This window comes from Daucus carota, chromosome 5, assembly GCF_001625215.2.
Source record: "Daucus carota subsp. sativus chromosome 5, DH1 v3.0, whole genome shotgun sequence".
Lineage (NCBI taxonomy): Eukaryota > Viridiplantae > Streptophyta > Magnoliopsida > Apiales > Apiaceae > Daucus > Daucus carota.
In genome coordinates this window covers 42,973,672-43,035,623 of record NC_030385.2, presented here as the reverse complement: position 1 = coordinate 43,035,623, position 61,952 = coordinate 42,973,672, and the positions used below count along the sequence as shown (strand labels likewise).

The following is a 61,952-nucleotide window of genomic DNA, read 5'->3' as shown; positions in this document are numbered from 1 at the left end:
AAAGGAATCACAATTGTGGGGTGTATGGTATTCCAGGTATGATTGACTTCCAGTCAATTGGTTTGGATATCAAAGGTGTGTCAGAACATTGAAATAAGGTTTATATGGTAGTTATTCAAAAATCTCAAGGTTTGAAGGTTTACAATTGAATAAGGTTTCCAAAATAGATATCAAAGAATCAAGTTAATGGCTCAAGAATCAATGAATGAATAGTTCAAGTGATAGTCAAAGAATCTGGTTGATGGTTTAAGAATCGATGAATTAAACAATTCATGATATGGCTCAATAAGTGTCATGAGTGAATTAGAAAGCTAGCAAAGCAATCACATCAAGGATCATATATATATATAATTGAAGGAAAGTATCAAGGAAACTTGCCTTATACTGACGATTTCAAATTTCAATCGCTCCTGCTCGATAAACTATTCTATATCAACTTGCTTTCCCCTTTACTACGCCTCGCTTCTCTGCTAATCATCACAACTAATTATCAATATGTGATCTCATACTATTCTCATCATCCTTTATTCGACACAAGCTTCTATCTACCCTTCGTTTCACCCAAATCCGATTTACGGATCAAAAGTTATGTCAAAAACAATTTTATATCAATCACGTAAACACATAGCATATCAATCAGATAGCACATAGCACATATCACATAAAATATTTAATAAAATATATTTTTCAAAAGAAGTTTGAAGTCAAACGGACTTTTCTGGTATTTATTATGAATTTTTAAACATTTTTCGGAATTAAAACGGGTCAAAGAATCATTTTATAAATAAATAATCCATTTTTGGATACTCGAAAACAAGTCCGAAATCATTTGAAATCAATTAACGAGCTTCAATCATATTTTAGAATAATATTTTAAAGCTCGAAACTATTTTTCGGAATTTTAAAATCATTTAAAATTATTTAAAATAATTAAATCTAATTAATAAATCAATTAAAATCAATTAATAATTAATTAAAATAATTAATAAATTAAATCAGATTTATTTTTGAATTAATAATTAATTAAAAACAATTTTTGAAATTAAAATAATTGATTTTCGAAATAAAATTAAATAAATAAAACTTTTTAAAGATTTTAAAACTTCAAGGTTTAAAGTATAAAGCTGAGAAACTTCAGGGGGTGACTAAACTGCAAAATGGAAAACTTCAGGGACGAATCATCATCGTCTTCAAAAGATGGGTGACCGGTCGGCAGTTTGCCGCCGGCCACCGCGACCAGTCGCCGGAAACGGCTTTCCCGGTCACTATCAACTACCAAACTCTCCAGATCCCTTCGTTAAGTCAACACAACCTCATCCCCGCCATCACACAGTCCAAAGGTGGCCGGAATCGGCCAGAATCAGTCGAGGAAACTCGCCGTAGCCGGCGAGTTTCTCTCTCCCCGATTTGCGCGATTCCTGAGTCCCACACCACATCTGTTAGCACCATACGACTCCTCTAGACAAGCCCTAGCTATTTCACACCTCCAATCACATCCAGAATTAACGAATAACAAAGCCCTAAATCCAATTGAAAACATTCAAACGACACATAAACCCTAATTTCTTGAATTCGAAATTTAAACTCAATTCTGAACATGTTATTGAACTCCAAATCAAGCATATGATATACCAAAATGATCAGGAGAAGATTATCTACAACATACAATCATCAAATCACACAAACAACTTCAAAATCAAAAATCCCTAATTTGAGCTTATTTACTTCGAATTTAAAACTCAAAATCCAAACCCACCTGATGTTGCTGCACTGATTTTGATGCTAAATTATGACTCTACTTGTTAAAACCTTCAATTTGAGTCCTTGAACGCCAAAATCCGAGTCCGATAACGCGTCCAAATCCTCGTTTGAATCTCAAGAACACGAAGAACTCTCTCGGGAATTTCTCGGTTTTAACTGGTTTTATGATTTTCGTAATGAAATAAAGTACGGTTAAGGATATTTATACTTATGAATAATTAGTACCCCTTTGGATCATATATGGCATGAAAATACAATGTTTAATAGCTTTATACTAATAAAACGGGTCCAATCGGTACCGGTTTTCGAGATAATCATCAAAACGGGGCTTTTAATCCGTCATTAATATGCGGGTCCCACCGTCATTATGACAAGATAAGGATAAGTATAAAATATCTAGTTTCACGTTTATCGATACAACCGGATAATTATCGAATACCGAAAGATTCCGCCGGACCGGCTCCGGAACAAACCGTACTCCGGATCGAAAAAGTCAAAACATGAAAAGTGTCCGAAATGGTCAAATTAAGCTAAAGGTGAATTTTGTTGAAATTTTCGGGAAGTAAAATCTCGGTACCATTGTAGGTTGACGGTTTTCGAAAAATCAAAGTAATTAATAATTAATTAAAATATACATAATTAAATTCATAAATCAAATATAAAATCATACGACAATACATAAATCGATATGAACATATCTAAATAAACTATATTTTGTACTGAACATATAAAAATTGATATTCCTCAAATTTAATTAAAAATACATAACTAAATTAATAGAACAGGAACCAATTAATTCACAGAAATTCATATAAAATTCATATAATATTCATTAATCATTCAAATAATTACACGGATAATCCCAGATGTTACACTCACCAACCCTCTAGGGTTTTATCTCTCTTCAACAATCGTCTCTTCCAAATCACTATTGCGACTATCGGCGCTCGAGTAGCTATGAAGAAGAAAACCAGGGCATCAATGAAGACTCCAACCACCGGTTCTGTCACCAAACGAAGGTTAATTGATGAGGACGATATCGACATTGATCCTGATTTGGTCGATATCGAAAGTAGTGATGAGAAGTCTGGGGTTCCGAAGGTGGAGAAATCGGGCAAGAAGGCTCGTATGTCAGCTGAAGAAAAGCCAGATGTTCTGGGTCTTGATGATCGCAAGATTATTTTGGGGAAACCTCTATCGGGTAAAGCCTTCTTTAACTGTGGTGTCGTTAAGCTTTTCACTGATTTAGGTTATGAATCTTTCTTAATTGACATGCCTAAGATTTGTTATCCCACTCTCGTTCGTGAGTTTTATGTTAATCTTCAGTCAAATGCATCGGGTCAGTTTGTGTCTTTTGTGAACAACACCAAAATCACACTGTCTTCCTTGTTTTTGAATGCTATTCTGAAAACCCCTCCATCCTCTGTCTCGATTTATACTAAACGTGGGTTTAAGCAGTTTGATGATTTTGATGTTAAACAACAGTTTAATGTGTTGTTTGGGGTAGATGGTCCAGTAGACACTTTTCCCTCTACTACCCAGATTCTACCTTTAGCTCATGCTGTCTTTCGCGTCTCTATTGAAAATTTGAGTCCTAGGTTGGGAACTCGTTCCAATCTATCTGCACAAGATGTTATTGTGGTTTCCATGTTGTTGGCTGGGAAACAATTTGATTTGGGTGATTTAGTTTTAAACAATATGGTTGCTGCTGTCGAAGGGAAAACCACTGCTGGTTTACCTTATGGGTTACTCCTCACTCGGATTTTTGAGTGGTATGGAGTGAGTTTTGATGGTGTTGAGTCTGTTGCTGCCAAAGAATTTTTGGATGTTAAGTGTTTAACTCAGTCTAACTTGAAAGTTGAGAAAGATGGTTCTCTGTCGGTTGTGGAGGTTCCGGTTGTTCCTACTCCACAAGTTTCTCCAGTTCCCTCTGCTTCTATTGATCTTGGTATTCCTGCAAAGGATATTCTTGAGTTTATGGATGAACTTCGTGACAATCATAAACGCTTAGTGGATGGTCAAAAGCAGTTGTCAGAACAGCTGGATAACATTGCTACTGAGTTTCAATTTTGGAAAGAATTTATGTTTGCTGGTAAGACTGGAAACTCTCCAGAGAAGTGCAGTTCTGGAAGTTTTGGGTATGAGTTACGCAAGAGGATGTTTGGGTCTTGCGGATCTTCTGATGTCAAGTTCACTTTCACCTCTACGGATGATGCTTCTGACAGTCCAAGACCACGTACAGCGATGGATGCTCTTAAGGAGGCTGCTGGTACTGATTCTGAGTTAGCTGCTGCTGGGAATTTAATGATGGAACAGAATCGCATTGCTGTGGAGCTTGCCAAGAAGCTGGATTCTGAGAAGGAGAAATCTGTGGACGATGACGAGGCTTAAATTTTTTCTCTTTTTAATGATTAAGGGGGAGAAAATTTAGGAAAATAATACTTTGCTTAAGTGTGTTTATCTGCTTAAGTACTTTATTGGCCCTATATTTGTTTTGTTTGACAGACTAAGTTGTTGAATTTGGTTGAATTTGGTTCTCAGGTGGTTTATCCTGAGTTGAATGTGTTTAAGTTGTTTGTTTTGGGATGCTTATCTGTATCCAGGTGGTTTATCCTGGTCAGATTATCAGATTATCTATCTATTTATGCAAGTACTTGGTTTAGTAATTCTGTTTGCATAACCTGTTTGGTATATTAACTGCCTTGCATGAAATATTTGTTATATCTGATGTATGTGCTGAATTGATATAATTGATGAGTTTTAATGATATTAGATTGCTATATTCAGGGGGAGTATTATTACTTTTCCTAAATATGGTGTAATCATCAAAAAGGGGGAGATTGATACTCTTAGTGTTTTGATGATCACACTGCCAGCAAGCTAATAGCATAAAACTGGTGCTTGTTAGCGAAGCTATCAAAGTAACATATGCATGTGCTAACAGCTTGATAAGTTTCAGTATTATGTTCACTGTCAGCAAGCTTACAGGTTATCATTCAGGCTTATCAGCGAGCTTACAGCATGAACAGAATTACAACTGGATAAGGATTGAAGTCGGAAAGCAAGGAGATTTATTAGGAATCGATTTGTAAGGACTTTAATATTTATATATGACTTATATAAATATTAGAGCTCAGTTTTTAAATCAGAATTTCAAACAAAAACGATTTCCTAACTTATAGGAGTGTTTATCTCTTTCGATCTTATCTCTAAAACTACTCCTATCTTATTTCAAATTATGGTTTTATAAACAAACGTTTACTGAGTTGTTTCAAACGTCTTTATGCTTTTACTCAGTAAAGATACATTATTCAAACGTTCATTATTCAAGCAAATTTAAACGTGAGGTTGTTGAACCAAGAACGTTGGATAGTTTGTTGAGTTATGACCGTTTGGGATAATGGTATATAAACTTGAGTGTGGTTTCTATTTTCAGTAGAGAACAATAACACACTTCAAGCTTCTGAAATACAACACACTTTCATTGCAAAATCTTTACTTGAGCTCTAGTACTTATATTCGATTATATATCTATATTGAGTTCATAGTTTCGGTTGTATTACACTCATACATTGTATTGTTCAAAGTGTAAAGGTTTGTTGCTGTGTATCGAGCTTGTGGAACGAGGGAACAAGGGGACTAGTTAGCTAGAAGAGTATACTTGGGAAGTATAGGTCTTGGAGAGCTTTTGGTTCGTGGTTCAGGGGTTTCAGCAAGCTGATAACAGGAACAAGGGATAAAGGGAGTTATATTATTGAATCATTGTAATCGTTGACATTATTGATTAATAATATAATCTCTTACCAGTTGGTAGGGGACCAGGACGTAGACCATTAGGGATAGGGGTCGAACCTGGCTAAAATTCTCTGTGTTGCTAGCTTACTGATTATATCTGTTTTGCATTGCATCTGCATTGTTAGCTAGCTGACTGTTTACTCTGAAATTAACAGCAAGCTGTCTGTGACAGTTTAACTATTCGGTAACAATTAAAAATCGGTCATATTAGCCATAACACCTATTCACCCCCCCTCTAGGTGTGTAATTTCAATTATAAAAAAAGAGAGGAATAGAGAGTAAAACAAACGTGCCACCTCTCCCATTTATTTTTATATAATTTCAATTTTGAGATGTTTTTATATTTTTGTACATATTAAAAATAATAATTTTTTATAACATAAAATAGTATTATATCCAATTACCTTATTCTACTGTCTCTATCCTATAATATTCTAAAACATCACTAAACATAAATTGGTTCCATCATTTGACTTTTTTTATCTTATTTCAATTTTTTATATATTTTTGTAATATTAATATTTATATCTAATAAATATAATTGGATGGGACTAAACATTTGGCTCCACCTCCCATTAATTAAGAACCACCACCACCACCCAGTCAATTCACTATTAATTTCTGATTTATACATTGAAATTAAGAACCACCACCACCACCCAGTCAATTCACTATTAATTTCTGATTTATACAATCAATGGTCTGTCTTGTGAGAACGCAAAGTTGACTACGATCCCACGAGTACTTGCAAACTCAGTCAGCTCAGATTTTATTCGAAGTTCTAAATTTCATAATACTAATTCTTTTCATTTTCCCTTCTTTTTGTTAAATCGGTGTTGGGACAATTTACGTGCACCTTACTAATCCGGTTAGACAGGCTATGCGCATACTCATGCCCCGAACGCATCCTAACTTATTTTTAAAAGATTTCTGAAGGCCTATACAACAAAGTCACGTTAGTCACGGGCTTAGCAGTCACAGCTACCAACTCTTCCCGCCAAAAGGCTATTAAATCTAAACAAACCACTGTTCTAAGAGTTTTAAAATATCTTCAGCTTTAATCCAGTTTACAGCTAAATCCTACATAACTCTACAGACTCGCGAACACCGGAAAGTCTTACCATACTATGTTTAAATTCTGCTTCATAATATAAGTTTGGAACTATAGGTATTAGTTATTACAGTGAGAAAATATGTACATACCAGTATATGTCTAGTACTATGATTTTTATCCCTCTGAACTGCTCGTCGTTTGAGGGGCAGGATGATCACCCCTAAATCTGCGCTTGATTGCTTCTTCCTTCTCGTCGATGAAGTCGAAAAAGTCATTTAATTTCTTATAGAAGCTGGTCTTTGCTGAGAGCGGAGAAGAAGGATCTCTTTCTTTTTTCTTTAACCGGATATACTGACGAGTAGTTCGCAACAAAAATATGGTAAAAGCTAATATAGTGACAGAACCAAATACTATGTATAAGCCTACGAAGCTACTGAAGTTCAGCTGGTTAGGTTCAGCGTCGTGTAGCCTGCTCCCTGCACAACCTTTTTTACAGAACCACTTATTGTGGAGCTTTTGAAGTCCTCCGTCCTCAGCAAGCTTTAGAATTGCGGTGGACAAGTCAATTGCAAGAGGGGAATCTTTCTGGAAAACCTGTTTTGTTACAGAAAGCTAAGAATGAGTCTCGCTACATATAACCGTAGACTTTATGAGATTTTAAGCAGGTTTTTTTTTGAAGTTCTGTATTTACCATAATATCAAAAACTGAAGCTTTAGTGTGTAGATCAAACAAGTTGGAAATAATTTTATGAATTACACTGAGGCTGAAAAGTAAAGAGTTACTTACAAATCCCCATCCGCTTTTTGTGAAGGACTGACCAACAATTCTGAAGTCAGTCTGGTTTGACAGAAATAATTCAACATATGGAAGCTCGTCGACTATGGCTGCCACGCCTCCATTTTTTGGCCCCTTTCTTAGTGCCCTTTCGTAATCTTCAGGGGTATTCAAACGAATAAGTCTTGATGGAGATATACTGAGACTATCTGTCATATAATTGTAGGCAAATGAACCAACTTGATAACCAATGGGTAAATTACTTGCAATTAAACTTTCAATCCCAGTTATGGATGATGGAAGCTGCTGGACTGTAAGGATTGAGGTCAAGCTTGCTGTATAGCTAGAAGTAATCACCATTAACAAGAAAAGCCAGACCACCATTACCATCTTTCCGAGTGGACTTACTGTATCTTCCTCTGTTATCACAATGGATAAATAAAACTACATATCAGATTTAGCTAGAAGAGAAAGAGCAGCGTCAGATTATTTGTTGTGCCACAAAAAAGCGAGCTAAAGTAGATTTATATTTCAAGTTACAATTATTTACATTTTGCAATTCCTGAAAAAAAAAAAAACTTTTTGCAATTGGCACATCACTTGAAATACAATAAAATTTCAGTTGGTATAGGCGTTGTAGGCTTTAGCAGTAGCACTTTAGCTTGTTTATTGAGGATTTACCCTTTTAAGCAATGAAAGAAGATGCAATAGTGTATCTCAATTTATTTCATACCCACTGAATATATTCACAACACTAAAAATGAAGCTATGTTAAACTTACGGTTAGTCTTGAACAGCGTCGACATGCTGAACCTGCATTATAAAACTGTTCCTAGTTAAAAACCTCTGTATCAGTGGAGTTCACACATTTCTGAAGAATAACTATTGCAGGGAAAGAGTTTGCATAACTTTTTGAAGGCAGGATGAATATTTAAAAGACATGAAATATAAAGTATATATTATATAAGCTACATGCAAATGGAAAGTAAAACAAGATGACAAACCACAAGTAGAGAGAAAGGAACTAACAAGAACATTGTTATAATCTGCCTCTTTGGAGGACCACGAAAATCGTCATTGACACGATGCTCCAGAATCCAGATAACAATACCAATCATCACAAAGGAAGCTGCAGTTACAGCCCACATCTCCCATGTAAAAGGTTTAAGAAAGACCCATGCACTTGAATCTGAATTCCGGATGGGAGCTACTATGACAAGTCCGGTGGAAATGTATGGCTGAGTAAAGTCAACGATCATTGTCCTGTTTGTGACAATAGCAATATCACCAACTGCCGCATCAAACTCCTGAGAGCAGAATTCCAACTTCAGATTATAAAAAAAAAAATTGTCCTGTTAATTATATGATTATTGCACGATGAAATACTGGCAAGCAAATCCGTGAAGTAAAAAAGGGCATATTCTTATGCAAAAAAGTTTACATGTAAACCGTGAAGAGTTATCACTTATCAGCACACTATTTTAGTCTTATTCTCTACATATTCAATAGGCAATCCTAAAGCCATATAAGAATAAATGTAAAGAAATGAAACCTAAATGTCTTACTTCACTTTGGACCAATCTCACAATATCATCGTAGTGGGGATTAACCAGACCATCTCCATAAGGCACAAAGTTGAAGGGAAGACCATATGGCACTAGCTTTAGCACTTCACGAAACACATCTACACAATATCCTTGTACCGTGTGATTTTCCAATTCAGTTACAAACTCAACAAAACTTGCTCTTTTAGGAACTCCAATTTTCAACGGCCTTTCATCATCTCCAATCACCCACCCTCGCGGCCTTTCTTTCCTTCCACCAGGCCAAGTAACATTCCCAAGTTTCTGATCCCAACTAGAGAAGCTAGTGTTTACAGGTTTGAGAAATTCCGGAGGTGATATGGAGATTCCTGTAGTGTTAGACCAATAACCAACAGCACGAATGTCCATTTGCACAATGTTAATGATTTCGTAACTGCAGGGCTCTAAATTCCTGTCAGAATTAAATTCAACTTTTCCCGTCAGACCAGTAAAGTTTGTCTCCAATAGTATCTTACGCAGATTATCTCCACTAACAAAAGTTCTAAGCTTCCCAAGCTGTATTTCACTTTCTTTCACATTTTGTAGCTTATCACTCACAGCAAATGTTATATTGTTCCCATCATCCAAGAATTTATTGATAGAATGTGCTACTGTATATACTGTGTCATAAGCATACAGTCCATAAAAATTTAACTCTGAGGAAATCAACCCATTATCCTGCATTTCTATCCATCGAGATTGAAATGACTTTTCCCTGGTTTTCTCTGGTGTATATTGACGAAGGCCTACTACACCTTGGAGCATTTTCAGAGGGACTTTATTTTTGGGGGACAATGTACCTAAAGTAGTACAAAACCAATCTGTGGTGAGCCACACATAATCGTTCGTCATCATATGAAGCTTTTCAGCTATGTTAAAGATCCTGAACAATGGGTCAGGATTAAGATGAATCACATAAACCCGTGGACCTAGTGGTTTAGATCTATTAAGAACATCAGTGATATCGTTGAGATCATATTGAGGGGGCAAGGGTAGTTTGTAATGAATCTTTGCCTTTCTCTTCTGCAGCTCATCACCTAAAACAGTTATACAATTCCTTCCATAATCGTCATCCACATGGATAGCAATAACTTCTTTCCACCTGTAAGTTTCAATCAAATCAGCCATAGCAACCATTTGGTACAAGTCACTCTGTGTCGTACGTAAGAAGTAAGGGAACTGGAGGGAAGATAAAGTCGGATCGGTTGCAGAAAATGAGAGAAGAGGAACTTGAAGTGCTGTAGCAATTTGAGATATCATATGAGCTACTGCAGAGGACTGAGGGCCAAGAACTGCAACCACTTCTCTATCAATCACCTGAAATGCTGCCAACGTAAATGCAATTACACTATGCCAATTGTGAGAATGAATGAAAGAATGTACATCACACATGATTTCCTTCGTTTGATACGAATACAAATCCCAACTGTTCAATCATTGTGATTAGAAGAAAGAACTAGCACATATTATACTCATTTACAATGTGGAAGGCCTTTTCATTAAGGTTTCCTGGCCAACTTACACAATAACCAAGTTCAAAAGGTTCACTATTTAGCTGACTTAGTGCCACCACTGTACTAAAGAGTAAGTCAGCCATAAAAGCACTCACAGTGGACCTGATAAACTCCAATGAGGGCAAGTAGACTTTGCCTGTTTGTTTTCACATATAATATTAAAAACATGTTTCTCATTTTCATAAAGTAATAATAACAAGTCTAATCTAGCACAAGAAACCTCTTTATTCTATTTGCTACATGATGTGGGTTAATAGACTCTAGTACAAAGACCTTGGTTCCTTTTTATTTGTTAAATAACAAGAATGACTTTTTTCCTGCAAATGAATAGTAAAAGCACACACACTATCTGAAGAACCAGTGATGAATGAAAGAAGATGCTAAGGTAAATTCATACATAGTTTCAGAATTAACTAAAAATTGATAAGCCATAAATCCATAAGCAAAATGTTTGACAAACTTAAAGAAGTGATGAATTACCTTTCATTGAGCCCAAGAAAACACTGCAATTAGAGTCTTCCATAATCAACTTGAACTCAGTTCCATTAAGAATTGATGGATCCTTGTTAATATCATCCACAGCCATTTCCATGGCTATCTTCGCAGCCTTCCCAATGACTGTATCATAGCTCAATATTGCTCCAACATTCACACTATCAGGCCTTTTGCAGCACACCAAAGTGCTCAAACTGACCAAAACCAAAAGGGTCAGTGATACCAAAACCTCAGGTGAATTCATGGATGAACTTCAAGACTCATAAAAATTCAAGAACAGCAAAACCCCTGTGTGTTTTGTCAAGTTCTAGACTTTATACTTGAGGGACAGAACTACAGTTAGCTGCATTATTGACTTAAAAATTACTATGATCTTTCACATACAAGAAAGAAAAACAGAATTAGATTCTATATAGACTTTAGAACAGGGGATTTATAGACCTTGAAGTGTTTGTTTACTGCAGATGACTGTCTGTATTATCCGTTTTGTTTATCTTATTTTTCCGAATTTTTAAAATCAAATAAAAAATTCAATTTTTTAATTTTTCTTTCTTTTATATTGTAGAAATTAAAATTAAGTTAAATTTATCTGACCCATATTTGATAAGCGATTATTGGAAAAAAAATTATTCATGATCATTTATAGAAAATAATGAGATTTTTATTTTCAAGAATGATGCATTTTAAAAATTTGTTAAATTTGTCCTCTAACTGCGTCTGCAGATATGACCGACCTGACTAAAATAAACTTTTTATAGAAATATATAAAGTTCATAAAAATATATTATAGGAAAGTGCGGGTCAGAGTGAGGAAAGGTATGGGAAGAATCAAATGAAGAAAACAAATAGATGGACCGTAAAAATTACTACTAGTAAATTGCAAGTTGCAAGGACAGTGATGAAAAGGTGCTCAGTAAATAAAGAAATAAATGCTCTGTTCCACATGATGAAATTTAAAATTTAAACACAATGTATAACCTGTGATTTGAAAAATACATTAGCGGTCTATATGAAATTGGAACATAAAACGCATCAATTTATACTTAAAAAATATTAAGTGTTTTTAATATAATTTTTTTGACAGAAGTGTTTTTAAAATTTAAATGAATAATTAAACGGAATAAGCACGTACCTTTATAATTTTTTAATATTGATTTTAATAATATAATTATATTATTAAAAAATAATAAATTCTTAATAATATTACAAATATAAATTCTTAACTTATCATAATTTTATTTTTAAATATATTAATATTATAATTAAATATTTAAATATATATTATTAACCCGATTATATTAGCTTAAAATTTGTTTAAACATCCACTTATGCTGGAAGGTACTACCGTGCACAACATATGGTTAGTACTAAAATACGTGTAATGAAAGCGCACCTGGAGTGGATGAAGACCGGAACAGAGACAAGGATTAATGGGGCACATCAAGAAACTGACCTCCCTCCTAACAACCACATGCTTTTTTATAGGCTGCTCCTCCATTTTGATAGTGGTTGGGGCATTTTTGAATATCGATTTTTCATATTATTTGGTGAATAATATTAAAAAAAATGTCTTAAATTTAGAACAATAACCCTGTCCACAAGAATAGATTCAATCCACTGCCAAAATTGATGATGGCTTGTAAAGCTCAAGCAAATAATATCCGATTTTTAACAAAAGAATTTAAAATTATATTTTTATATATAATAAGCTAGTATCCAAAAACATACATCTAAGTCAGGTATATAAACTTATTATAGAGAACCATTCCATCTAAAATTTTAAGTTGTTAGAGGAGATCCCTTTATGGATCTTATACCTTATATTTCAACACTTCTCTTCACTCGAAATCCCAATATTTGGGTTGAATATTTCAACACTCCTCCTCACTCGAAATCCTAGTATTTGGATTGAAGAGTAGAGACCTCCTGCCAAACCTGGCTCTGATACGAACCATTCTATCTAAAATTTTAAAATGTTAGAGGAGGCATTTATGAATCTTATACTCCCTCCGTCCCCCTCAATTGTTTACATTGGAGGGGGACACGGAGACCAAGACAATGTATGAAAAATGAATAAAGTTAGATGAAAAGTGAGTAAAGTGGTGGGACTCATCAATATTTAATAATAAATTTGAGATAGTGGAGGAAAGTAGTGGGTGTAATAGTAGTTTTTATTGTTAAATATGAGATAGTGGGGGAAGATAGTGGGTGTAATGATGAGAAAAATTTACTATTTATAGTAACGTAAAGAAATGAGAGGGACATCCCAAAATAGTAACTGTAAAGAAATGAGAGGCACAGAGGGAGTACCTTATATTTCAATACTTATATGGAGAAAACAAATGTAAAATCAATTTCATATTATAATAATGGCCCAAATGAAAAGAAGTATAATCCCTTGTCATTATTCTTGTTTCTTTGCTGCATAATCGAAAGCTTCCACTTGAAGGAAGCAAAAGTGATATTTTCTATATAAATATCGTCACTTTTAAATACAGAATATATGCCCCTACGGCCCTACCCTCTGGCTAGCAAACACATTCTGCATACTTATCAATCAGAGCCCCTTTCTTTAATCACTAGTAATAAATTACTTTTCCAATGAATTCTTAGGCTCCTTAAAATAGCTAGTTTCATCTTTCTATTCAGACCAAAGGCTAAGAAAGACACGATGATGGAGATATAGTGTACAAACGAGACTATTATTTAACTTTCTAAAAACATCAATTTTAATTATTTTATTTTATAAACATATGAATTTTGGTTAATATGAAATTTAATTTTTTTTTCACAAAAATACAAAATTAATGTAATATCTCCATAAAAGGACCAAGGACGCATTCATAACTAATATTTTTAGTCTCTAAATGAATAAAATTTTGCTGCATTGTCAAAGGTTTTTAAATATACACGGTGATTTTAAACCCCGGCCATAACGGATCATGAAGTTTGGCCTGAACGATATTTTCTGCAACTCCTTTGTACAAACTAAGATTCATATCCTTCTGCCCCCTCCTTGGAAATGTGCATTCTCAGTTCCCCGTATGATCAAGTTAATAAGTTGAGGAGCAACAAGGAACAGAACATCACCAAAAAGGAGTACTTCATGCCTTTTATGTAGATCCCTGCACATGTGAAAAGATGTAGCCTTATTCAAACTGAAAGTGAAAGGGGACAATATGTGTCTGTAAATGTAGGGTTGAGGTGTATTGCCTTTTCAAATCGAACAAAATAAATTCCAAATGTCTAGCTGGGAAGCTAAGATTTACGCAGACTTTACCTCTGCTTTGGTAGCGAAAACACTGTGATTTTTAATATTTAACAAGAATCTTGAAAAATTTGGTGTAGTGTCTTTCTACTTTCTAGCATGATCACCTGGTGAGACTCTTTCATTGAACTATTGGGAAAAAATTTACTCACCACTTTGTGCAGATGTTGCTTTAGGAATAGCTGGTATTTGTGAGGATGCTGCACTCACATTACATTCAGAAAACAATTAGTTTTCTGACATCTTATTGCTTCAGAGTAAAATTTCTAAGAATGCGGCAATGTCAATGTAGTGAATATATGAAGCTTACTTCTGTTGCACGTAGAAGCAGGTAAGGAGGAGGCATTAGGCCAGGAGGCTTCGACATTGTCATTAAGATCGCATATGAAACTTATTCCAGTGTTTTGATCATACTTCACGTCTGAAGGTAAGCTTGGGAAGAGGCAGCCAGAGTCTGGATAACGGCAATTTGCATAAGGAATTGTTGTATAGTGTAATATTAGGTAAAATATTTAGTCGGATCACTATATCAGTATATTGCTCTTATGTGAAGTACCTTGTGATCCAACTGGTTCATGATTTTGACAATTCACCACAATCAACAGAAAAAAAATGATTAGTTTTTTGAAGACTTAAAACAGAATCACTTGTCTCACAACTCTGAGTAGGATGCAGGCATGTAGCACTAACCTTGGAGGGAGAAGTCCTTAAGCTTTATGTGGCAAAGTGCATATACATTTTGAGAGATATTAGCTGTCTGCAGTTTCTTTCCGAGCAATGTAGCACAATTTGTGGCCTGCAAATTGGTTATGAAGCTCTGCTCTTGCGTCGCAGACATATAACTCCTCATCGCCTTGCAACAAGATGTCCGATTACTTTTCGTGTTTCCACATTCTTTTGTAACATTTTTTATATCAGGAAAACCTAGAGGACAGACTGAGAACAAAAATTGAAATTGTATGGTAAGAATTTAGGAACTTTATATCCCCTGTATAGTCATATGTAGCCTAATGTTTTGTTATTTATAGGCTAACCTGTGTTGATGGAACACTGAGAAAGTCCTCTTAGAAACACATTTGAAGAAGAAAGATCAAGTTTGCTTGCAAGCCAACGAATGATAATGTCTCGACAATCATCAATTAAACTCGACTTTGCAGGCAAAATAGTGATCCCATTTAAACTAACTCTGTCACGATCATTTGTAGCTATTTTTTCAGCTGCATCCAGGATGGCCTGCTGGCAGACTTGATTGCAGCACTCATCTACTGGGTCAACGTCCTTACAAGCAGCGTAAAGTCTAGAAAAATTGATAATTCTTTCAATCTCATTAACATCTATGATAGGACAAGAAGCCTTGGTGAGGTTGGAGGGGTAAATTGAGCATATATTCCGAATGTTTCTGTTAGCACCTTGACTCACAAGTATCGCTTCAATATCAGAGAGGCAACTTGTGGCTTGAGTTAGATTCAAAGAAAGCTTCCCCGAGGAGATACCTGAGTGCCCTATAAGAGTCTCTACGGTGGCATGTAACTGAGGACAACATGCTACATTCGCCAAGTATGGAGCTATCGGATCCCAACAATCAAAAGCAGCTGTGCTCAATATATTTCCAGCTGCCGAAAAATTCAACTCACAGAGTCCTGAGACATAAATTTGCAGCCTCAGTTAGTTGAGTAATGGCAAAAGTTATATAAAAAAAATAATATACAAAAGTATATGTATTGAAAAAATTATGCCCTCTACTTGAGCTTCATTGCAATTATCTCAATTTTGTACAATATAGTCAGGATCAGAATCACATAAAGAAAAATCATCAAACCGCTAGAGGCGTTCCAGAAACACTTAACACATTCCCACTATTCATATTTTGCTAAAACAGGAAATCCAAAACCGCGATACAAGTATGTAATTTAGGTACCTGATAGTGCTGGAAGATTACTGTAATTTGTGAATGGCAGCATTGGTGAAGGAGCTAGAATTGGAAGAAATGGCTGAGGGTCCTTAGGAGACACTTCCGGGGAGGGAGACGGTGCATCTGATTCAATTTCCAGTGAATTCGGACTTGCAGCATCTTTAACTATGCTGCAATGTGTATCATGCAAACCTGCATCAAACATCATATAAATAAGATATCGCATCTTGAAATTCTATAATTTGGTCATCATCAAACTCACAAAATATAATGCATTTCTCAACTCCTTCATGCAAGTACATAATTCTAGCCTAGCTTGCAAAAACTTCAATTTATTCACAAGGTACGAAAACACATGCATTAAACTTATCTTAATTTACTTATAATCAGTTTCACCAAAGATCATACTGCATAACCAGTGGCGGAATCATGAAGAGAAATAAGACGATGCTAAAATCTTGAGTAACAATTATTTACTAATTATTCGAGATCAGCAGGAGTTCACATAAGAAATATAACGATTTTAAGAATAAGACACGGCTAAAAGGAAAAAAAAATGGTTTATTATTTTTTCCGACTCAGACAGGGCTTCAACATGGATTAGTCTCCTTCGACATGGACTCAGACGGGGCTTCAGCTGTTCAGCATGCAGCTTCATAATTATCACTAAATCAAGCTAAAGCTTATACTACTTACTTACATAGAGAGAATACTAGTAGCAGAGGAAGAAGAAATTGACAAGCCACAACTTCTCTCATGGCGTGATTACAGGGAAGTGCTTTCACTTTACATACACAAGCAGTCAAGCAGACACATTGTGCATGCATATGCTATATATGAGTTGAAAATTTGGTGAGTAGGCTGTTTTGAAGCAGCTTCCTTGCCACCAAATTTCATATATTCACACTGAGCGGAAGAATTCAATCTCACGTGAGATCGCTTGGTTAGCAAGGATGATCATGTGCAACATTTGCCTGTTTTTGAGGATTCAAACTTGGATCTCAATTAATTTTCCTTTTTATAAATTGAAGTCCATTTTAAGCGAAAGAAAACAATTTTTTTTAACTGACTAATAAGTAAGTATTCAACATATTCGAAGTATCGCTGATTAACATTTAACAATGAATTGAAATGCAATTAACTTAAGCACTACTCTTCTGACAAGGAAAAAAAAACTTAAGCATCACTCAGGCACCCATGTCCGGAGGAATGGATTGTCCAAATCTAAATGACTAAATTGATAATTATTGTTTTTTCTTTTTTTTTTGAAAATGAATTGATAATTATTGTTTGCTGTGTCAAAAAATATGATAAAGGAGTTGAGAATTAAACAAAACATTATAGCCCACTGCCTCGCTTAGTTTCGGTGATTGGGCCAAACGAAATTTGATGTCTTTACCTCTTCTATTAGAGCCCAACATAGTCTAATTTTTTCCTTTCATGAAGCCCAGTTGAGACTCTGAGGACTGCTTTCTAATTTTTTCTGTCCTACAACTAAGTTTAATTTTATTTTGAGGAAATAGGTTTTAATATGTGTTTTATCCCCACAATAGTAATAATCAAGTCTAAAATTATTTTTATTTTCCTGAATAAATTGGAAATAAAAACAAATAAAGATATTTAGTTTTAAGATAGATGAAAAAAATCATTAATTTGTTATGATAGAATATATAAATACTTCATCCGGTCCTCTCATTTATTTATAATTGGGCATGGGGATTAAAAAAATTGATAAAAATAATTAGTCCGATTAATATTTAATATAAAACGAGTAAAGAAGTGGATCTTATTAATTTTTATATTGTAAACTCTTACGATTTTTGTTAAATATTGAAACGAAAAACTGAAAATGCAAGAAATGATCGGGACGTGAAAATTTAATATGAAATTAATTTTATTATTTAACTAATATTAATTTTTATAATATATATTAACATAATGATGACGAGATACATGAATACCCACCACTGATTATAGCTAATAAATTTGGGGACATAATATAAAAATAAAAGATAACAATAACCACTCCAATTGCAATTTAATTAATTAATGTATTATTACCAGAAGATAGTGACTTAAGTATCACCTAACCCCCAAGCCCCGCCATGTGACGAATAGATGCTCTTCCATGAAAAACAGGGGTATTTTTACGCGTAAAATGCCCCAATCCTCATCTGTTTCAACTGTCCTTAAATCATGGGACACTAGTAATAAAACTATACACACCAATCTGTATGTACATTCATCTCAGTTGTGTTCAACAAATAAGTCCACATGCAAGAGCTAGTGTTCCAATCACTTGTACATTGTCTTTGTCTTTATAACCGATAATCATGCTGTATACTTAGATTTTTATATGATCTTGAATTTTTTGTACGTAGCACCTTCTCTTTGACATGATCCTGATACATGTATGTATGTTACAAAATTAGCTGTATTTTCGTTCCTGATAAATGTATATTGCAATATTGAGTGAATACACGATATTAAGATAAAAAAATGTTAACACCATAATAGATAATATTGTTTTTTTTATGGACTCGATCAACATGTGATAAATAGTCTCATATATCACAATTTTACGATAACTATCTAAAATAGCATAGTTGGGAGAACAAATCTGAAATATTATTTATTAATACCGGATAATCTATTTTAATATTTGGAATAAAATGCTATATCGTGATATTTAAGATTTGAAAACGTTTGACGATCTAGTGTTAAAAAGTGAAAGACGGATGAACACACTATTAGCATTTTGAACTATAACAAATATATTTAAGTCATCTTCTCTCGCAATCATATTCAAGGTCTTATCCTAAAAAAAATCCAATAAGTATTGGATGTTTCTTTTGAACTGGGGTAAGTATTGGATGTTGATTCAATTTGTTTAAACTAATGTACAGATGCAAGAAGATATAATCATTCGGACCCGGATTAGGTACTACAACTGCCATACTACAAATATCTATATACTATAATGATACCAATAATTCTCAGAGTAGCTGTTTGAGCTGCCATGCTAAATAAATCAACAGGTCAAAACTGAATTTCCCAATTGAAATCACACAATATAATAATATTTAACATATCAAAACTTAATATATAAGTTTAGCGTGGCTGCCATTATTTATGGTAATTGGCAAACTATGTGCCAGTCCTCATATCCAAACAAATGTTTCTCAGGTTTCCATCCTGTTTTCCTGCCCTATTCTCTGCATAAACACCTCCTACATTGATATTTTTCTACTCCAACTCTCTCCACATCTATAAATCTCTCTCAATCTCTTTGATCACCGCTTGTTTATTTCGTCGAAAAAATGGGAAATTGCATAGTCACCAGAAGAACAGGTTTATTTCAGAAGAAAAAAGGGAAGCCAACAACAGCACTTACTAAGTCCTGTGATAGTATTACTATTCGAAAGAATTCAGATGTACGCGAAAAAAGAACTAGTGATGATGATCAGGATGTGAAAAGTGGAGGTGCTACTAGGGTGATGCGGATTAGAGTTGTGGTGACACAAAGCCAGTTGAGTCAGATAATGAAGGAGTCGAGGAACTCAGCTTCTTTATCGGCTTCTTCTGCTGCTGTGAAGCAAATGTTGTTAACTAGTGCGAGAAAGATGAGTGGCACGGAGAACTCTTTGAGAAGTTATGCTCGTTGTGATCAACGAGGCAGCATGAATGGCAAGTGGAGGCCGAGATTAAAGAGCATTGTAGAGGAGTAGCCATTAATGAAAATATGGAATGTTCCTGCGAGACTGAACTCTCATATTATGTTAAGTGATCAGTTCCGTCAAAATCTCAATGATCAAGATCATATATTATTTTAACACGTAATTTTGATTTGATACCAAGTAATTTCGTATGTATGTATAAATGTGCTTGATCTTCGTTAGTTCTTCCACCATTGATTGTTTGTAACTTGTAAGAGTAATCCCTCCCCTACACTTTTACTATAAATTGTGCTTAACAATGACGATTGACGAGTGGCTGGAGTTGCTCTTTTTCTTGGTAAACTGCCAAGAGATACTGAAACTAGGCAATGTAGAAGCGGAATGGTTGGTCATGCACTTCAGCCAGTTTGGATCTGCTAATAAGTTGTTAACCATATTCTAGATTATTTTATATCTCGGATTTTCCAGTATGTGATGGACACACCGCCTGCCACTAAATAATTTTGATTTTATAATTTATATTCCCATTTTTTTTAAGGATATTTCCCATTTGATATATCATTTTTTGTAATTTGATTAATGCGCAATCCAGATATCATGTACTTCCAGTCTTGTTCAATTTAGGATTTTTTTTTCATGAACATTGGTTTCAGATCATCATTAAATCCAATATTTCACATTACTCTCGGTTCATATAAATTTTTTGATCAAATCAAATCAATTTTCGAACTATATTCAGACTCGGTTACATGGGGCCAGATAATAGTTTTTGACTTATTTTTCAGGAATAAGGCAATGTTTTTAGAGATAAATACATAAACTCTACTTTTCTCTGAATTAAATAGAAGCTCTCAGCTGGGTCTGGCGATGGGAAGGGTTGAAGGTGGTAATAGAATCGGATTGCTTGGTTGCTGTGCAGGCAATTCGTAGTAAAACTCGCATGAGATCTCAGTTTGGAGGGATTATTATGGAATGTCGTAGACACATTTCTCAGTTAACAACGTAGAGTTGTACTTTATTAAACGGTCTGCCAATATGGCTGCCCATAAGCTTGCTAGGGTTTCTCATATTTATTCTGATCGTAGTTTCGATAGGTGGTCTGTGCCTACCAAGGTGAATCTGTGTATTTCTGCTGATTTGAATTCTGAATGAAATTTCTTCTCTTTTTGTCAAAAAAAAATACTTTTTTTGTTAAACAAATATGAAATACTCCCTCCGTCCTAGCAGGAAGCTTACGTTCACTGTTTGCACGCATTTTGAGGCTCTTATAAAGTATAGTTCATTAACATTTTTTTAAATTATTTTTTTTCTGAATAAAAGTTTAAACGTCAAACTTTTTTTCAGGATTTTTTTCCAGAAAAAACACATTATAGAACTATATTTTATCGGAGTCTCAAAATGCGTGCCGAAAAATAACGTAAAGAATCTGGTGGGACGGAGGGAGTATCTCTTTAACAATTATGTCAAAAAATATTATAAAAAGAAACATCTTCATTAAATAAATAAACCGGGTCTGAAGCCCATATAATATTGGGTTTGGGCTGTCTGCTTCACTTTTATTTTCGCAGGATATACGTACACAACTGTGTATCACCTTCGAATCCATTTCAATTACGAACACTCAGCTCTCTCTCTCACTCTAAAAAAAACACAGTTGTGCGTGTAAAGCAAGCGAAGCCACAGCTCCAACACTTTCTCTCTCTGAGCAATGGCGGAACACAAAACTAAATACGATCGTCAACTTAGGTCTTACTTCCCTCTCCCCCTCTCTCTCTGTGATAATCGTTTTGCCCTAATTGTTTGATTTTAATTTTGAATTGAAACCTGTAAGATAGTTTAAGTAAAGTTGTTACTAATGTATATTTATCGAATAGTTATGCGATATTGAGATGCTTAAACCTCAGTTTGTTTCTTTCTTTAGAAATCGAAAGAAGAATTGTAGAATTTAGTATACTCAGTGTGACTTTTTTGTCTTGTTCAGTTCTAGTGTGAGAAACTACGAAATATGTAAGTTGAATTGACCTAGTTGGATAGTTTGCTGCGTGAAAATTATGACAAATAATTGTTTGGGTATAGTGCAAAAATTTGTTTAAGAAATCGGGGATTTAAAGTTACTTGTTCTAGTTACGATGATATTTTGGGATAGTGTGAAACGGTCATGATAATGAAGCTGCTACTAAGTTTGAGAAATTTTGACAAAGGACTAGTTATACTTTGTTGGGAATTGGGATAAGAAAACTAACAGTAGGTTTCGGTTGTCGTGGATTTGGAGCATGTTTGTTATAGTTACATTGTTTTTAGGGTTAAAGCGTGAAAAACCTGGGATGATTATGTGGCAGGATTTGGGGTGAGCAAGGACAAGCTGCCTTAGAGAAAGCAAGTATATGTCTACTTAATTGTGGTCCTACTGGTTCAGAAACCCTGAAAAACCTTGTTCTTGGTGGTATTGGAAGTATTACTATTGTTGATGGATCTAAAGTTGAAGAGGGCGATCTTGGAAATAACTTTATGGGTATGTCATGTACTCATGTCTCGTGATTATTTTCCTTGTTCACGTTTGAGTTTCTGTAACTTATGTTTCGTTTAATGTATTAGTGGACGAGTCATGCATTGGGCAGTCCAAAGCCAAATGTGTCTGTTCATTTCTTCAAGAATTGAATGATGCTGTTAAAGCCAAGTTCATTGAAGAGAATCCAGAGGAATTGATTAAAACGAACCCTTCATTCTTTTCTCAGTTTACCTTGGTCGTAGCTACACAGGTATATTTTTACTTGTAATATATGAATGTTGATGTTTAAAATCACCAAAAAGTACTTTCGAAGATTTCAAAGTTACTGTGAGCAGGTCAGCAAAGGGATGATCTACACATCTCCTTGCTCTATGAAATATAATGTGCTACTGTAAAAGGTTTTCTTAGGCTGCCAATTCATTATCATTCATCTGTCAGAATCAATTTTTCATGATGTAGCAATGTTGTTCCTAAAATACGTCAATTGGGGTTTTGTTGATAGCCTAGTGTCAAGGCTCTACTCTCCTTGCATCACTCGTCATGGGTTCGAATCCTCCCTATCCCCCCCTTCCTGTATACACAAGATGTACCACCTTAAAGTATTAAACATTTCGTAGCATGCCACTTGTGAGTATCAGAAATTAAAATTCTGCCAAACCAAAAATTAAGAGTAATCGTGAGAAACTTAGATTGGTACCAACCCTGAATGGTGAATAAAAGTCAACTTAATGCCTTGAGGATTTGATATTATATGCAAACACATACCGCGTTATAATAAGTGTCAATAAGTATCATGCAATTTTTTTTGTGCGCTTCTTGTTGAATTGAACTGTGGTCTGATTAGTAAGGTAGGCATTAACTAATCGATAAATTTTTTGACCTATAATCCCTGTGGGGTATCATCTTAGAATTCAGTTTATGAAAAATCAGTATATCACATTCATGGTCTAGACTCTAGCTTAAACTGGTAAGATTTGACTAATATAGTGGCTTAGTAGATGGTTCAGTAATTAGGTTACCTGTATAGGATGTGAGTCACGATGTTGGAAAGTTTAAGGAATTGCAGTGTTCTGGTTCAGTTAGGTTCTTCATATGTCTATTAGTATGATGAAAGATGGCAAACAGTATGCAAATTAATTAAAGAAACCAGCTCTTAAGGAGACACTTTTCAAGCCCATAATTTTTCTTGAGGAGACACTTTTATTCTTTAAAGCCCTTAATTTTTCTTTTTGTCAATCCGTAGGTAGCAGATCTGAAAAAAATCAGAGCTCACATGACTCTGAAAAACTTTCAATCAGAGTTCTGTTATTAATATTTAAATAAGTGAGGTTCTGTTTGACTTGACATAAAAAGATTATTTTATTTTTGTATTTATTTGGTATCCCTTGATTTATTCTTTACATATTTAGTATCCCTTTGTTTATTTTTTCTATTGATCTTTAAGTAGCAGATTTGATAAAAAATAGAGATCACAATTCACATGACTCTGAAAATCTCTCGATGTGATTTCCATTATTTTTTATACTAAAATGAGTGAGGTCATGACTTAGAATTTTTTTGATTATATTACGTACTTTTATATTGTACCCTTTTTTTTCTTCTATTGATCGTAATTAGCAGATTGATAAAAATTAGAGTTCAAGTGACTCGGAAAATCTCTGATGAGAGTCCTATACATATATTAAAATGAGCGACCGAGCGAGGTATTGTTTGGCTGGACTCAAAAAGATTTTTTTTAATTATATACATTTTTGTTATATAAACTCACAAATGAAAGTAGGTTTTCTACTTTCAAGTTGTTATATATTTTGATAGTTCAGTTGACAACTTATAAGTTATCCTATATAAAAAATTGTTTACATGTGGCAAGGTTAAATATTATATCTTGTCAAGTCAAATCGAAAGCTTGCAACAAATCGCTGAAACCTTACCTTAAAAAAGTTACTTTGTCATGTTTCTGAATTTTGACTCCTATGTAAAAGTAGTATAATCATTTTTTTATACCAGAGGCTCCCTGGTTTAACGTTATTGCCTTGCTTCTTAGCTGGAGTTTGAGGGTTCAAGTCTTGTTGAAAGAAAATTGGGTGTGTGAGTGCTCTAAATTATAAAGAAGTGATTTTTTACTCATAAATATTTGTTTGGATAGTTAATATAATGACATATAACATAATATTTAGTAAGTAAGAAAATAACTTCAGAATAGCAGAAGTTACTGGTGGCGAGACTAAGGGACAGTTTGGTTTGGGCAGTTTATGGCATAAGTTACAATCAATTTACTACATGGTCTTCCACTCTTGTGTGTATGAGAAATGTGACTTGTAAGTTGAATTCTAGGAAGTAGAAAGCAGTACTTATTAATGTGACTTGTAAGTTGAATTCTAGGAAGTAGAAAGCAGTATTTATTTATGTTACTTAATGAGAGATCAGAGATGGTAAGAGCACATCTGAAATTCAGGATATGGAATGATTGCTTCACTACGCTTACTTTCCTTCCTGAATAGATGTCAGTTTGGAGCTATTTTTTACTTTTGAAGTTTTATTTATGGCTGTAGCAGATAAATTTATAACCATTCAACTTTTTGCCGCTTCTGTTGTATTGTTCTCATAATATACTTTTCTGGTTTGATTGCAATTACTTGACTTACCTTCAAATGATGAATCATTGTGCATAGCTGGTGGAAGAATCAATGGTAAAGCTGGATATAATCTGCCGGGAAGCAAATGTTATGTTGATATTTGCACGGTCCTACGGTCTGACTGGGTTTGTTCGCATCAGTGTGAAGGTACGCACTATGTATATCTATTGTAAGTACTTACGCAGGTGATCTTAATATATTAAATTACCGTCAGGGGTGTACAAATTTGTTTTGCGAGGGATATGTTGTACTATTACAAGAATCTTAGAATTATATGTTTGCTATGACCTTTTAGTGTAATAGGTGCCATCAAGGCTTCTATAATAGAACTTGACGATCAGTATATAAAGCAATTTTTCTAATATATAATATTAAGGGCTGAGCATGGTTCGGTTTGGGTGGTTTTGAAGGTCTAAACCAAACCAAACCGAAATTTTCGGTTTTGAAAATCTAGAAAATCTAGAAACCGAACCAAACCGAGTGCTATAAAAACTGATCCAAAACCGAACCGATTCTTAACGGATTGGTTCAGTTACCAATTTTTTTTTTAATTATGTTTTCTTAGAGAACTAAAATAAATAACTTTTATGTGTTACCCTTTCTGTTTCTCAACAAAACACTTCGAAAATAAAGATGACACTTGTATAACTCTTCGATAAAAATAATTCTAGGTGTTACACTTGTTTGTTGTTATGAAGAAAAATAACTCATTTGACTTTAGAAAAAGAAATTATTTATGTAAATTAAGAAACTATTAATTATCAACTAGTAGTGAACTAGTGATAAATAAGGATGTAAATAAAAGTGGAGAATGGTTTTCAAATGGAGAAACAACTAGAGTAATGGACGCCGCTTAAATTTTAAGTTAAATTGTGAAAATATTATTTATATAATATTTGTATTAAATGTCCGGTTATTTCAGTCGGTTGGAAAGTGAAAACCGAACCCAAACAGAAAATTTCGGTTTTTTAATTACCAAAACCGAAACCAAACCAAACCATTTAAAAACCGAAAATTTCGGGTTGGACGATCTGGATCGGCCTAATTGGATTGGTTTCGGATAATTATGCTAGCCAACGCAGTCTTCTAACCTTTGTATTTGGGCAGGAACATACAGTAATTGAATCCAAGCCTGATCATTTTCTTGATGATCTCCGATTAAATAACCCGTGGCCTGAGCTCACAAGGTATGATTTTTGGGATGTTTATATTTTCACAATTACTTTGTCCATATTTTGTTGTTGTACATTAGTTCTTACCAAGTTATTCATCAGTAGACTGTATTTCTTTTACTACTGATGTATAAAGGGTTTGAGAAAGGTTTATATCGAAAGAAGAAGAAAGAAGGGCAAGGGACCTAAAAATATAGAAGCACAATGCTTGTAGTCAGTTTCAAATGCCTCTATCTTTTTATTATTATTATTATTATTATTATTATTATTATTATTATTATTATTATTATTATTATTATTATTTGCTTTTCGGTAAAGGCTGTTTGAAATCATAATATTTAGCTTCACATCTAGTATGACTTCAGTTTATAATTAGCATCTGTAATAGTATATAATCTATAAATAATATGATATACTGTACTTGGGAAGATAATTTCTAGTTAAAAAGTTGGTTATAATAGTACTAGAAACTTATGGAATATTGCGATACAATTTTAAGTGGCTTTATTGTCCTCTTCTGTATCAGTATACCTCAAAGACGTGAATTTTAAAGTATAGTAATATCTATTATCCTCCCTCTAATTAAGCTAGCCAATGTAACGTGCAAACTACTTTTGCTAAGTATTTACTATGGTCTTGTTTGGAAGTTAAAGGTTTAAGAAAGAATCGGGGGTTTGGGCCACATTAGTGGTTTGACCATGTGAATCATCTAGTATTTGTGTTTGGTAATTAGCGGGTCGGACTCGGAAAACTGAGGCCATGTTTGGTATTGCTGTTGCTGACAGCAACACAACATTTATCTAAACAGCAGGTAAAAAATTGTTTGGTAAATCTAAAAATAACTTTTCTGAATAATAGTTTTTGGCTTAAATGCTGCTTTCTAGCAGGTCCCCCATACTTTTCGAAACAGCTGTTTTTCAGCTTTTGCAGGATGATGTCACAGATTCTAATATCAAACCTCACCAAAAACATTATTTTTATATTATACCTCAAAATATGCAAATATCAAAATTATTACCAAAACATTATCTGATTTCTGCAACACTTTTTCTAACACCTTTTCTAACAGCATAGCAGTTTTGAACAACACTCATATACAGATTCTAATTTGGAAAAAGCTGCTTGGAGGTGCCTTTTCAATCAGAGTATGGCCATGTGTGTACTTAAAATACAAAAAGCTAATTAAACAGCTATATACCAAATAGTTTCATACAAAACAACTAATTCAATCCGCTAGTCAAAAGAGTTGCTTCATTCAGCTATCAGCTAACCTTTAATTGTCATACGGTGCCTATCATGATAGTTTATCTGATTATTACATAGTGTGTTAAGAGATTATTAGTAAGTACGGTTAAAAATATTTGAAACATATTATACAGGAATGTTGCTTTTAATTGTATATGCCAGCCTGATTCTGCATCACTCACCATGTGCAACTCTTATGTGTAGTTACTAATTATTATCTTCTGGTTTCATATTTTCATGTAACCCCTTTACCATCTATGTATTGTTTGCGTGACTGTCATTAGATTGTTCTTGATTGTAGGTTTACGGAAACTATTGATATAAATGTGCCTGATCCCGTGGTTCACAAACATACACCATATGTTATAATTCTTATAAAGATGGCAGATGAATGGGCCAAAAGTCATGGTGGATGCCTACCAGCAACCAGGGATGAGAAAAGGGAGTTTAAGGTTTAGAATTTTTTTAGCTGCCGTATGTAGTGTTATATACTCTATCACTGGATCAAGTGGTTGATACATATGTCTGGCTTAGGAAATGATAAAATCCAGGATGATAGCTATAGATGAAGACAACTATAAAGAAGCTATAGATGCTTCATTCAAAGTTTTTGCTCCTCGAGGAATTAGTAAGTGCATAAACAAAAGCTTAACTTTGTTTCATCTAAATTGAAGATCTGAGGGTCATGTTGAGATGTTATCGATTCTTTTTCAAACTTCTTATATTCCCGTTATACTTCAGGTTCGAGTTTGCTACATGTTATCAATGATCCTTCTGCAGAAGTTACTTCCAATTCATCAGATTTTTGGATAATGGTTGCAGCTCTTAAGGTAATGCTTTAGCTTTTCTGACCCACTTTTATTTATTTTTTTGAATGTGAAATAATTTACAGTGTGGAGCGTCCCTGGATGCAAGTTGTAGAAAAGATCTCCATAAGTGTTTTTATAATATATTGTACAAGTGAACCTAGTGTTGTCTTCAAGCTCTCAGTGCTGGAATGAAAACCAACCCATGAATTTGGCCATCTTCGGGTTGTTTTTGAGCTTAAGTTGAACTCCACATCACTGTTTCCTCTGACCTAGTATTTAGCTTTTCTGGTTTATATTTTTTGCCACTTGGTACAAGGCACTACACAGTCACAAATTCTGGTATATTTCTTGCAGATCCTATTTTTTCTTTACAAAAAAAATTACTTCCTAGGCTTACTGAGAGCATGTACCGGGATATTCCAACTTGGCAGTAGTTCACCTGCCTTCTTTTTTTTGTGTTCATCGTTCAGTTTTAAAGCTCAAAAGGAAATGATTACTCTGTATAATAGCTAACATATATAGACAAATTCACTACTTTCATACCTGATTGACTTCAGACAGTTAATTATAGTCAAGTTGCAAAGTTTAGGACCACATCTTACCTAAACTATCCTTTGTCAAGTACTGTAAGCCTACTCTATATCGGTGATGCTTTTATATATGAAATATCTATACCTTCTATTTTTCTTACTTCATCTCATGTGGGTGAGGTTGGCGCCAGCAGGTTTTACGCTATTCCTGAAGCCTTTGTCATTGTTTTTCTAATTTAAGCCTCTGCCTTTTCAACCACCAAAGTGTAACTTGTCTGTAGTTTATTTTTTCTACATGTTTTAGGAATTCATCAATAATGAAGGTGGCGGTGAGGCACCACTTGAGGGATCAATTCCAGACATGACATCTTCTACAGAGTCGGTCCCTGCTGCTTCTTTTTTTGTCATCTAATTAATTTTCGATGTTCTACTGTATTTATTACTGCTTTGTAGGTTGTATGTAAACTTGCAGAAAATTTACCAAGCCAAGGCTGAGTCTGACATGCTCATAGTTGAGCAGCGAGTACGGGATATATTGAAGAAAATCGGTAGAGATACAAATAGCATCTCAAAGACCAAAATAAAAAGCTTTTGTAAAAATGCAAGGAAGCTGGCAGTAAGTATGCATTGCTGTAAATTATAGACAGATAAAATTAGGGGTTTCAAAATTGTTGTTATGTCTCAAGAAATCACAACTTACATGAGAACATACATGGGTTGGATAATATTACGGGTTCCCCCTAAACTAACAAGGCATGAGGGCGATGTATAACCTTGTCTAAGACATGCATGAGATATCCCTAGCATTGTAATGTTCTGTATTGATTATATTCATATTACTTCATCAGGTATGCAGATATCGCCTTCTTGAGGATGAGTTCAACTCCCCTGTGCAACCAGAGTTGCAAAAGTATCTAACAGATGATGATTATAGGTATGTAAATCTCTTCTACCATAACCCACACACCACACCTTGCAAGGCATAAATTATCAAACTAATAAAAATGACTTTTTATATAGTCTAGAAACCCAAGTTATTTCCCAAGATAGTAGTAGTGTGTTGTATTAATTAAAATGTACTGGATTTCCTGGCATAAGAAAATCCTAGTTGAAAACTCAAGGAGAAGATGTGTCGTATTAAATGGAATGTTAAACTTGTGTTTCAGGGGAATATGTTGTTGTGCAATATTAGAACTAATATTAAAAATACTAAAATTTAAATTCAAATGTGCATGTGATAATAATTACTCCCTGCGTCCTGATGGGTTCTCATTGTTTTTGGGCACGGAGTATAAGAAAAATGAAAAATTGTGAGGAAAAGATAAGAAAGTAGGTGTAGTTGATGAGACAAATAATTTTAGTATTGAAAAATGTGCTATTTTAAGAAACAGACAGAAATGAACGGGACATCTAAAGACAGAAAGTGTTAGAAAAATGATGAGTACTTTAGCATATGGGTGTCTTGTTTTTGTGTGCTTTAATGATGAGGCTTGTTACTATTCTTGGATTCTTTTAAAATATTTCAGCTGCACTGTTTTACTGAATTATTGAGCTCTAATTCTTCTGATAAATTGATGAAGAAAGTTTGCTACTGGACACTCGACACGAAAATTGTGTATAGTTTATTTATTTTCTCAGCAGTTCTTAATACCGGTTTTCTATTCCTTGCAGTATTGCCGTGGGATTCTATGTATTACTCCGAGCTGTTGATCGATTTGTTACCAACTTTAATAGCTTCCCTGGGCAATTTGAGGGGTAACTTTTACCAACAGAATCACTGCTATGATTCCCACTTGATTAATCTCAGTGGTCTAAATGTCAAAATTTTGTTATCAATTTTTCAGTGTCATGGATGAGGATATATCTCGATTGAAAGCTACAGCAGTTGGCTTACTTAATGACTTGGGTTGCAACAGTTCAACTTTGACAGAGGACCTTATCAATGAGATGTGCAGATATGGTGCTGCGGAGCTCCACGCAGTTTCTGCTTTCGTTGGCGGCATCGCATCACAAGAAATTATCAAGGTTTGTCTTGTTATGACCGGACTATGTTAATTACTGCAATTTAGCTATGCAGGAAATTCAGTAGATTGTGGAAATGAGTGCATCAAAGCATTCTCTTATACCCCACCATTATTCATGTTGCATATCTATATTTGTCCTACAGCTCATCACTAGGCAGTTCATTCCCATGTCCGGGACATTCATCTTTAATGGCATTGATCACAAATCTCAACTGCTGATGCTGTAGCTAAAGCACAAGGTAGGAAGGTACATTTTAACTAATTTAATTGCATGGGGAGATGGCAACTGTGGTATAGTTTACCTTGGAGATTGATAATATTCTACATGGGCTAAGAGGATCAAACTGTAGCGCCCATTGGTGCATCCAATTTCTTGTCAAGGACTATACATTTTCGCTTTTACAAAATTAATATAGTTTACTGTAATTTTTTGGGAGACAAGGATGCATACTTGCATGTTTGAATGATGGTTCTTAACTTCTTATTGCAAGTTTTGTACGATTATATTTCTGATGGAAACAAGATGATATTTATGGGTAAGATGTGCCCAGTGGTGGGTTTATCCTCTGTTGTCCCGGGACACCCGGGTTCGACTCTGGCTCACCCCAAGAATTCCAAGAATTGTTAGAACAGATACTAATTTGTAAGGCATATAATCCTGCATTGTCAAAAAAAAATATTTATCGGCTTTTATTGGTTTCAGATGTGAATTTATTAGAGTGCAAAACGTTATTATTGTTAGAGCCAGGATTCCTCTGGAAATGACTAATGAGAAACCCAGTCATCCAAAATGTGATGTTAGACATGTAAGCAGGGTTGTCAGGTGGTTCTGGAGAAGCAATTGCTGAACTTGAATGTAATTTTCGTTACAAAAAGAAAACCTAAAAAGGTGATCCCTGAGTTTGAATTTAGAATACTCTCTTGTTATTTAACGTTTGATATTTTAGGAATATTTCAAAGTGTATGAATAAAAAGTTAAGTAACCAGTATAACATACAGAAGAGTTCAGAAAATAATAAATATTACTTTTTGAATAATGTAATTTAATATTGCTGTTGAAAAATAACAAACATTGAAAGAGGCAATATAATTGCAAGTACAAATCATTTCAATTTTTCAAGGCCAATTTGACAAATATTTATTGCAACAGCTTCTCAGATTTAAGTCATTTTCAACTTTAAATTAAAAATAAATATCATTTGTGTAATAAGTCAAAAATCGATTTAAAATTAGAGATAAGTCAGACTCTGCCTTCAAACTGACTTGAAGTCGAAAGTTAATTTGAAAATACCTTTTACTGTGACTTCATATTTTTAAACTTTTTTATATATATAAAAATTATCCTAAATCATAAACTCATAAATCAGTTTATCATTATTGTTATTAAAATTAATCAAACATACATTTTAAGCTCGAACTGAAATCATATTCAAAACCAAAAGACATTTTTATTTAACTTTTCCTGTTGATCTACAAAATTTTAAACTCCAAACTAACACCTAGGGTTAAAAATGAGGCGGGGAAAATGGGGAACCCGCCCCAACCCGCCTCAAATGGGGCAGATCTGCCCCGCTAATATGGGGAATGAGGTAGTGACGGAGAATGATTTTCTGCCCCGCCAAAATGTGGAGCAAGTATGGTATTTGTTGAATCCCCGCGGAGATTCCCCGCCCCGCCCCGGATATATTTAATATTATTATTTTATAATACACAAAATTATAATTTTACAATGTATGACATGTCTCTTTGATTTCTATTATATTTAGTTTTTTTTCTTTTAATATACATGTCTCGTATATTTTTATTAAATTCTGAAGAAAAAATTACTAAATTTTAAAGTAATTATTTAAAGTGCAATATTATAGCAGTGAGACGGGGCGAAATTATATTAAATCCCCGGTGGGACGGGGATTAAATATAAATCCCCGCGGAGAATGCAGCGGGGACGGAGCAGGAAAAATATATATGGGACGAGACTGGGAAATGAAGTTCCCGCCCCGAACCCTCCCCATTTTTAACCCTACTAACACCAATACAAGGCAATGTCTGAGCCCGCTCTCCGAGTGGAATGAATAAACCCTATGTTTAATTTGGGTTTTAAACACTAATAATTGGCTTAGCTGATTGCAGACGAGCCTTGGCCACAGCACCGACCAAATCATCATCTGATCATCCTCTCTTCTGCTTGCCACCTGTCTATGAGGGCGCGCACAGTTGAAGTCTGAGAACTTCACCTCTTTATCTCCATATATCTCCTCGACCAGTCGTCATGATCATTATTCATAAACCAGTTCTTTGATCATGATAAGATGACAAAAAAGGCCATTTTAAACCTTGAAAGCTTAATTTGAGAAGGATCAGTTGACTAAAGACCATCAATCAATTCAAACACTCATTTATAATTGAATTTTAAGCTTATTTTATAAATTTGTTTACTAATTATGTAAAAATGGCACATTGTCAAGGAGGCTCATCCTCTAACCTAAGTTACAAAAACCAAAACAAATAAAATAATAAAGAGAGCAATTAGGGCAAATATCATCATCAGCTGTCCTTTCACACTAGCTTTCTTCATAACCATAGCAACCTTTTTCTGCATTCGATATTTGGGTCAGGAGAATTTAATCAGACTTAAATTGACGAAATTATTGAATAGAGATTTATAAATAAATAAAAAAGAGAGAGGGAGAGAGAGAGATAAATATGTCATTTAGCTCAAAGTTTCAACCGAAGGCACATATATACTTACTTGAACAAAATCAAGACGATTTGATGTACTATCCATTTCATTACCCAACTCATCTAATATTTTCTCCTGTACCACAAGCGTTCACATAGCATTGGTTAATTAATACTTCATAGAGTTTTTCCAAATTTACTCATGCATTATAATAGAATTCTTCAACCATCATATTCAACTGATGACTAAATACATCAATATAACTAGTTTCCTCAAAATGATGGGTATACTTTTCTTTAGTATATATAAACTGACCTGTGAAAGGAGTTCTTCATGTATAGTAAGCCCAACACCTCCAATTCTTTCTACACTCGCACTGAGCTCATCTAGTTCTTCATCCTGTTGCCTACAAAGCACCCACAATTGTATATATGATGAACAATATGAAACACCGGAATATCAGAATAACACTGCAAGGACAATTGAATACTGCACTGAAAATGCAAGAAACTAAAAACAAGTTTTTTTTATCAGTCACAAATCGACATTATGACCTACGTGTTACCCTCCATTCCGAAATATTCTAGTGACCATCCTAAGTTTTTATCAGTTGTATCTCTCACATTAGCTCATAAATGACGACATTATAGAGATTAATCTACAACTAAAGTACAAATACTAGCTAAAATACTTGTTGCAGTTGAGGTAGAGTGAGACTTTACTTTATGAGAAGTAACTGTCTGTCCGACTCTGATGATATGAAATCATCATTGTTTCTGGCAATATACTGATTGGATCTATCTGTCTGATTAGAATCTGGTAGCCTCATAAGTTCACGACGTGTTGCACTCGCACTGATGTTACCTGTGCCGTTCATTTCCTTTCCAGCCACTACTGCATTCTTGACATTGCTCAGCTGAATCACACAAAGAGAATATTTCAAGATATGAGAAATTAACTCAATGAATAAAAAGGCAGAAGATAAATATCATGTTTATCAAAGAAAACCTGGGTTCGGGCAGTGCTGGTCCACCTCCTTCGTTTTTCAAGCTCCACTACAGTGAGTCCATACAAAGAAGGATCCCTGGCTGCTACAGAAATTGTCTTCTCCAACTCAACCACCTTTCTATCAAAAAGATAGGTTTCAGAAGACATGCAAAATTTGTTAACCAGAAAAAAAGGATACTGAGGCTTATCGAATCTGAGCTAAAAAAACAATCTTCTATTGGACAAAGAGCATGTTTAAATGGAGAAACCAACTGGCATAACAGTTTCCACACTGATAGTGTAAAGTGATAGATACTGGTCCTCTTTAGCCATTGCCAAATCCTGCCCCGGGTATTCAGGGAAAACATATACTCTACATTTTAATTACACAATTCCGCATTAAGTCATTTATTCTTCTTAAAATTACCATGACTAGTACCGATTTGAGCCGTACCAGTATGCTGATCAAATACAACAAGGTAAACATAACACAATCAAAATCAAGAAAATTAATCTCAAGATATTAATTTATCAGGGATTTATCAATACCCGATCGAAAATCTGTTCACTAAAACACCCAAGCCACAAACTGTTTCGAAAACTCAAATCACAACATCAACAATCCAATTTATCCATCATTGCTTCACGAGCACACCATTACACAATACAAGCACAAGATTAATCTCACAACAGTGCCATTAGCAACACTAACTCTACCAAAACAACAAAATAAAAAATTAGAGTGATCACACTACCTGCCACTGAATACTCTCACAACCAGCAAGCAGCTCCTTTGTAAGATGGCCATGATCCACAGCATCCAATGCCATTTGTTCCCATTTGTGAAAACTACTTAGCAATTTATCAATCTAAACAACCATATAAACAAAAACCAAATATTAAAACCCTTCGATAAATCTTGCATCATACAATATTTCAAGAACTACCCATTAAATAACTTACAGAATCTTGAATTTCTTCTTTCACAATGTAAAATGGATCTTGAGCTGAGGACATTGTCAAGAACTATACACACATCAAACCCTAAAAAATTTAAACAAATAAACAAACAAATATTTAGTATTACAAAGATCAAGAAAAGATATAGTAATTGCACTAATAATGAGATTTAAATCATACCCAAAATCTCTTCTTGAGCTAGATACTTGGTTCAGAAGTAAAAATTGAATCTTGAGATTTGTGATCTGACCCGGTTACCCGATCCACTTCCTTTTCAGCTTCTGCGTGTGATTGTGGGGCCATGCCTATCATTCTCCAATATATAATTTGAAATATAACTAAAATTATTTATCATGTAGTTTTATTTAAACAAAATAATCTTTTCAACGAAGAACATAATAAATAAACGTATTTCGCCTTATCTCTTTCATTTGTATGGAAGAGTGGATTAAATTTTCTGTATTTTTGAAAAATGCTTGAACAATTTTCTATTTATTTTCTTTTCAAAAAAAAAATTTCTATTTATTTTATATCATCAATGTTGTAAAAGTTGAGATGATATTAGTCAGGTAGAGGATAAAAATGCTGATTAAAAATTAATCGCATAGTCGAGAATATTATAATAATTTTTAATATGTTAATTAAATCTATCATATACTATTTTATTTAATAAAGACTTGTGGTGATTATTAAAAATTGAACCAGACACACATTTTATAAGGAGTTAATAATCAAGTGACTTACTGAAGTCGGCTCGATATATCAAGTTGGTCAGCAAACTCAAAAGAGTCTCAAATCGATCATTTAAGTCATTTACATGTATTTTTAAATATGAGTTGAAGGAGTAAAAATATTATTTATAGAGGTTTACACATTATTCTTGAATGCTTCCACAACTAAATGCAAGGTTATGACTTATATTATATATGATAATATATTTAGATTATATCAAATTTATTTACCATTTATTTTTAATTAAAACGAAAAAATTACTATATAATAAAAAAATAAATAGTAATTAAACTTGATAAAATCTAAATATATTATCATAAATACTAGAAGTCATAAGCTTGTACTTAGTTGTGGTAATATTCATAAATAATGTGTAAATCGCTATAAATAATATTTTTACTCCTTAAAATCATATTTAAAGATACATATAACTGACTTAAGTGATCGATTTGAGACCATTTTGAGTTCGGGGACCAACTTGATATATTGAGCTCACTTGATTATTAACCCATTTTATAAGAGATTAATCGTGATTATAGAATTCTTAGATTCATGCCTATATAATCATATATGATTTTATAATGATAAAAAAATTGACAGGGAAGTAATTCACTGAAATTAATCTTATCAGTTTGAAATTGAATTGGACGTCAACAATATTAAAACAGAACATATGGACTACGTTAACTTTTGGACGGTAGACATACAGCAGAAGCCCATTAAGTCCAATAGTCCATTCAGTTAGAACCATCAATTACAATTTAAAAATCACCGAGTCCGGCCCCTCTGGTGATTGGGCCAAAGAAGAATTGTTTTGTCAGGCCCAAAATAAGAATAGAACACCAGCTAAGGTAAAATTCAGAAACAAGCAAGGTATCTCAGAATCCCACACAAAGTCACAAAGACATCAGCCATGCGTGTGAGATTTAAATATACAGCTGATATCAGGATATATTGTAATTTAAAGTCCAGACGGTAATAAAATGGAAAAAATATTTACAAATCATTCGGGACGAGAAAATGTAAAATAAAAGTTGTATCTGAAAAAATTCAATATTCAACCGATCTTAAGAAGTCATCAAAACTATGCATATGCCTAATTCCAATGCACCACTTAGAAACAGATGTGTTGTATACAAAACAAGCCCTTGATTTCCTCCTCTTTTTAGTTTTGACCAGATCAATATCGAATTCCACATTTCCCTTTACTTGTATCTGAAGAATATGCCTAAGATGCATTCTTGGGATTATGGCTCGTATGAAGAAGACAGCTTCTTACTTTTTGCATATAACAAATTTTTTGCTTGAGAATGGATTTAGTAAGAGCGGTAACGGATCACGTGTCTCCTTTAAAATTTTTATAACAAATTTTCATCATTTAAATTTTATAAAATACAAAAATGTTTCTAAAAAATTTGAAAATTTATAAAATATTTTTCGAAAATTTGCTTTGTGTCCCAAAAAAAAATTATAGATCCGCCCATACTTATCATCATCATATTAAAAAAGGCTAAAAGCTTGCTGAGATTTGTCGAGTAAATTATGGTGCATGGCGATTAAATTAAACCATCTCTGTTTGAAATTTATACTCCAGAGTCCAGTCAGATTGCTCGCTCCAAAGTCCAAACCGACCATTAGCCCCGTCAGATACTAATATTCTACAGAGCTGCTCTTTGTAATTAATTTTATCATTCATTTATTTATTGTTCGTTATTTGAAATTAAATCAGATCAGTCGATTTCACATCCTCTTAATCTCCTCTGAGGCCTGAGCTACTACTAATTTATGCTGTCATCCTTAATTGCTACGTACCACAGACAGACCCTTTTCAAATATGCTTAACTACGTTAGAAAGCTGTTTAAGGATACATAATCCCCACGGTGTTATGTAATTAGCGTGACTAACACAAGGTAAATGGTAATAACCTGTAACATGAGATGTCTATATCATGTTATCTGTCATGGTTTGTAAAGGTAAAGCCCTGTCAATCATTTTATGTTGAATAATTACAAGGAAACGCAATTCATGTGTTACTTGGATGTCATTCTTTTTCATGTTTTAAGTGACGCCAGAATGTCTTTAATTATCTTTGGCTTTCTACCCTACTTAGTTTCAACTTTTGGGGCACTATTGCATTTGCTTAGCACCTTCAATTTGAAAATAACGTAAAAGAATAAGGGCTATTTGCACTACCTGATATGGAGTAACCCGGGTTGTCCATACCCGGGCCTGCACAAGGACCATGATCCCCGAAAGACACAACATCTCAATCCTACCAGGATACATCACCCGGGAGGGGTATTGGACCCGGGTATGACTTAACCATGCCTCTCGACCGGGGTCCATACATGTACCAGCCGACACTTGCTGCACAAGGCACAGACTGACACGATAAAGACAAGCATAACGGTCAACTACTGGCGATAAAGACAAGCCAGGGAACATTCCAAAATACTATCTCCGCGCTGACACCTGGACACGTGTAGGGGATCAAACCCCTACACGTGTAGGACCAGGATCCAGGTATGCACCCCCAAACCCTAATCCTTGGCCTATAAATAGACCAAGGATCAAGAGTCTGGGGGTTAACTTCATTCTACACACTCATTCTCACAAACACTTACACTCAGCATATATTCAAACACTCTCAGCCACCAGCAACCACCAACCGAACACCTTCTCCCACCACATATAGATAGCACTTTCTCTAATTTTTATCCTTCCGAAACCCACGCTTACTCTCACGCCGGAGGCGCTTCGGGGCAAAACCCCCCCGCCGGCGTTGTTTTGTAGGCTCCCATCCAGCAGCTGCACCACGGAACCACCACTCACGGCGGAGGAAGGACCGGGATCGGAGATTGGCGTTATCATTTGGCGCTAGAAGGAGGGGAAGGTGTCCTCTGTCCTGTGGTCACGGTGCCACTGGACTCATCTCCTACAACAAGCCCCCGAAACGGGGGTCCGAAATCACACCTGTAAGCTCTCACCAAACACCCAGCTTCTCAAAACCCTCAGCCATGGCTTTTCTTGATATGTGCATGTTAGCAAACCCTGTCTGAGCAAAACCCTAATCTTGTCTGTAGCACATAAAATCTTTTTGTCTCACACCTGCACACATTTTGTCACTTAACTATTTGTGGTATCTTTGAAAATAGTAAGTTGACTACTTGTGCACACTATTTCTGGCATCCTATCACTATCTATACTATTTGTGAGCACTGTCACCAAAACAGCAACCATATACCCTGTGTGAGTTCTTGAAACCATGGCAAAAAGAACACGCTCCCACCTGGGTCTTCCCCAGAACCCGGACAACCCTCAGACAGACCAGGATAACCCGAACCAGGATCATGCCTCAGGACCTCTCTTCACCCATGTAAACCCGGAGGAGAATCAAACCATCAACCCCAATGACGCCCGGGTCACTATCGAAATGAACCAATACAAGTACACCGACGTACCGATCACCACCCTCCACCTATCACAGCTCACCAAAGAGGATTTGGCTGAGGCCATCCGACAGTACCAGGATCGCCGGGAAAGCAACCGCAGACTTGAGGACATCGGTGAGTCCGAGGACTCCGGGAACAGCCGTCAATCCCGGGGTTCCGTCTTCGACCGAATCGGAGACAAAGCAAAGAAAAAGAAACAAAAGGAAAGTGAGGAAACCCGGTTGAAGATTTTGGCCGAAAGGAAAGAACAGATCCGAAAAGAAGAAGAGGAAAAACTTGAGCAAAAAATCGCCCTCCGGATTCAACTCGAAGAGGAGAAGTTGACAAAAGGATCCCGGTCCAAGCGATACCGGAAGGAAACAACACCCGAACTCATCTCTGATGACGAAGATGAGAGACCGGGACAAACCAACCTCAGAGACATGATCAATGAACTCAACCGGAAAATCGAAAACGATGCCGGGCTTGAAATTGGGGGAACCCTGACTCCCTTCAGCCACTCCTTGGAATCCATACCCCGACAAAAGGGTATGAAACACTACAACTTTGAATCCTTCAATGGACTGGGAGACCCGGAAGAACACCTGCACTACTTCGAACAGATAGCCCAGATCTACTACTACAATGATCTGACCAAGTGCCGTTTCTTCGCTTCCACATTCAAAGGAGGGGCACAGAGATGGTTCAGCCGGATCCCCTCCCGGAGCATCGGGTCCTGGAAAGATTTCAGAGAAGCCTTCCTCAGAAGGTTTCGAGCAAACAAGACACACGAACTCCATATGTGTCACCTGGAAACGGTTCGCCAATATGACAATGAGGCACTCTCAGACTACATGAAACGTTTCCAGGAAGCAATCAACAAAATTTCCAACCTGGATGAGCGTGAGGCTCTGAGCATATTCCGAAGGAACCTGGACCCGGAACAAAACGAGAGATATGTGGTCGAGCTGATCAACAAGGAACCCCAGAGCCTGGCAGCTGCCTACGCCATGGCTGCCAAATTCATCAAGGAAACTGATGTCCTCCAAGCCATGAGAATGACCCGACAGGGTAGCTCGAAAGGAAAGCAGGTAGAGGATAGACCCCGGAAAGAATATCACCAGGATAAGAAATTCAAACCGGACAGACAGACAAACTTCATCCAGCAATCAGGTTCCAAGAGGACCAGCCAACAGGGGTCCGGGTCCAGAAGCGACCCTGGACCAAACAAAGCAACCAGGGAACCAAAACCAGAGCCCGAATGGACTCCTCTAAACAGATCCCGGGAGGATATACTCAAAGAAATCAGAGACAAACCCTTCTACTACCCACCAAAACCTATGCAGACTCCTCCAGAGAGCAGACCTGCTAACCGACATTGTGACTATCATGGCACCCACGGTCACAAAACAGAAAACTGCATATCCCTCAAGTATTTCATCGAAGAACAAATCAGCAAAGGCAACATGGGGCAATACATAACTCGAAACACAGCAAACAAGGGAGAGGGTTCGGGGAAACAGAAGAACATTGTCAACGTAGTGCTGGGCGGATCCTGTTCCCCTCCCCCCAGCCCGGACTCCTGTCAAGAAATCATGTCCATCCAAGCCTTCCCCGAACAAGTCATCTCCTTCAGCAGCAAGGACTTCGAGGGAGTCACCCGGGGTCACAATCAGGCCCTGGTGGTAACCTTGGATATAGCCGAGAATGAGGTCAGGCGCATCCTAGTCGACAACGGCTCTTCAGCAAACATCTTATTCAAACATACCATGGACCGAATGCAACTAGGAAACATCCGGATGAACGACTACAGGGAGGACCCCTTATACGGGTTCGGGAACAGCATTGTCCCGGTCCTAGGAACCCTTTACCTCCCGGTTCGTTTTGGAACAGCCCCAACCCAGGTCGTCCATATGATCAAGTTCTATGTTACAGACACCCCTTCCTCTTACAATGTGATAATTGGCCGTCCAGGTCTAAACAAAATCGAAGCCATCACCTCTGTCACGCACCTGAAATTCAAATTCCCAACTCCGTTCGGGGTAGGAGAAGTCAAAGGAGATTCGGAAACAGCCGGGGTGTGTTACAGCCAAGCCTTGGTTATGGCGGAAACCCATATGGACAACAAGAGAAAGGCTACCGTCTTCCAAAAACAGAGAAGTAACAAAAAACATCGACCCTACCCAAGAACAAACCCTAAGGGTGAAGTCCAGGTCATCGACCTAGACCCGGGCAGTCATATCCCGAAAGCAGCCAATCCTGGTCCTGGACAAAGCAATCCTGGTCCTGGACAAAGCAACCAGAAAGCAACCATGAGCTCAGCTCAAGATTTTGTGGAAAAGAACACTGACGCCCGGATCCAGCAAATGATCTCGGCACAAGAACTAACCAAGGTCGAAGCTGCGGTCGAGACCGAGTCGGTCCTGATCGAAAAAGACAACCCAACAAGAAAAATCAAAATCGGAAAAGGCTTGGATACCGTTTTTAAAGAAGAACTCATCCAACTACTTCGGAGCTACGCAGATGTTTTTGCCTGGAGCCCGGACGACATGCCCGGGCTGGACGAGTCACTAGCAATGCACAGCCTGGATGTGGACCCCAAGAAGAAACCAGTCAAACAAAAACGAAGAAATTTCGCACCAGAAAGGCAGAAGGCAATAGATGAGGAAGTTGGCAAATTGATGAAGGCAGATATCATCTGCGAGATCAAATACCCAGAGTGGCTAGCTAATGTAGTCATGGTAAAGAAAGCAAACGGAAAGTGGAGGATGTGTGTTGACTACACGGATCTGAATGCGGCATGCCCGAAGGACCCTTATCCTCTACCAAGCATAGACCAGCTTATTGATGCCACATCAGGACACCTGATGTTAAGCTTTATGGACGCTTTCTCCGGGTACAACCAGGTTAAGATGAACCCAGCAGACATAGCCAAAACAGCTTTCATAACCCACCGGGCAGTGTATGCTTACAAACTGATGCCTTTCGGGTTAAGGAACGCCGGGTCTACATACCAGAAGGCAATGAATGAGATTTTCAAAGACCAACTTGGAAGAAATTTGGAATGCTATGTCGACGACATCATCTCTAAATCAACATCAGTCCCGGGTCACATTTCAGATCTCAAAGAATGCTTTGAGAACATGAGAAGGACTAAGCTAAAGCTCAACCCGGACAAATGCACCTTTGGGGTAGAAGCTGGAAAATTTTTGGGTTTTATGGTAAGCAACCGGGGTATCGAAGCCAACCCGGAGAAGATCAAAGCCGTGCAAGAGATGCAACCACCCCGGACTCAGAGGGAAGTTCAGAAGCTAGCAGGGTCCTTAGCAGCTCTTCGAAGGTTCGTCTCAAAACTTGCTGAAAGATGTCTACCATTCTTTGAATTGCTAAAAGGGGCAAAAAATCAGAAGTCAGTCGAGTGGAGCCCGGATTGCCAAAGAGCTCTTGATGAGATCAAAGCATACCTGTCCAAACCCCCAATCCTGACAAAAGCCGTACCCGGAGAACCTCTCTACCTATACCTGTCAGCCGGTCCCTTTGCCGTCGGGGCAGCCTTAATCAGGGAAGAAGCCGGGCAGCAGAAGCCCGTCTACTATGTCAGCCAGGTCCTCAAAGATGCGGAGACCAGATACCCCAACTTAGAGAAATTTGCTTTCGCACTGATCACCGCATCCAGAAAACTCAGACATTACTTTCAAGGAAGAGAAATCAGGATTGTCACAGACCAACCTTTGAGGAAAATCATCCACAAGCCAGACATCTCCGGGAGGCTGGTAAACTGGGCAATCGAACTTAGCCAGTTCAGCTTAACATTCCTACCCCGGACAGCAGTCAAAGCCCAGGTCCTGGCAGACTTCGTGGTGGAATGCAACTTCCCTGAAAACCAGACAACTCCCATGGAAACTGAACCAGAAGCCCCGGTACAATCTAACCCGGGGTCTTGGATACTCCATGTCGACGGCTCCTCAACAACCGAAAGATCAGGAGCCGGGCTAATCCTGAAGAGCCCGGATGGGTTCACCATCAAAACAGCAATCTCCTTCGGTTTCGCAGCAACCAACAACCAAGCGGAATACGAAGCCCTTCTAGCAGGGTTAAAGTTAGTCCGGACCCTGTCTATCCGAAATCTCATCATCTACAGTGACTCCCAGATTGTAGTCAGACAGACTAACGGAGAATACCTCGCCAAGGACCCGATCTTAACCAAGTATCAAGCCTTGGTAAAAAGCTACCTCACTCTGATCCCCGGGTGCAAGATCTTGCAAGTCAACAGGGAAGAAAATGCCGAAGCGGACAACCTCTCCAGGTTAGTCCAAAATTCAGCAGACCTGGATAGCTCAGTCTACTTCGAAGAATTGCACAAGCCAACGATAGAGCATGAAGAAATTTTCGAAATCAACAGCAACCCTACCTGGATGACTCCCCTGATCAACTACATAGAGAAGGGAGAGTTACCTGAAGACAAGGGAAAAGCACAACGGCTGAAAGCTAAGGCGGCCAAATTTTTTGTCGAAGAAGGAACACTCTTTCGCCGGACCTACTCATCACCAATCCTAAAATGCATAGGTCCGGAGGAGGCCGAATATTGTCTGAGAGAAGTTCACGAAGGGATTTGTGGAGATCACATGTCAGCAAAAGGCCTGGCATATAAAATCATCCGGCAAGGCTACTACTGGCCAACAATTCATCAAGACTCCGTCGAATTTGTTAAGGAGTGCAAAAATTGCCAACTATTCAGCAACGTGCCCCGGGTAAGCCCTGTCCTACCCTCCTCAGTCCTATCTCCAATCCCTTTTGCTGTTTGGGGGATAGACATCATGGGACCCTTTCCCCGGGCCAAAGGAGACCTTAGGTACTTGCTAGTCTCCATCGACTATATGACCAAGTGGGTCGAAGCTAAAGCAATGCGGACAATCAATCAACAAGATGTCATCCGGTTCATGGATAACATTCTAATGAGATTCGGGCTACCAAGGGTCCTGGTCTCAGACAACGGACCCCAGTTCATAGGTTCGGACTTTGAAAGCTACCTGGCTGAAAGAGGCATCAAGCACAAGAAGTCTTCAGTCGCCTATCCTCAAGGAAATGGCCAGGTAGAGGTCACCAACCGGATCCTCCTGAGAGGAATTGAAAAGAGGCTAGAAGAAAGCAAGAGCAAATGGCCAGAAGAATTACCACATGTTCTGTGGTCATACCGAACCAGTCCCCGAACAAGCACCGGAGAAACTCCTTTCAAGTTGGCCTATGGAACTGAGGCAATGCTCCCAATCGAAGTCGGGTCACCTTCCCACAGAGCGATCAACTTTGATGAAATTGCGAATGAAGAAGGACTCCGGGTCAACCTAGACTTGGTAGACGAGGTCCGAGATCAAGCAGTCGCAAGGATGGAAAAGTACAAAGAGAAGACCCGGGATCACTTCAGCAAAAAATCCCGGGTTAAGAATTTTCAAACAGGAGACCTGGTTCTACGAGACACCGAAGCCTCTGATCCAACCAACACCGGCAAGCTGATGCCTAAGTGGGAAGGCCCTTACAAAGTCAAAGAAGTCCTAAGGCCGGGCACCTACAAATTGGAGCATATGGACGGGTCAGAAGTACCCAACACCTGGCATGGTCTTAGGTTGAGGAAGTTCTACCAGTAAAATCAACGAGAAGGAAGGATCCTAGAAGACAGCAATATATCCCTAAAAAGCAATCATGTACTTTTGATCATCATCAAAGCTGTGTAATCGTCTGAATATCAATGAAATCTTTTGCTACTAATGAATCTATATCGTTATTTACTTAGAAAATTTCTAAGGCAACCAAAAACATATTAGAGCAATCACCCCGGGAAATACCTACCCGGGTCCATCCATTTCATTTACTTGGGAAAATCTGCTAAGTGCAAACTTATATAAAGCAATCAACTCGGGGAAGACTACCCGGGTCCATCCACTTTTATTTACTTAGAAAATTTTCTAAGTGCAAACATATATAAAGCAATCAACCCGGGAAAGATCTACCCGGGTCCATCCATCTTTATTTACTTGGGAAAATTTCCTAAGTGCAAACATATATAAAGCAATCAACCCGGGTATATATTACCCGGGTCCATCCACTTCTTTTTCTTGGGAAAATCTCCTAAGTCAAACTTATATAAAGCGATCACCCGGGTAGACATTACCCGGATCCATCCATTTTTCATTTACTTAGGTAAATCCCCTAAGTCAAACTTATATAAAGCGATCACCCGGGTAGATATTACCCGGGTCCATCCATTTTTATTTACTTGGGAAAATTTTCTAAGTGCAAACATGTTAAAGCAGTCAACCCGGGTAGATATTACCCGGGTCCATCCACTTTTATTTACTTAGAAAATTTTCTAAGTCAAACATAAGCAATCATTATAAGCAATTAATCTGGACAAAGAAACAGACAAAACAATAGAAATCATTCACAAACAAATACGGCAAGAGAATATCAAGTTAAATCAGCAACCAAACATCGACCAACCCGGGTCCAAACAGACCCCGGGCAAACATCCTTAGTCTTACAGAACATTGTCTTTAAAAAAGCAAAGGGAAATATCTAAACAGGAGGATCATCAGCAAGGGGATCTCTGGCAGGAGTCTCTCCATCCAGAGGTTCCGACTCATCAGAAGAATCCGAGTCCACATCCTGACCCGGGGCCACATAAGGCTCGGGTTCCGCCCCACCTGCATTGACCCTGTTCTTTACATCAATATATAAGTCAATAAAACTCTGAGCGTTGGCACCCGGGTCGGTTTTAATGTGCTTTTCAGCCACAGTCCAACAGCGCATGACTTCAGCGGCTGCAGCCTTCGCCAAAGCATCTGCATAGGCTTTGGATTTCTGAAACTCGGCAACGACCTCTTCAGGAGCCTTCCGGGTCTCCAGCTGCAACTTCAGATCAGCAATCTCCTTCTCCAACCCGGACACCTTTTTGTCAGCCGCATCCGCCCTGATCTCAGCATCTTTGACTCTCTGCCCGAGCTCAGCTTCCTTACGAACTTCAGCCTCCTTGACTTTGGTAGCCAAGCTCGATTCCAACGCCTCCCGGGCCGACCTCTCAATGTCGAGGTCCTTCTCCAACTTCACTGCTTTGGCATGGTTAGCGATAGAGAAATCTCTCTCCTTCTTCAGGTTGGCCAAAGCATGGGTGTTGAACCCGGCCAAGCGTCCACCGAGCTAACAGAGAAACAGCAGACCCGGGTCAGCAAAACCAGAATTATAAAAAACAAGGAAAACGAAGCAAAGTACAAAAGGAAATTGAACCCGGGTAGGAGAATTACCTGACCCCACAGGTCCCCGATCTCCTTAAAATTCTCGACCTGACCCTGATCTTCCATCATCTCCCAATCCTGGTCAGAGGGGAGCTCGGACATTAATCCGATCACTTTCTTGACCGGATATTTTCCAAACCTGGGCGCTGGGCGGGAACCACCCTCGAGTTCGACCCCCAGGTCCACCACTTCCATCGCAGACTTTCCCGGGTCCTCCCCCGTCATATCAATCACTTGTTTCTGAGAAGAATCAGTCTTCTTCTTCTTTTTCTTCGGCTCGTGGACCGGGCTCTCCACCTCCACAGCATCAACTCCCAGCTCCTGATCTTCAACCGGGACCTCCGGGTCCGGAGTAGCACTTGAATGCCCGGTCCCATCTGTCTCCTGGCGGGAAGACCCGGATTCCCCCCTCTTGGCGCCCCTCTTCTTCTTAGCCGACTTATCCTTCGGCTGTGGCTTCGGGAGGGTATGGACTCCCCCCAAGTTTCTCAAAGCAGCGGCGAAGGAGTCATTGGCAGACATAGCTCTCCAAAGATCCGGGTTGAAATACGGAAGACCTGTCAAAAATCAAGAGAACCCGGGTCAATACGAAGGAATATTGCAATGAATTATTCTAAGGAGCATGCCGCAAATAAAAAGACCCGGACAAGACATTGATATGCAGGCAACAAATAATAAGACCCGGACAAGACATTAGTGTGCAGGTAACATACAAGAAGACCCGGATAGGATACTACAAAAATAACAACAAAAAAGCTAAGGAAAAAAATGCAACTCACAGCCGCCCTCGTGCAATTTATCGTGCTGCATAAACGTATCCCGGGTCAACTGAAACCCGAGACAACGGCAGAACTCAACCAGCTGAGCCCGGAACTCCCCAGCCGCCCCGGGCGCTCCAGAATCCGTCTTCACCTTCTTATCATCTACTTCTATGTAAGGCATGAAAGCCAAGTCCAAACCCTTCAGCATAAGGACTTCGCCGTTCCACCCCTTCAAAGAACTTTGGTGCATAACCGGGCTCAGGAACCCGGATCCCAGACCGCACTCCTTTGAACGAAAGCGGAGTTCATAGAGGGGCTTCACCCCGGACTTTTTAAACTGAAATAACATACGGAACAACCTCAACGTAGGGTAGTAGTTCATCTTGTTGCAGGCCCACAGAAACCAGGTCATCCACTTGACCGCGTTCGGGGTCAGCTGCATCGGAGACACTTTCCACTCATATTTACATAAATGTTTGAAGAAAACATGCCATCGGGGATTCCACCCGGATCGAAGATGTTCCATCCACACCGGGACGAAACCGTCAGCAGGCCGGTGATATATCATCTCCCCGGGCTCTGGCCACCTCCACTCGACCTCCGACGGTAATTGGAAAGCAGTCCGGATCATCCGATCAGCCACATCCGGAGACATCTCTCTTATATGGCTCTTCACTGGGAATGGAGCCCGGATCCCAGTCAGCTCCCGGAACTTCTCATCAAATTCCTCTTTATTGTAAGGACCCAACATCCCGTTCGGGTGCTTACGCCTATAGAAGCCGACCATATTAGTGTAAAACCCCTTCTCCTCAACCAGGGGAGCCTTGGTGACAAAATAAGATTTAGAGTCACACCACATCCCCTCCGGAGACATAATTACCTGCTTCCCAATCGTTTTTGTTACTTTCTGGAACTCGGATACCACTCCCGAAGAAGAGACTTCCCTTTCTGCCATCTTGACCCGGGCGCGGAAAGCAAGGGTCTGAACCTCGTCGCACTCGGTGTCACTAGAAAACTCCCCGGGTACAGCTGAGTAAGCAACGATCTCTTTCCTTGGCGGCCTAGGGATCCGGACCATAAACCTAAATAAAAAAGGCAACCCGGGGTCAGTTTTAGAATTCACATATGGTTACAGATTTTAGTTGGGTCCGGATCCCATCCTAATCCTATGTGGAAAAGCATCAAGAAAGGAGAAACGACCGAGTACAAGCAACACTACCCGGATACCAGCTACAGCAACTCACCCGACTCTACCCGGGTCCTCTCCCTTCCCCAAGTTTTCGTAAGGAGAAGAGTACTACATACGAGACAGCTATCCGGGTCCCACATACACACTACAGCACAACAAAATTCCCCCAAGTACGAAAATAAAGCAGCCGCGTCCTACCGTGTCCTAAATCAACCTAACCCGGGCACAACTACATGACCCGGGTTCAGTTCAAGCCCCCGGAAACCCAAGAGCCACAAACAGTTTCTGACACATTTCAAATCAAAATCAAAGATCAAAACCAAACCCCCTGAAAACTATACACATATACATACACATTTATAGGCAAGAACACAAAACCAAAACCCAGAAAACCCACATTCAAAAACCGAAATCTAACTTCACAAAAACACCCAAGAACATCCCACAAAAACCCAGATTAAAGCTTCAACCCCAAAACATAAAAACCACACCAAGCCATCTCAAATCGAAAACACGAAACCACAAACTAGTCTTGTAAACCCGCAATGAACACATGCAATATCAAAACAAAAATGCAAACAGGGCACCAGCAACATTCAAAGATTACTAAGACAGCATCAAGCACATATCAGGCGAAACATTGTAAAAGGAAGAAGCGAAGTGAATCACTTACTTGGTACAAAGACGAAGAAAAAAGGCGAAGCCGCAGGCAACAATCGGCAAAAACTCCGACGAAAAAAAAAGAGCACGAACAAGCGGTTTTGAAAAAAGGGCAGAGAAAGCAAGTAAAAAACTGAAGTGAAAATGAAGAAGTGAAACAGAGATGCGTGTATTTATATACATAAACTTACTGCTAGGCCACGTGGCAGTCTCCTATAGGCCACATAGCAATTATTACAGCCGTTTCTAATTTACTTCTCCTCAAAAGACGCGTCGGTGCAGTTCCCAAGACACGCCACCCGTCTGAATTCCGCACATCTCGACCGTTTCACCACCCCTTGACCCGGGCTATAGCCTTACCCGGATCCAGAAATACGGAAGAACAGCCGACCGATGAGATCCACTCAACCCGGGCAGGACGGCTAAAGCACAGCACCCCTACCCCCACCAGGATCTATTCAGAATAAAAAGCGAACAACTCACATATCTACCCGGGCCGGGTGGCAACAATAAGCATGTACTCTCATCCGGACCCACGCGGCCGGGAAGGAAAGAAAGACACATTCCCACCCGAATCCATCCACGAACGCCAAGAGTCCTCTACAAACATGAAACACTAACTTCTAGCCGGATCTACCCGGGCAGAGCTGGCGAAAACAAACCTCTACCCCTACCCGGATATGCCCGGGCAGGGGGGCATACACAAAACCCCGGATCTACCCAGCCAGAGGAGCAAAAGCAAAACTCCACCTTACTCCCTCACATAGAGAATCTATATAAGGGAGTGGGGGGCAAATGATATGGAGTAACCCGGGTTGTCCATACCCGGGCCTGCACAAGGACCATGATCCCCGAAAGACACAACATCTCAATCCTACCAGGATACATCACCCGGGAGGGGTATTGGACCCGGGTATGACTTAACCATGCCTCTCGACCGGGGTCCATACATGTACCAGCCGACACTTGCTGCACAAGGCACAGACTGACACGATAAAGACAAGCATAACGGTCAACTACTGGCGATAAAGACAAGCCAGGGAACATTCCAAAATACTATCTCCGCGCTGACACCTGGACACGTGTAGGGGATCAAACCCCTACACGTGTAGGACCAGGATCCAGGTATGCACCCCCAAACCCTAATCCTTGGCCTATAAATAGACCAAGGATCAAGAGTCTGGGGGTTAACTTCATTCTACACACTCATTCTCACACACACTTACACTCAGCATATATTCAAACACTCTCAGCCACCAGCAACCACCAACCGAACACCTTCTCCCACCACATATAGATAGCACTTTCTCTAATTTTTATCCTTCCGAAACCCACGCTTACTCTCACGCCGGAGGCGCTTCGGGGCAAAACCCCCCCGCCGGCGTTGTTTTGTAGGCTCCCATCCAGCAGCTGCACCACGGAACCACCACTCACGGCGGAGGAAGGACCGGGATCGGAGATTGGCGTTATCACTACCTACATTCCAAAAATTGTTTGCACATAGTTCATTCTCATCTACAAATCTTAAAATAATGAAATAAACATCTTTGATTCATATTTCAAATACAATTGAGATCTCTATATTCTATGTATATAACAGAATTAAAAAGGTCACTAACATTTCGGATAGACATTCATTTTAGATTATCCTCTCTAATATTATTAACCGGTTAACTGAATGGTCCAATAACATATTACGATTTTTTTTGTTTTACGCACACAATAAATTTTAAGTCTATGACTTTGGTGTATTTTTATTGATCATCTAATTATAAATACACACAATCTCTCTGTATGTACATCAATTCAATCAATAAAAATTCATCAAAGGCATTAAATTTAGTATCTACGTGACCTTGAACACAAGGTCAGAAAGACACAACATATTATACGGCCTCCTAACATGGAACATGTAATTAGAAATTCGTCAAACTTAAGATGAAGTGCGCATACATAAAAGAAAGGAAACACAGGAAGTCCATTTACAGTAGTAAGAAGTGATAAAAAGTGAAAGCAAAGCATGACCACATGATGACACGTGTCAGGGGAGCCCGTGAGGTGGGACCGGCCCATTTGTGTGGACTCTTCTGCGGCATGAACATGAGTGAGATAAGTTGATAAATGACAATGTATGGCATCTGTCAGACAGTCATCCAATAACAGAATGCCATGTTTATGTTCACTAGATCTCAACACGTGCCGTATGTTTCCTCGTCCCGCCCTGCCTGGGACGCACGTGATGCCACATTGCTTAATCTACCTCCTTCATTTGATTATGGTTAGTAAATACACACAGTAGTAATTAGGAAAATGCTACAGTAGAAGCACATAATTGGGTCAAAAAATATTCACATAATGGGTATGTGTCAACTTTTGATTGAAATCGGTCCTCCATATATGCATTAATAGTACCAATTAAAACTTCTCACCTCAGTTGCCATATTATTTTGTGCAAAATTCTGTACCCAATTTTGTGCAGGTAGCACTACTCTAGCAATTAAATCTCTGTTTGATTAGAGAAAATTTAATTTCTGATAAGTAAATAAAAAGGATACATCAGGATATATGCAACACATTTGTATATTCACATGCAAAGGCTGCTAGCTCAGACGGCAGACAGTAAACAGTATAAAAGTAGATTTATCTTTCTAACTTTCGTTTGTCGATTTATGAGACAAATTTGGAGCACGTGCGCACCAGCATACAATCTTCATATTTTCTTGGAGGTAATATAGCGAAAATTTTACATGTTTTCATAAACTCCCTGTATATAGGAAAAGATTTTGGCTCCTTTTGTAGTGTTGTTTTGGACATCAATAGTAGACTTCATATTAAAAATAAAATTTTTAATTAAAATTAAATACTTTTTTATAACAAAACTGTCATAAATTTTATTATCAAATCTCATTAAAAATATTATTTTTTACATTATAAATCAAATTATGCAAATATAAAAGAATTAACAATACTAAACTAATTTTTATAACCGTTTTTAAGAGCACATTAGACAAAATTCTCAAATATTTTCATGAACAAAAAAGTACATATTAACCCTGACACCAAAGACGGTCGACATGAGAATATAAATCTAATTGGAAAAAAATTAAAAAAAAAAAACATTTGCACGATTGACGCGTATGTATAGTACAAAGACATTCTTGTAAAATGACTGTTGATAATGACAAGTGAATTCACACACATTAATCCACTTGCTAGTACAAAATTCTTAATTATGGCACTTGTACATTAGTGTTTTTGTACCACCTTTGAACTTAATTGGTGTGCTTCCAACAGATAAGACAGAAGTATTAACCCAAATGTTTTGTCGGAAATTCGAGATTTATCAAAAATAATAATTTGTTTGATTATCTCTAATTACAAAAAAAATCGCGTTATGGAAAAATAAAGGGAAGTTTATCAAGGCACTGTTAAAAAGACTAGAGCATCTAGAAAAAAGAAAGAAAGAGCAGAGTGAAATAGACAATTTATGTAAACAGCAAACAAGTCATCACATGGCATCTCATAATTTTTCAAAAGTATTATCAAAAACAGCTTTGTTAATTTTGTTTGATTCAAATATGATACAAGCTCAAGTGTCACAGCTCACAAACCACAATAGCCAGTGAAAACACATGGCAATACTTGATGCCTGGATTAATTCCATCTTCCACTTCAAACTGCAAAATAAATTAAATCATTAATTGAATTGAAAACTGCATGAAATTGAAGGCATTTAAGTTATAGTGAGGCAGCAATTAATTTTTTAACATGGGAGCTGGTAAGGTTCCATAATAAGGGCCCATAAATTACTATAAAGAGCATGGACAGTTAAGGTATCCACTCACTTCTGCTAGACTTCTCTTCCCTGCAAAGTCTGGTAAGAGATACAGTGAGAGTCAAGAACAATAAAAAGAATTGTCTGGAAAAAGAGGAAGGAATAATAAAGCAGTCACTAAATTAGACTAGAGTCACCTCCACACTTTTATCTTTGTTTTTTTTTTTTTTTTGGTTGAGGCCAGCTTTTTATTTTGGTTTTTTTAACTAAATTATGAAAGTTTGAGCTTCTTGGTTTACATGGTTGGTTTTGTGTTACTGGCTGAGGGAGAAGTGAGTGTTTATATAGTTAGGTAGAAAGAATATAGAGAATATGTCTGTGAAGAACAGGGAGCAAAATTCTAGAAGTAGCAGTGTTATTTCTCAGAGATGGACTCTATTGCTTTGCCTTGGCAGCTTCTGTGCTGGTTTGTTCTTCACCAATAGGTTGTGTGTGACTCACTCTCTCTCTCTCTCTCTCCCTCTCTCTCTCTCTCACCCTCCCCCTCCCCCTCCCTCCCTCCCTCCCTCCCTCTCTCTCACACCAATAGTAACTACTAGTGGATCAATCTTTCTTTCTTTTCCTTGACAATAAGTAGATAATAGCATATATGCTGTAGGTTTCATTCCATATATAATTTTTTTCAAAAGTTACTAATTATCAGGATCTTTTTCATTTTTTCTTCAAGTGATCTTTTACAATTTTGATTTGATTGTTTAAGTGGGTAGCTTTTGTAGACAAGAATTTGGAAGTAACTTGATAAATATTGCAGAATGTGGACGGCCCCTGAATTTAAAGGTCTCACTCGAATTACTGCAGTGGAAGCTGAAAGCCTAAAGTTAGTTTCAGAAGGTTGCAATCCAAAATCAGTGAGTCCTGAATTTCTTTTCTGTACACAATAATGCTTTTTGAGTGCACCTGATTAGTCATCTGACCTGATAGTTTCTGCAGTTGCAGGAGAAAGATGTGAAGCGTGAAACCGAAGATATCTTAGAGGAGGTTTCTAAAAGTGATAATGCTATAAAGTGAGTTTTCCCATTTTCTTCAAGTTACATATTAAAGAGGGTGTTGGTCTAATTGATACCTGTGTAACTGTGTTCCATTGGTAACAAAGTTTCGAGTCCAATGGAAGGCATAACTGAGTAATTAAATTTCTGTGATCGACCATTTACAAAAGCGGTATTGTGTAAGATTTTATAGCCTCAATGTGAATTTGATCATGATTTATAAATTTTAATGTAGGAAACTGGATAAGACTATATCAAATTTGGAAATGGAGCTAGCTGCGGCTAAAGCAGCGCATGAGTCTATTCGTAGTGGTTCTCCTCTATCAGAAGATTTAAATATTACCGGTCAGTCATCTGGTAGAAGAAAATATCTTATGGTGATAGGAATCAATACTGCTTTTAGCAGCCGGAAAAGAAGAGATTCAATTCGTGCCACGTGGATGCCACAAGGTTCATTACTTAAACCTGCTTCATTTTCTGGTGCAGCTTATGGATTATAGTTAAAAAATTTACATGGTGAAACAGTTTCTTATCATTATTTATCTGTATTCTGAATTTAGGTGAAAAAAGAAAAAAGTTGGAGGAAGAGAAAGGAATTATCATTCGTTTTGTTATTGGCCATAGGTTAGTAGCATATATTTGAATGCCTCAACATACTTGATATCACAACCTTTAAATTCACCAACTCCTAAGATCTTCTGGTGTAAAAAAGCTGCAATTATGGATTAAGGATCCTATAATCCACTCGAACAATAAATATTATAACTCACTCATGGTCTGATGTATTGCGAAAGTAAAGTTTGATTCTTGGAAAATCATGCATTCAAGGTTGCAATTTCAAGTGTCACTATCACGACACCCTAAACTATGAAAGTTCTTTTAAGGGTAGTTGGTCTGTTTCAATTGTATACCAGGATACAATGTCTGATAGATTCTTAGAAATTTTATGTGGACAGTTGGCCATAGTTTCCGCACAGATTAAAACTATGATATGATTAACTAGTGGTATTTTCAGTGCTACAGTGGGGGGTATACTAGACAGAGCCATTGAAGCAGAGGGCAGAAAGCATGGAGATATATTAAGACTGGTAATACTTCATATCTTCTTATTGCAGTATTATTTATTTATTCTGTAGCACTCAATGCCCTTTAAATTTGATCATTTATTGCTTGAAGAATGGCTTATCTAATAATGTTACTTCCTGGCAGGATCATGTTGAGGGGTACCTTGAATTGTCAGCTAAGACAAAGAAATATTTTGCTACAGCTGTTTCTAAATGGGATGCAGAATTCTTTATCAAGGTTGATGATGATGTCCATGTAAATATAGGTGATCACATCTTTTCCAGAAAAGAAGTATATATGATTCTCACATTTTACAGATAATATTTTGTAAGACTTCTGAGTTCTGATATCTGTAACAATTTATCCTCTTTATTCATCAGTATCCATTCATTGTCTTGTGCAGCAACACTAGGAAAAACTTTAGTTAGACATCGCAAAAAGCCCCGAATATACATTGGATGCATGAAGTCTGGTCCAGTCCTTGCTCAGAAGTAAGTCTGTTTGGAAGCTAAACATGCCAATATACTAAATGCTAAAATAGAGATAATCAGAACTAAACTAGTAGCTATTAATAGCCTTGGTACAAAATTGTGAGCACTACTTAACACTGATCAAAATGTTGAGATCTACTAATAGTCTAATTCTGTTGATGCCTTTTGTTCTTCATTGTACAGAGGAGTGAGATACCATGAGCCTGAATACTGGAAATTTGGGGAAGCAGGAAACAAGTATTTCCGACATGCCACAGGACAGTTATATGCAGTTTCCAAAGATTTGGCTACTTATATTGCAGTAAATCAGTAAGTCTGTTACTCTTTGCTTGTGTATATAAATAACATAAAACTATATACTTTTTAGCAATTAACATTTGCTGACTCTGACTTGACGGTTCCTGACATCCACCATGTTCAAACTTGTCTCAGGCATGTGCTACACAAGTACGCCAATGAAGATGTCTCTCTTGGAGCATGGTTCATTGGCCTCGATGTGGAGCACATTGATGATCGTAGACTTTGTTGTGGCACTCCACCTGGTAAACAAAACCTTCAATTTGATCATTCAATGATGCATTGTTATCGACATGATTTTCAGCTTCTTTTCTACTTTTAGTCTTTAACTGCACAAAAATGAACCGAGTACTTGATCACTGAACAAAAGTCATTCTTCTAGGACAGTGGAGCGGCAACTTTAATCAGGGTCAAAAAAAATCTGTAAAATAATCTTGTGGATGGAGAAAAACAAGAGTTCTCCAATTAGTTATAAGCTTTGTGATGGAAATTTCCTTATGGGACACTTTGTATCTTGGCCACTAATGCACACATTCATTTATAACATTGAGTCATTGACAACTACACTACCGGCTTTTTTGAATGCAGTATTCACAAGGATACTAAACCTGATATGCCCTACACACTTATTGATTCTTCCCCTCTGTAGCATCAGTGATTCCACAACTACGAGCCCATATGTTTATAGAAGTGGGGTGCCATATCATTAATAATGAGTCTATCACATTTAAAGTACGCAGAGAAATTATACGCCAATAATTATAGAAAGAGTATCAGCTACTACCATCTTAACTATTTTTATGTAACTAGTCTAATGGAGTTGCTGATCATGTGCAGACTGTGAGTGGAAGGCGCAGGCAGGAAATGTGTGTGTCGCTTCATTTGACTGGACATGCGCTGGTATATGTCGTTCAGTTGATAGGATTAAGGATGTTCATAGACGGTGTGGTGAAGGTGAGAATGCTGTATGGAAAGCAGCATTTTGAGAAAGAACCACAGCTTGAAGCTCTTGCTACGGTCCTAAGGATGATAAGGCAATGCTACTTGCGCTATCAATTACACTGAACTTGTAAAGATTAATGTGGTATACACGGAGAGGGAGGGAGAGAAAAAGAGGCAGAGCGCCCTTGCTACGCTAATCGACTGAAAGGCAGTTAGAAATGCAAGCAAGTGGTGGCCACCATAATTTTTTTGGCTACTTGGAGGACCATAATGTAAGCTACATTCAATGGTCTCTGAGCTCATAATAAATATTTTTGTTTCTTTGCTTCTTCCATCTATGTTGGGGATTTATCAATATTTGAAATTAATGCTGTTAAAAAACAAGCAACTTCCGTTGCTTGTTCATGTTAGTTGAGTAAGGGATTCTCCAGGACCATATACAAAGCTTTCTGAATCATGTTGCCACATCAACTGCTATCAGCATATCACCTGTTTATCTTGGACGTGGTTTGGATCATGAGATTTGAATCCGATTAACACAAATGAGGATGCATTTCCTCTATAAAATTATATTAAAATATCATTTTCATTCTTTTTGGAAATGAGAACGAGTTTGAAGAATAAAATTATAGTAAAATCTCATTTATGTTCTTGCCGGGTTTAAATTCATAATCTAGATGATTGCGGTCTGAGTTACGTTGCTAGCAACAATTGCAACAATGCAAGACACATTTCCCTTCCTATCATGATAGACTGGTTTTGTTCATTTTTTGTGACAAGATATTAGTTATTCCGCTTTACGGATTTCTCTTGAAGTAGCCATCGTTAAGTCTTTATATAATTGCCCTTGCTTGCATAGAAGTGCAACATATAGATTGTTCTAAATGATTTTATGGATACAAAGATTCCAAATCCTTTTTACTTGCCCTGGAGTTGCCCTGACATCATGTGAGTGCCTAGTCGAAATTAGAATTTTGATCAGCATCTATTTTTTGGTTTAAATTGGACATATCATATTAGATTGGATTTCAATGAGACTTATTATTGATTAATTATATTTTCAATTTTTATAAATAAAATATGTGATTTTTGTATAATAATAGATGATTGAATATATTTTAAAAATAATTTGAAGTTTTATAATATATTGTTTAAATATGATGTGAAATCTTATTATAAATTTACGATATACTTTTATAAAGATGAGTGATTCCCATGGAATGCCCATTTCTCACTTATTATCTATATTATTTTTAAGAGATCGGATCAAATTCAGATTTTAATTTCCAAACAATTTACTATTTCAGGCAATGAAATTCAAGAATTTTTAGGTCATTAATGTCTTTAGAAATAAGAAAAAAATAAACATCATCACGAAGATAAAAACATAGATAATATACAACTAATTATCATAGACACACCTGAAAAAAAAATATATCATAGACATAAAAAAATAAAATACACATTAATATGATAAACGACTCTTGGAAAAAAATTTGATATATCTAATAATAAAATGATGATATTTAACAAATTCTTCAGGTGGGTTCATGAAAACAATTAAAAGTACAAAATCAACAATAATAAGTCAAAGGTCAACGAACAACGATGAAGTCAAAGATCAAGAAAACTTAAATCAGAAATGATGGAAAATCAGACCAGCACCATGAGCAGGAGCTCACTCTGACTGACCAACTGCTTCTAAAGCAATTGAGGTCCAACAACCACGATCACCTATCAGGCCCAGGGCAGATTAGCCCAACACTCAATAACAACATTCAGGGCCTTGCAAATATGAAATACAGTCTCTTGTCAAGTTGTCATTTTCAGAAGCCAACTCCATATGCTACACAGTCATGACCAAGAGTCTACGATCAATGTGGACATACACACCTCTTTCAGTAAGGACAAAAACTAGTAAATAAAAATCACACACTGCATAAAAAGACCTAACAATGAGAAAGGTAAAAAAGAAACAACAGCTCTATGCAGAGTATATGATATGATAGTTTGAAAATTTTGCGCCGCAAGTTACCGAATATACCATGAAACAATTTAGTCGTACAAAAAATTATTGTACCTTGTGTGATATTCGGAAGAAGAAATGATATCGGAGGAACGACACGTGATATTGGCACGGCTCAATCAAAAAGCTAAGTCCTTAATATTTCGAACACAACTTTTTTATTGAACCGGACCAATATCTCGTTCAGTTACTCCTTGCGTCAAACGATTCCCTTTCTCGTAACGTATATATATAATTTTTCCGTTCAAAATAATTTCTGCGTACATTTTACTTTCTCCGATGATTTTTCGAACACGGACAACACATGCACGTATAATATCAAAGGAGTAACCGCTTAGAAAGGTAGGAAAAAATGGTTTGTTGATAGCAGGAAAATGAGAGAAAGGGAGAGGTGAAGAAGATGTGAAGCTGACCAACAAGTTGAAGAAAAGAGGTGATAAAAAGAATGAAAAAGAAGCAATAAATATTTTCAACTACCCGTTAAAAAAGAAGTTGGGAACATTAATTTAAGGAGACTCAGAGGGACAAAACTGGAGCCTTAAATACACTGCATTTACTGGTGATGGGTAGAATGGGCAGAGGATGTTTGGGTTGCTTCTGTTTTTTCCTGCTGCTTTTCTTGAGCATTCAAATCTTCTGCTACTAATAGACGCTCCTTTTAATAAGCTGCATCTTCAACTACACTTGCTGGCGAGATTTGTTGAAGGCGTAGCGGAGCAAAATGGAATTGAAAAAGAAATTGAACCGAACTGATATAATTTTATTTACGGTTTGTCTAGCACTGAATAAGCTGCATCTTCAACTACACTTGCTGGCGAGATTTGTTGAAGGCGTAGCGGAGCAAAATGGAATTGAAAAAGAAATTGAACCGAACTGATATAATTTTATTTACGGTTTGTCTAACCAGTGCTACGGGGCACAGGTTTAGAACATTCAATGTATCTAGTTTTCATACACCGTGCACTAATATCATAAATTTCAAACCTCACCGCTTATGGCGAAACTTAAATTTTGATATTTTCATGCAAATCCAACTACTCAAACATCCTATTCTTCACTTGAGTTTTGACTTGATCATATCATCCTATCCAGGGCCTTCATCACCGAATCACAAAAAGTATATAATCCTAAAACATCATTCGACATGCCTTTAAGGTATTATAATAAAAATATCAGGACCATCGCCTCAAGCTTATTGCAACTTTACATACGGTTCACAAGTACAACATTAGAAATGCCTTGCCGCGAAAAATCGCAAATTCTGAGATTTCGACATCACAAATAATGTTCATTTTGAGGAGAATTTCTTCTTGTACTGTGTCTTGACCCACTTGATCCCAATGGCTGTTCCGGTTTTCATCTTTTTAGCACTAACAATTGCAACTGTCTTGGCTTTAACCATCCCTGTTGAAGCTGCTGCTTTTACCCCTTCTGTCTTCTTGCTCTTTTGTTTGGCCCCTCCTAGCCTTGTTTTACCATTGCTCTTTTCATAGCCATCATCAAAGCCTCCTGAACCCCACTGATCAGCCCATGTTTTGTTTTCCATTTTCCGCTACACTAAAATACATTTTTTACGACATGAGATAAGGTTTTATACTTAAACTTGTTGATCCAGATCCATATCGTAAAGATTAAGAAAGATTTATCAAAGAACTTTATCAGCACTATTAGTTATCAATACCAGAATGAGATCTTTTGGAGGAGTCAAAAAATAAATTCGTACAAACTTAATCATAGTTAAAACAAACAATATTATATGTGAAATTAACGAGTGTTGCGCGAACCAACAAGACTATCTAAACCCGCTCAAAATAACTATTACTTTTTCGTTATAGCCCGAATCATTACTTTTATAAGAAAAACATCCGATACATAGCTGGGAAGAATCTTAGAACACAAATTGGATAATTCAGTATTTTTCTTACTCTTATTTATCTGAACCGGAATAAACTCCAAAAACACCCCCATAAAAGACCGATTAGTATTTCTTTTACTAAGACGACAGATGATTAGAGGATCAAACTAATAATTTAACAAATTGTATATGCATATTACAAAAATCGCTGGATACACAGTTACGATGAACACAAAGTAAATCAAAACAAACTGGCATAATGAAATTCGATAACAAATGTTTAAACAAATAAAATTAATCACTAATCAAATAATTAAGAAGTTTAACAATGCTGCTAATACACAAGGTTGTACAGAGAGAGAGGGGGTACCTTTTGAGTTTTGACTTGATTAGCTTAATCAGAGGCTTGATTAAGATTTTGTGGGTCGCCCAAATCAATATGGAAAAGTTGTACTGTAATTTTTTTCTTCCAAATATACAGTTTGATTACAGCTGTTTTCCTTATTACTGTAGGCCCGTTATTATTAATTTCAATATATGTGCTGTGCATTTTATAAATAAATTATAATATTCATTATTTCATAGCACTTCAAAAAAAAAAAAACAAATTAGCAATACTGTATTGAGCTCTGGGCCTGGGCCTTTGCTGAGGTTTTCTCAGGAATACTCGCGCGTATAACTCATTTTGCTGACCCAGATATCGGCATTCATATTCTTTCCCAGTTTTCTTCGATTTACAAAGACCATGATAATGAAAAAAAAAAATTAAGGAAAAAAAAGAAAAGAAAAAAGTCAGTATAATACAGTAACCAAGTTCGAACTAAAATTATGGGCCAGGCCCATCTCCAACCAAAAGCTCACCAATATCACGAATTAGCAAAATAATATTATTTAGTCTCAAAGATGTTGTATCAGGTTTGAGCCCGAAAATGTGGCCCGACATGATTCCATCTAACCCATCGTATTCCAATTATAACCCTGAGTTGCTCATTTTCTTCGCGTGATTGTG

General features: G+C 37.1%; 5 protein-coding genes and 1 long non-coding RNA gene across 8 annotated transcripts; 2 read left to right on the top strand and 4 right to left on the bottom strand.

Annotated features, from left to right (window-relative positions):
• Positions 1-6,662: 6,662 nt before the first annotated feature.
• On the bottom strand, positions 6,663-11,421 carry LOC108224145 (glutamate receptor 3.7). Its single transcript, XM_017398718.2, has 6 exons — positions 10,963-11,421; positions 8,951-10,293; positions 8,415-8,692; positions 8,167-8,198; positions 7,398-7,804; positions 6,663-7,204 (listed from the first exon to the last, which is right to left on the bottom strand). Exons 1-6 carry the CDS (start codon positions 11,219-11,221, stop codon positions 6,785-6,787), a joined length of 2,739 nt encoding a protein of 912 aa, XP_017254207.2. The 5' UTR covers positions 11,222-11,421; the 3' UTR covers positions 6,663-6,784.
• Positions 11,422-13,798: 2,377 nt separating this feature from the next.
• LOC108222663 (uncharacterized GPI-anchored protein At1g61900) lies at positions 13,799-17,030 on the bottom strand. The gene is made up of 8 exons (XM_017396549.2): positions 16,858-17,030; positions 16,164-16,349; positions 15,280-15,885; positions 14,936-15,181; positions 14,802-14,813; positions 14,556-14,699; positions 14,398-14,445; positions 13,799-14,102 (listed from the first exon to the last, which is right to left on the bottom strand). The coding sequence occupies exons 1-8, from the start codon at positions 16,982-16,984 to the stop codon at positions 14,026-14,028; spliced, it is 1,446 nt and encodes a 481-aa protein (XP_017252038.1). The 5' UTR covers positions 16,985-17,030; the 3' UTR covers positions 13,799-14,025.
• A 4,336-nt stretch (positions 17,031-21,366) lies between these two features.
• On the top strand, positions 21,367-31,263 carry LOC108223463 (NEDD8-activating enzyme E1 regulatory subunit AXR1). The gene is made up of 14 exons (XM_017397745.2): positions 21,367-21,580; positions 22,174-22,346; positions 22,430-22,593; positions 25,016-25,126; positions 26,087-26,166; positions 27,698-27,848; positions 27,931-28,024; positions 28,138-28,226; positions 29,040-29,113; positions 29,189-29,351; positions 29,584-29,669; positions 30,407-30,490; positions 30,580-30,760; positions 30,903-31,263. Exons 1-14 carry the CDS (start codon positions 21,543-21,545, stop codon positions 30,984-30,986), a joined length of 1,572 nt encoding a protein of 523 aa, XP_017253234.1. The 5' UTR covers positions 21,367-21,542; the 3' UTR covers positions 30,987-31,263.
• A 1,875-nt stretch (positions 31,264-33,138) lies between these two features.
• LOC108220869 (syntaxin-61) lies at positions 33,139-35,692 on the bottom strand. Of its 2 annotated transcripts, XM_017394746.2 has the most exons (8): positions 35,567-35,692; positions 35,390-35,470; positions 35,182-35,295; positions 34,448-34,561; positions 34,162-34,355; positions 33,755-33,845; positions 33,509-33,574; positions 33,139-33,352 (listed from the first exon to the last, which is right to left on the bottom strand). In XM_017394746.2, exons 2-8 carry the CDS (start codon positions 35,441-35,443, stop codon positions 33,242-33,244), a joined length of 744 nt encoding a protein of 247 aa, XP_017250235.1. In that variant the 5' UTR covers positions 35,444-35,470; positions 35,567-35,692; the 3' UTR covers positions 33,139-33,241. The 2 variants fall into 2 exon arrangements, with proteins under 2 accessions (XP_017250235.1, XP_017250236.1); XM_017394747.2 differs by lacking the exons at positions 35,390-35,470; positions 35,567-35,692 and having other exon boundaries at positions 34,448-34,565.
• Positions 35,693-53,216: 17,524 nt separating this feature from the next.
• LOC108220040 (probable beta-1,3-galactosyltransferase 2) lies at positions 53,217-57,481 on the top strand. Of its 2 annotated transcripts, none has more exons than XM_064094609.1 (11): positions 53,217-53,687; positions 54,033-54,129; positions 54,212-54,285; positions 54,503-54,717; positions 54,828-54,891; positions 55,283-55,355; positions 55,477-55,597; positions 55,736-55,823; positions 56,007-56,132; positions 56,256-56,365; positions 56,958-57,481. In XM_064094609.1, the coding sequence occupies exons 2-11, from the start codon at positions 54,034-54,036 to the stop codon at positions 57,104-57,106; spliced, it is 1,116 nt and encodes a 371-aa protein (XP_063950679.1). In that variant the 5' UTR covers positions 53,217-53,687; position 54,033; the 3' UTR covers positions 57,107-57,481. The 2 variants fall into 2 exon arrangements, with proteins under 2 accessions (XP_063950679.1, XP_017249169.1); XM_017393680.2 differs by having other exon boundaries at positions 53,220-53,706.
• Positions 57,482-60,237: 2,756 nt separating this feature from the next.
• LOC135152967 (uncharacterized) lies at positions 60,238-61,446 on the bottom strand. Its single transcript, XR_010292340.1, has 2 exons — positions 61,314-61,446; positions 60,238-60,645 (listed from the first exon to the last, which is right to left on the bottom strand). It is a non-coding gene; the product is annotated as an uncharacterized LOC135152967 (long non-coding RNA).
• Positions 61,447-61,952: the final 506 nt, after the last annotated feature.

Bases quoted from the DNA above. Each gene is read 5' to 3' on its own strand.
- LOC108224145 (XM_017398718.2), bottom strand. From the start codon at position 11,221: ATGAATTCACCTGAGGTTTTGGTATCACTGACCCTTTTGGTTTTGGTC. The intron at 10,294-10,962 runs GTAATTCATCAC...TTACGTTGGCAG, and splicing joins TTTCTTGGGCTCAATGAAAG to CATTTCAGGTGATTGATAGA. The intron at 8,199-8,414 runs GTTAGTTCCTTT...TTTATAATGCAG, and splicing joins CAGATTATAACAATGTTCTT to GTTCAGCATGTCGACGCTGT.
- LOC108222663 (XM_017396549.2), bottom strand. From the start codon at position 16,984: ATGCATGCACAATGTGTCTGCTTGACTGCTTGTGTATGTAAAGTGAAA. The intron at 16,350-16,857 runs GTAAGTAAGTAG...TGTTTGATGCAG, and splicing joins GCTACTAGTATTCTCTCTAT to GTTTGCATGATACACATTGC. The intron at 14,103-14,397 runs GTGAGTAAATTT...TCACATGTGCAG, and splicing joins AGCAACATCTGCACAAAGTG to GGATCTACATAAAAGGCATG.
- LOC108223463 (XM_017397745.2), top strand. From the start codon at position 21,543: ATGGCGGAACACAAAACTAAATACGATCGTCAACTTAG. The intron at 21,581-22,173 runs GTCTTACTTCCC...ATTATGTGGCAG, and splicing joins AAATACGATCGTCAACTTAG to GATTTGGGGTGAGCAAGGAC. The intron at 27,849-27,930 runs GTTTAGAATTTT...TGTCTGGCTTAG, and splicing joins ATGAGAAAAGGGAGTTTAAG to GAAATGATAAAATCCAGGAT.
- LOC108220869 (XM_017394746.2), bottom strand. From the start codon at position 35,443: ATGTCCTCAGCTCAAGATCCATTTTACATTGTGAAAGAAGAAATTCAA. The intron at 34,356-34,447 runs GTTTTCTTTGAT...TGTGTGATTCAG, and splicing joins CCAGCACTGCCCGAACCCAG to CTGAGCAATGTCAAGAATGC. The intron at 33,353-33,508 runs GTAAGTATATAT...TATCGAATGCAG, and splicing joins ATCGTCTTGATTTTGTTCAA to AAAAAGGTTGCTATGGTTAT.
- LOC108220040 (XM_017393680.2), top strand. From the start codon at position 53,594: ATGTCTGTGAAGAACAGGGAGCAAAATTCTAGAAGTAGCAGTGTTATT. The intron at 54,718-54,827 runs GTTCATTACTTA...TTCTGAATTTAG, and splicing joins TGCCACGTGGATGCCACAAG to GTGAAAAAAGAAAAAAGTTG. The intron at 54,892-55,282 runs GTTAGTAGCATA...TGGTATTTTCAG, and splicing joins CGTTTTGTTATTGGCCATAG to TGCTACAGTGGGGGGTATAC.